The 72,089-nt window shown below is 37.0% G+C and overlaps 2 protein-coding genes and 2 pseudogenes across 2 annotated transcripts; 2 read left to right on the top strand and 2 right to left on the bottom strand.

The window, feature by feature from the left end:
* The first annotated feature begins 13,413 nt into the window (after positions 1–13,413).
* LOC129647474 (olfactory receptor 10C1-like) lies at positions 13,414–14,373 on the top strand. Its single transcript, XM_055574558.1, has one exon. The coding sequence runs from the start codon at positions 13,423–13,425 to the stop codon at positions 14,371–14,373; it is 951 nt and encodes a 316-aa protein (XP_055430533.1). The 5' UTR covers positions 13,414–13,422.
* Positions 14,374–23,694: 9,321 nt separating this feature from the next.
* Positions 23,695–24,628, top strand: LOC129647473 (olfactory receptor 2B11-like; annotated as a pseudogene).
* Positions 24,629–26,556: 1,928 nt separating this feature from the next.
* LOC129647171 (olfactory receptor 2J3-like) lies at positions 26,557–27,256 on the bottom strand (annotated as a pseudogene).
* Positions 27,257–49,955: 22,699 nt separating this feature from the next.
* Positions 49,956–50,888, bottom strand: LOC129647472 (olfactory receptor 2J3-like). Its single transcript, XM_055574557.1, has one exon. The coding sequence runs from the start codon at positions 50,886–50,888 to the stop codon at positions 49,956–49,958; it is 933 nt and encodes a 310-aa protein (XP_055430532.1).
* Between the last annotated feature and the right edge of the window lie 21,201 nt (positions 50,889–72,089).

Below are 72,089 nucleotides of genomic sequence, written 5' to 3'. Positions count from 1 at the left end.
ATAGAATGGTAGAAACAAATCAATCAGAGAGGAAAAAAGAAAAACGAATTAAAAGAAATGAGGACAATCTCAGAGACCTCCAGGACAATATTAAACGCTACAACATTCGAATCATAGGGGTCCCAGAAGAAGAAGACAAAAAGAAAGACCATGAGAAAATACTTGAGGAGATAATAGTTGAAAACTTGCCTAAAATGGGGAAGGAAATAATCACCCAAGTCCAAGAAACCCATAGAGTCCCAAACAGGATAAACCCAAGGCGAAACACCCCAAGACACATATTAATCAAATTAACAAAGATCAAACACAAAGAACAAACATTAAAAGCAGCAAGGGAAAAACAACAAATAACACACAAGGGAATTCCCATAAGGATAACAGCTGATCTTTCAATAGAAACTCTTCAAGCCAGGAGGGAATGGCAAGACATACTTAAAGTGATAAAAGAAAATAACCTACAGCCCAGATTATTGTACCCAGCAAGGATCTCATTCAAATATGAAGGAGAAATCAAAAGCTTTACAGACAAGCAAAAGCTGAGAGAATTCAGCACCAAAAAACCAGCTCTCCAACAAATACTAAAGGATATTCTCTAGACAGGAAACACAAAAAGGGTGTATAAATTTGAACCCAAAACAATAAAGTAAATGGCAACGGGATCATACTTATCAATAATTACCTTAAACATAAATGGGTTGAATGCCCCAACCAAAAGACAAAGACTGGCTGAATGGATACAAAAATAAGACCCCTACATATGCTGTCTACAAGAGACCCACCTCAAAACAGGGGACACATACAGACTGAAAGTGAAGGGCTGGAAAAAGATTTTCCATGCAAATAGGGACTGAAAGAAAGCAGGAGTAGCAATACTCATATCAGATAAAATAGACTTTAAAACAAAGGCTGTGAAAAGAAACAAAGACGGTCACTACATAATGATTAAAGGATCAATCCAATAAGAAGATATAACAATTATAAATATATATGCACCCAACATGGGAACACCGCAATATGTAAGACAAATGCTAACAAGTATGAAAGGAGAAATTAACAATAACACAATAATAGTGGGAGACTTTAATACCCCACTCACACCTATGGATAGATCAACTAAACAGAAAATTAACAAGGAAACACAAACTTTAAATGATACAATAGACCAGTTAGACCTAATTGATATCTATAGGACATTTCATCCCAAAACAATGAATTTCACCTTTTTCTCAAGTGCACATGGAACCTTCTCCAGGATAGATCACATCCTGGGCCATAAAGCTAGCCTTGGTAAATTCAGAAAAATTGAAATCATTCCAAGCATCTTTTCTGACCACAATGTAGTAAGATTAGATCTCAATTACAGGAGAAAAACTATTAAAAATTCCAACATATGGAGGCTGAACAACACGCTGCTGAATAACCAACAAATCACAGAAGAAATCAAAAAAGAAATCAAAATTTGCATAGAAACGAATGAAAATGAAAACACAACAACCCAAAACCTGTGGGACACTGTAAAAGCAGTCCTAAGGGGAAAGTTCATAGCAATACAGGCATACCTCAAGAACAAGAAAAAAGTCAAATAAATAACCTAACTCTACACCTAAAGCAACTAGAAAAGGAAGAAATGAAGAACCCCAGGGTTAGTAGAAGGAAAGAAATCTTTAAAAATTAGGACAGAAATAAATGCAAAAGAAACAAAAGAGACCACAGCAAAAATCAACAAAGCCAAAAGCTGGTTCTTTGAAAGGATAAATAACATTGACAAACCATTAGCCAGACTCATCAAGAAACAAAGAAAAATCAAATCAATAAAATTAGAAATGAAAATGGAGAGATCACAACAGACAACACAGAAATACAAAGGATCATAAGAGACTACTATCAGCAATTATATGGCAATAAAATGGACAACGTGGAAGAAATGGACAAATTCTTAGAAAAGTACAACTTTCCAAAACTGGACCAGGAAGAAATAGAAAATCTTAGCAGACCCATCACAAGCACGGAAATTGAAACTGTAATCAGAAATCTTCCAGCAAACAAAAGCCCAGGTCCAGACGGCTTCACAGCTGAATTCTACCAAAAATTTAGAGAAGAGCTAGCACCTATCCTACTCAAACTCTTCCAGAAAATTGCAGAGGATGGTAAACTCCCAAACTCATTCTGTCAGGCCACCATCACCCTAATACCCAAACCTGACAAAGATGCCACAAAAAAAGAAAACTACAGGCCAATATCACTGATGAACATAGATGCAAAAATCCTTAACAAAATTCGAGCAATCAGAATCCAACAACACATTAAAAAGATCATACACCATGACCAAGTGGGCTTTATCCCAGGAATGCAAGGATTCTTCAATATCCACAAATCAATCAATGTAATACACCACATTAACAAATTGAAAAATAAAAACAATATGATTATCTCAATAGATGCAGAGAAAGCCTTTGACAAAATTCAACATCCATTTATGATAACAAAAAAAAAAAAAAACTCTCCAGAAAGCAGGAATAGAAGGAACATACCTCAACATAATAAAAGCTATATATGACAAACCCACAGCAAACATTATCCTCAATGGTGAAAAATTGAAAGCATTTCCTCTAAAGTCAGGAAGAAGACAAGGGTGCCCACTTTCACCATTACTATTCAACATAGTTTTGGAAGTTTTGGCCACAGCAATCAGAGCAGAAAAAGAAATAAAAGGAATCCAAATTGGAAAAGAAGAAGTAAAACTCTCACTGTTTGCAGATGACATGATCCTCTACATAGAAAACCCTAAAGACTCCACCAGAAAATTACTAGAACTAATCAATGACTATAGTAAAGTTGCAGGGTATAAAATCAACACACAGAAATCCCTTGCATTCCTATACACTAATAATGAGAAAATAGAAAGAGAAATTAAGGAAACAATTCCATTCACCATTGCAAGGGAAAGAATAAAATACTTAGGAATATATCTACCTAAAGAAACTAAAGACCTATATATAGAAAACTATAAAACACTGGTGAAAGAAATCAAAGAGGACACTAATAGATGGAGAAATATACCATGTTCATGGATTGGAAGAATCAATATAGTGAAAATGAGTATACTACCCAAAGCAATTTATAGATTCAATGCAATCCCTATCAAGCTACCTAAGGTATTCTTCACAGAGCTAGAACAAATAATTTCACAATTTGTATGGAAATACAAAAAAACTCGAATAGCCAAAGCTATCTTGAGAAAGAAGAATGGAACTGGAGGAATCAACCTACCTGACTTCAGGCTCTACTACAAAGCCACAGTTATCAAGACAGTATGGTACTGGCACAAAGACAGAAATATAGATCAATGGAACAAAATAGAAAGCCCAGAGATAAATCCACGCACATATGGACACCTTATCTTTGACAAAGCAGGCAAGAATATACAATGGATTAAAGACAATCTCTTTAACAAGTGATGCTGGGAAATCTGGTCAACCACTTGTAAAAGAATGAAACTAGAACACTTTCTAACACCATACACAAAAATAAACTCAAAATGGATTAAAGATCTAAATGTAAGACCAGAAACTATAAAACTCCTTGAGGAGAACATAGGCAAAACACTCTCCGACATACATCACAGCAGGATCCTCTATGATCCACTTCCCAGAATATTGGAAATAAAAGCAAAAATAAACAAATGGGACCTAATTAAACTTAAAAGCTTCTGCACAACAAAGGAAACTATTAGCAAGGTGAAAAGGCAGCCTTCAGAATGGGAGAAAATAATAGCAAATGAAGCAACTGACAAACAACTAATCTCAAAAATATACAAGCAACTCCTACACCTCAATTCCAGAAAAATGAATGACCCAATCAAAAAATGGGCCAAAGAACTAAATAGACATTTCTCCAAAGAAGACAAACAGATGGCTAACAAACACATGAAAAGATGCTCAAGATCACTCATTATCAGAGAAATGCAAATCAAAACCACTATGAAGTACCATTTCACGCCAGTCAGAATGGCTGCGATCCAAAAGTCTACAAGCAATAAATGCTGGAGAGGGTGTGGAGAAAAGGGACCCCTCTTACACTGTTGGTGGGAATGCAAACTAGTACAGCCACTATGGAGAACAGTGTGGAGATTCCTTCAAAAACTGGAAATAGAACTGCCTTATGATCCAGCAATCCCACTGCTGGGCATACACACTGAGGAAACCAGAAGGGAAAGAGACACGTGTACCCCAATGTTCATCGCACCACTGTTTATAATAGCCAGGACATGGAAGCAACCTAGATGTCCATCAGCAGATGAATGGATAAGAAAGCTGTGGTACATATACACAATGGAGTATTACTCAACCATTAAAAAGAATACATTTGAATCAGTTCTAATGAGGTGGATGAAACTGGAGTCTATTATACAGAGTGAAGTAAACCAGAAAGAAAAACACCAATACAGTATACTAACACATATATATGAATTTAGAAAGATGGTAACAATAACCCTGTATACGAGACAGCCAAAGAGACACTGATGTATAGAACAGTCTTTTGGACTCTGTGGGAGAAGGAGAGGGTGGGATGATTTGGGAGAATGGCATTGAAATACATATAATATCATATATGGAATGAGTCGCCAGTCCAGGTTCGATGCACAATACTGGATGCTTGGGACTGGTGCACTGGGACGACCCTGAGGGATGGTATGGGGAGGGAGGAAGGAGGAGGGTTCAGGATGGGGAACACATGTATACCTGTGGTGGATTCATTTCGATATTTGGCAAAACCAATACAATATTGTAAAGTTTAAAAATAAAATAAAAATTAAAAAAAAATAAATAAAGTTACTTGTCATTTTCATAATTATTTTTGAAGACTATCTTAATTCAGACAAAAAATTAAAATCTTAGTATTTCACATTAATAGTTCAGAGTGGTCAAATATTTAGTTCCAGTAGTATGTCACTTGGATTCATATTATATTATGTACATAGTCCGTGATAGCAGTTACATATAAAACAGATTATTCATTATATTTTACCATTGATTTATTTTTGTTTTTACAGGCTATTTTACATCTTACTTATCTTCTTCCTAAATATTGGTATTTACTATACCAACAAATACAGAGAGGTTTGTCCATGGCAATCCCTGAGAGACAGAATCAAACTACTTTTTAACACTCTAATGAGAAGAAAATGTCTCCTGGGAACGGGAGGCAGGATAAGAATTCAGAACCAGGAGAAGAAATGAAGCATATGTATTCATATTCCTTTTTTTCAGGACAGAGGAAAGCTCAAATATATCATCATGTAACTAGCACAGCTTTGCATTCTTCTGCGTGTGTGTGTGTGTGTGCGCGCGCACGCGTGCACGCACATGCATGCGTGCAGTTGAGGACACTGCTAGGAGGGACATAATGCTCTCTGAAGAGACACGCAGTCTTTCTGGGAACAGACATGGCCTTGATTACAACAAAAGTTTCTCAGTGCATGGTCTTGGGAGTGAGGATTGAGGAGATTTACATTCTCTGAATTTGGGGAAGTTTTAAGAAGAGTGTGCAGAAAAAATTAAGGAGTGGCTCATCAGAATCGATAACCACTTACTTTTGTCCCTCAAATATTAGGATTAAAGGTACGTGATATAACAGATGTCTTTTTAAAAGAGGATTGTGGAAGACAGTGAATTAAAATGTGAAAATGGATAGAAAACACACAAAGCATTATTCAATTCTAGACATTATTTTAATCAGTTATTTTCCCTTTCTCTGAGGAGTATAAAATTTACTGTTTGCCAGTATCTCTGTCATAAAATTGCCATTATGTTCTAAACTAATCATTTCACAGGAAATAGATAAATCTCTTATTGTTTGGTAATAGAGATGCCTAGATCATCCTGTGCATGTTACTCCAACCAAAGGATAACGTAGTTCATGATGAGTTATGTTGAGGCATCACCCAGCTAAATATTAAGTCCTCAATGAAATGATTATAGGTGAATTGTAGAAAGCAACGGGAAATTATTTCAACAATCTTTAATAACTAATTTACATAAATTGTATCTACTATCCAAGCATTTTAGAAAGGACAATTTCAGAATAATGAAAGTTAATATTTATTGAGTTTTTCTTGTTTGAGAGGCACTGTTCTATTTCAGATAAAAATATCTAACAAAGTCTCTTATGTTTTCCTTTGGCTGAGAGGAAACAAAGAAACATTTCATTATGAGAACAGAGATTAATAAGGGACTGAGTCAGTTAAGGATCATTTATGTGGCATTGACCCAAACTGAATTACTTATGCTGGATGATTTCCAAAGTAGAACCACATAGAAAGTACTTGCTTTGGATCTTGGGGCTGGGTGAGTTGGCACATGAAGCCAAGCCATTGAGCTATTAAAATTATCTTGTCTCTATGTACCCCAATGTTCATCACAGCACTGTTTACAATAGCTAGGACACAGAAGCAACCTAGATGTCCATCGGCAGATGAATGGATAAGAAAGTTGTGGTGCATATACACAATGGAATATTACTGCTATTAAAAAAAAAACACAATTGAGTCAGTTCTAATGAGGTGGATGAAACTGGCACCTATTATATAGAGTGAAGTAAGTTAGAAACAAAAACACCAATACAGTATATTAACACATATATATGGAATTTAGAAAGATGGTAATGACGACCCTACATTAGAGACAGCAAAAGAGACACAGATATAAAGAATAGACTTTTTAACTCTGTGGGAGAAGGCAAGGGTTGGATGATTTGAGAGAATAGCATTGAAACATGTATATTGCCATATGTGAAACAGATGAACAGCCCAAGTTTGATACATGAAACAGGGCACTCAAACCCGATGCACTGGGACAACCCGGAGGGATGGAATAGGGAGGGTGGTGGGAGGGGGGTTCAGGACAGGGGGGACACATGTACACCCATGGCTGATTCATGTCAATGTATGGCAAAAACCACCACAATATTGGAAAGTAATTAGCCTCCAATTATAATAAATAAATTAATTTTTTTTTAATTATCTTGTCTCCTTCCTCTATGCTTTCATGTATCCAACTATCACTGAAACTCCATCTCAGGACTCAAACTCAGAATCTTGTCAATGTTCAATGGTCACTTAATCTTTTATTATACTGAGTTGGAATAGACAAATACAATTTATCATTGAGCCTGAAACTCCTATATTTTTAGACTAATATCACAATGCATATTTGCTTAATGACTGACTCTTAATATAGGTTATTTTAATAGTCTGGTAATACTAGGGAATATCACAGGCAACATCCTATGTTTCTTAACGTGAGGTTTTTAAAGAGCAAGAGGTTTTGACACTGCTAAAGTGCATTTTAATTCCTTATTTTTCATTCATGGTTTATCTCTATAATATTTCCATTTTAGCTCAAAACAACTCAGCAAAAAAGATGGGAAGGGCTTCATCATCCTTCCCTTACACAGAAATGATGGATCAGAAACTTTAAATCAAGAAAATGTGTCAGGTGAGAGACAGAAGAATGTGCCAAATTGTTGTACTTCCTATGATGCTCCTTATCTGCAGACTCCAAACACCTGCCTTGAGCATCTCACTCTCTTTCTGTAGGCAGTGATTAAAATTAAAATTTCTTGGTATGTGCATAAAGCTGACTTCTACTACATGGATCTCAGGGTCCCTGCACAAAGATCAACAGAGAGCAAATTCTGAAAACAATAGAAAGAGTAATGAAAAAAATCAGATTTTACTTGGTGTAGTGTTAGTCTCAGTGACAGGGAGGGAGAAGGGAATTTGACTATGTTTCTTTATATTCTCACCTCCAGTGGACTCATACATTTATTTATATATGTTTAATATTTATTTCTAGACAAATTACCATTCTTTATTGGTTTAAATATTTAGAAGCACACACAGACCTTCACTATCTTGGATATCTTAATTTTTTTCAGCTGTCTCTGAACTTTATGAGGTTTTAAAAAGTACTTATCACAGGATGACTTTTTATTCATCCTGTGGGTCTAAGAATATTGAACGACTATCAGCATGTATTAGCCTTTGTGCAATCAGCCCTCCTGTGTGCCATCTACCAGTAGGCAGATGGCAGATCGCATTCCCCACATCCCCCAACTCTCATCCCCAATACCGGTATTTATATTTGCTGTCTACAGTCTAAATGGATGATAATATTTATGAAATGAAATATTTATGATGTCACTACTTAAAGAGTGAGGCATTCTTCTTTTCTGGTTGGGATTTCTTCCTTGGCTCCTCCATTGGTGTCACTGAGGAAACTTCAGTTTCTCCCAGACACAGGAAGGTAGAATGAGTAAGAAACATATTTGCCTATTTAACTGACAAAATGAATGACAACTTGTCTACATCCAGAATATTCTATATAACTGCATAGTCTATTATTGAGAAGTTAGGATATTTCAGAAATTTTTTAGACTTAAAAAAATGAAAGTCAACTATTGTCTTTGTTTTCTTTGCCACAACCTTAACTGAATTGTGTTGCTACATGAGAAATATAGATATTAAATTATATTAGTTAATTTAATTAGATACAATCCAAGGTGAGTGATGTGAAAGTCTTTGGGACTCTTTGTGACCCCAAGGACTTTAGCCTGCCAGCCTCTTCCATCCAAGGAATTCTCCAGGCCAGAATACTGGAGTGGGTGGCTGTTCCCTTCTCCAGGGAATCTTCGCAACCCAGGGATCGAACCCAGGTCTCCTGCATTACAAGCGGATTTTTTACCATCTGAGCCACCAGGGAAGCCCACAATGCAAGGTAAATGTTTACAAATGCTTTAACATAAGTGTAAATGCACTGTAATAGACTACAATGTGTAAGCAAATTTTTCAACAGTCATATACACTGAGGGTCCCTGAATTGGGCAGAGTTTTTATTTCACATTTAACAGAATTTTTGAATCAGTCCACTTGTTTCTGTCCTTAACTTTGTGGAACTGCTGCATACCTCACTGGATATACAAATTAGTAGATTAAAATGATTCAGAATATACAACTATTTTTCCCAGGACATAACATCCATGTGGCATTTTTATATTTGAATCTATATATGTATAGATTATAGACAGATAATTATATATAGAATCTATGTAATTATATATAGAATCTGTTTGTGTATATATTTTTTACTTTTTCTCTTTCTATCACAGCAGGTGATTAGAAAAATATGAAATGGAAATGAAGAGAATGAACAGGAGGAATGATTAGGGACTTTAGGGACTGTGACATAAAATTCAGCAAAAGGAGTATATATGAAGGTAAATTTATTGTAAGAGTATGCAAGTATACAGGCTCTGTTATGGCTAATATTTAAGTATGTAACCACTTTTCTACATGCTTCTATGAGAATTAACTCACTTAATCCTTATAACAACTGCATTAGGGAGGTACTTCTATCACTTCCCTTAAAAATGGGAAAATTGAGGAACAGATATTTAAGGAAATGTTAGTGTTAGATGGCTGCACTAGGAATTTAACCCATATAGACTGTCAGCACTCTTGATTACTGTGCTATTTAGCATGGATTTGAATGTGTGTTTCTGTCAGTATAAGATATATGTATATATGTAAAAATGTACATCTTTGTACATATGCTTTTGTGAACACACTTGTTAAATTTTGTCTGTTCATAATAATTTGGAACCTCAAAATGCATACTTTTGTTCTATATATACTGGCATCAAATATTAATGTGGAATAAATAGTGATGTGTTTTAAACAAATGTAGAATAAACAAGATTTCGGTTTATACTAATGAAAACATAAGAGTTCAGAGGAATAGGAAAAAACCTCCTCATTCTTTTGTCCTTTCATAGCAAACATTATTTAGGATTTTGCTTGAAGACATTTCCAAAAAAATTTAAACTGCAGTACATCCATATTTAGAACAAGACATGTTTTTGTCAAGAATTGGTAGTAACTACTGGATTGAGAGACAAATAGCTGTCACATTTGAGATATTTAAAGAAGATGAAATTTATCATAATTACCTTCAGAAAATAGAGTAAGTGCTACTAGACTGAATATACATGCAGCCAGAGTAAAGCTTAATATTCTAATTTTTTCATTACATGAGAACTTATTCACTGTTATGGTTGGTGGAAATAATGGTATAAATAAAGTTCTTCACTCCCAAACTTCTTGAGGCTATTTTCAGGAAGAAATGAACAATCAATCGTCCTTGGAGTAGTGTAAATGCTCAAATTTACACTAAATTTAAATGCTAGTGGAAGTGAGAAATAGATTTAAGGGACTAGATCTGATAGATAGAGTGCCTGATGAACTATAGACTGACGTTCGTGACATTGTACAGGAGACAGGGATCAAGACCGGATCCCCATGGAAAAGAAATGCAAAAAAGCAAAATGACTGTCTGGGGAGGCCTTACAAATATCTTTGAAAAGGAGAGAAGTGAAAAGCAAAGAAGAAAATGAAAGATATAAACATCTGAATGCAGAGTTCCAAAAAATAGCAAGAAGAGATAAGAAAGCCTTCCTCAGCAATCAATGCAAAGAAATAGAGGAAAACAACAGAATGGGAAAGACTAGAGATCTATTCAAGAAAATTAGAGATACCAAGGGAACATTTCATGCAAAGATGGGCTCGATAGGACATAAATGTTATGGACCTAATGAAAGCAGAAGATATTAAGAAGAGGTGGCAAGAATACTCAGAAGAACTGTACAAACAAGAGCTTCATGACCAACATAATCACGATGGTGTGATCACTCACCTAAAGCCAGACATCCTGTGAAGTCAAGTGGGCCTTAGAAAGCATCACTATGAACAAAGCTAGTGGAAGTTATGGAATTTCAATTGAGTTATTTCAAATCCTGAAAGATGATGCTGTGAAAGTGCTGCACTCAATATGCCAGCAAATTTGGAAAACTCAGCAGTGGCCACAGGACTGGAAAAGGTCAGTTTTCATTCCAATCCCAAAGAAAGGCAAGCCAAAGAATGCTCAAATTACTGCACAATTGCACTCATCTCACACACTGGTAAAGTAATGCTCAAAATTCTCCAAGATAGGCTTCAGCAATAAGTGAATCGTGAACTTCCAGATGTTCAAGCTGGTTTTAAAGAAAAGGCAGAGGAACCAGAGATCAAATTGCCAACATCTGCTGGATCATGGAAAAAGCAAGAGAGTTCCCGAAAAACATCTATTTCTGCTTTATTGACTATGCCAAAGCCTTTGACTGTGTGGATCACAATAAACTGTGGAAAATTCTGAAAGAGATGGGAATACCAGACCACCTCACCTGCCTTTTAAGAAATCTATATACAGGTCAGGAAGCAACAGTTAGAACTGGACATGGAACAACAGACTGGTTCCAAATAGGAAAAGGAGTTCGTCAAGGCTGTATATTGTCACCCTGCTTATTTAGCTTATATGCAGAGTTCATCATGAGAAACACTGGGCTGGAAGAAGCACAAGCTGGAATCAAGATTGCTGGGAGAAATATCAATAACCTCAGATATGCAGATGACACCACCCTTATGGCAGAAAGTGAAGAGGAACTCAAAAGCCTCTTGATGAAAGTGAAAGAGGAGATTGAAAAAGTTGGCTTAAAGCTCAACATTCAGAAAACTAAGATCATGGCATCTGGTCCCATCACTTCCTGGGAAATCGATGGGGAAGCAGTGGAAACAGTGTCAGACTTTATTTTTGGGGGCTCCAAAATCACTGCAGATGGTGACTGCAGCCATGAAATTAAAAGATGCTTACTCCTTGGAAGGAAAGTTATTACCAACCTAGATAGCATATTCAAAAGCAGAGACATTACTTTGCCAACAAAGGTCCGTCTAGTCAAGGCTATGGTTTTTCCTGTGGTCACGTATGGATGTGAGAGTTGGACTGTGAAGAAAGCTGAGCACCGAAGAATTGATGCTTTTGAACTGTGGTGTTGGATAAGACTCTTAAGAGTCCCCTGGACTGCAAGGAGACCCAACCAGTCCATTCTAAAGGAGATCAGCCCTGGGATTTCTTTGGAAGGAATGATGCTAAAGCTGAAACTCCAGTACTTTGGCCACCTCATGCAAAGAGTTGACTCATTGGAAAAGACCCTGATGCTGGGAGGGATTGAGGGCAGGAGGAAGAGGGGATGACAGAGGATGAGATGGCTGGATGGCATCACTGACTCGATGGACGTGAGTCTGAGTGAACTCCGGGAGTTGGTGATGGACAGGGAGGCCTGGCATGCTGCGATTCATGGTGTCACAGAGTCGGACATAACTGAGTGACTGAACTGAACCGAAATGCTCAAATATCAGTTAGAGAGTAGTAGGAAGATGGAGTGGAAGGGCCATGTAACTGACTAGTACAAGGGCAAGGGAGAGGGGGAGCTGGGGAAGAAAGTTCCAGAGAGAAGATGAAGCTATGCTGAAACTCAATAATAGATTATTCAATAGATGGACAAATAGGGAGGAAAATTTCCAGGCCCTTCCACCAGGGGAAAATAAACACAAAGAAAAGGAAATATATGCATACAAGGCACATACTAAAAGATACAAGTAGTTTGCTGTGACTATAACACATGATCCATTGGATAAAAGGTGAGATAGAAGTCTCTATCAATAGTCAGTACCTTGATCTATAGATTTTCATCAATTATATTAAGAAATTTGATTTTTAACTTGGAGCAAGGGTAATTTTCATTTAGCAAAGAACAATCTGATGGATAAAGCTTGGCAGATGAGATATATTTTTTTAAAAAACTGTTGCAATGATGGGATTATCTCAGCAGTACAATATAGGCATGATGTGAATGGCTATGACAGTCTTCACATGGTTGCCTCTTCTTCATTCACATCTCAGCTCAGGCTTCTCTTCATCAAGAACCCTTTTTGAACAGCCAATCTAAGTTGATCAGTAACAGAACTTACCTGTGTTTTAACTCTCTGCATTGTAACAATTATTTATTGAGTAGTCATTTAATTATTGCTTTCCTTAACTAAATAAGTTTCCTTTGGAAAGAAGTGGTATTTTTTCATTGTTTTAAACCAGGACCTACAGTAACTGCAAAATACTTTGAAAGTAATCTGCTCAATAAATACTTGTTGAGTAAATGAGTGAAGAAAGTAAGTCAGTGGCCAAAGAAGAGGAAAGAAATAGGTATTTGAGGAACTTCATTTGATAAAAAGAAGGAATGAAAGAGATTTGTGCTGACTTTTTTTCCCCATTTTATGCCTGCTGACTAGATACACTGTGGACAAATCAGTTGGGATAGTTACATAGAATAGTACCGGTTTCAGGATGAGTATAACTTCCAAACTTTAAAACTTTTAAATTATAGGTAAGAAATTTATCTCTTTGGCTCACTGGAGCTTATTAAGAGTAATATAAAGATTTATATTTCTATCTGAAAGAATCTTCCTGATGACTTTGCTTTTCTTTTCTTCAGGTCATGAACCTCAATTGTTCCTTGTGGCAAGACAACAGCATGTCTGTGAAACAATTTGCATTTGCCAAATTCTCTGAGGTCACTGAACAGTGCTTCCTTTTATTTACCCTCATCCTGCTCATGTTCTTAGCATCACTGACAGGCAATGTTCTCATAGCTCTTGCCATCTGGACCAATCCAGCCCTCAATACCCCCATGTACTTCTTCCTGGCCAACTTGTCTCTCTTGGAGATTGGATACACTTGCTCTGTCATACCCAAGATGCTGCAGAGCCTTGTGAGTGAGGCCCGAGGAATCTCTCGGGAGGGCTGTGCTACACAGATGTTTTTCTTTACATTATTTGCTATAAGTGAATGCTGTCTTTTGGCAGCCATGGCTTTTGATCGCTATATGGCCATATGCTCCCCACTTCACTATGCAACACGAATGAGTCGTGGAGTGTGTGTCCATTTAGCAATGATTTCTTGGGGAGTGGGTTGCATAGTAGGCTTGGGCCAAACCAACTATATTTTTTCTTTGGACTTCTGTGGCCCCTGTGAAATAGACCACTTCTTCTGTGACCTCCCCCCTATTCTGGCACTAGCCTGTGGGGATACATCCCATAATGAGGCTGCAGTCTTTGTTGTGGCCACTCTTTGCATTTCCAGCCCATTTTTATTAATCATTGCTTCTTATGGCAGAATTCTAGCTGCCGTGCTGATCATGCCCTCCCCTGAAGGCCGCCAAAAAGCTCTTTCCACCTGTTCTTCCCACCTACTGGTAGTAACACTCTTCTATGGCTCAGGATCTGTCACCTACTTGAGGCCCAAGGCTAGCCATTCACCAGGGGTGGATAAACTCCTGGCACTCTTCTATACTGTGGTGACATCCATGCTCAACCCTATCATCTACAGCTTACGGAACAAGGAAGTCAAGACAGCTCTTCGGAGAACTCTGGGCAAGAAAAAGTTTTGATTCCTGGGTAGATACTAGAGGAACATACAAATTTCTCTTTGCAAAAGATGCATACTCAACCTAAGAGGAAAGAAAAAAGGAAGGAGGGAGGAAAAAATATTGTACTTGTCAAACTATTTTGTAAGAACATTCTTTAACAGTGATTGTAACAATTCTTGTAATTCCAGATACAGCTCTCTTCCCATAGCTAAAGTTCTGACTGCCAAATTCTGGAAAGAAGTTGGCTATTAAAGAATTTAATAGGCGAGTCCAACACTACACAAGTTTTCAAAAATATTTCAGGTTAAAAGTATAGATTTAGAGTATAGATTGCCCGATTATATCTCAGAAGCTTGGCAAATTCTCACCCTATACTCTTAGGCATTTTATAGACCCTGAGGGCCCATCTGACTTCTGCTCTTGTCACTAGGGTCTGTCCCATAAAACCCTGAATTCCCTAGTAACTCTGTGACATGTATTACTTACTTCCATAAAAATGTTTTATAATTCTTTTGCCTTAATTGTTGGTACATTCTATAGAGTTAAATTTTTGAGTTGTGTGTGCTATAAAAATATGTAGACATCAGAAGTAAACTCTTAAAGTCAGAGGTATTTGTTGCAGAATATTAAAAGAAAAATATGGGAAATTTTTATGGAGTGCCCTCATGGTCAAAATGTTTTTAGAAATAAAGAGAAATCACATTTAAATCCAAGGATGGAAGATTAAAGGTGTACTAAAAATAATTAATATAAATAACTGTATTTAATACAATATTTAATATAAATAATTATAGATTTTATTCAATTTATAAAATTTACATATGTACAAATGATTCATAGCTGAATATACTTGGAAATCATCCAAAAACTTGCTCTTAAGAGAAATGAACATGATTACAACACGATCTAGTAGCTCAAGGCATGTATTAGATGCGTTTCATTGGATTTGAACATCTTGTCCTCAGGGAGGTGCTATGATCTATGAGGGATAAATAACTACTCAAACAGTAGCTATAATATGACAAAAAGTGGGGAACTGTGCTGCTACTATGGCTTAACTTACAGTATCAGAAGAATAGGTTCTGGGGGACTGATGTATGGTATGGTGACTATAGTTAATAATACTGTATTGTATACTTGATATTTGCTGAGAGTACTGTAGTTCTTAAGTGTTCTTACCATACACATACACAAATGATAACTATTTGAGGTGACAGAATATGTTTCTTAACTTGATTGTGGTAATCATTTCACAAAGAACACATATATCAAATCATATTATATACTTTATATACAATTTTATTGGTCAGTTTTATCTCTTAAAAGCTGAGGGGAAGAAAGATTGTGAAAATTCTACAGTTAGGGCATAGTAGTGATGTTCACTAATGACAAAGATGTGTTTTACCAGATATACGCATTTTACCAAAAACTATCGAATTCATTGTTGACTGAAACATAATACATTGTGGTTATTATTTACATGCGTGTACAGTAATTAAGAATGGAAATAATCTGAACAGCAAAACTAACCACTTAACAATTATGCTACAGAAATAGTCAGGAATTATATGTAGGCATTACAGATTATTACTTAAAAGTGTGCTTATTAATATAGAAAAAATGAGTTATTAAGCATTAAAGCAAGTTAATAGTGATCTGTATAAATTTAAAAGTATGTTTATTAATCTAGAAAAATTAATGAGTTATTAAGCATTAAAGCAAGTTAATAAGAATCTATAAGGCATTAACATTTTGTTAAGTTTTATAAGTTTGAAAGGATTAAAAACTTGACAACTTACATGTAAAAGAATCAGACTATTAACATCTAATCACACTATATGCAGAATTAAACTTATAGTGGATTAAAGTCCTAAATGTAAGACCAGAAACCATAAAACTCCTAGAAGAGAACACAGGCAGTAATGTCCTTGACATCACTCTTGACAATAATTTTTGGATCGACTCCAAAGGCAATAGCAACAAAAGCAAAAATAAACCAATGAGATTACATTGGATTTAAAAGTTTCTGCACAGTGAAGGAAACCACAAACAAAATAAAAAGGCAACTACAGAATGGGAAAAGATATTTGTAAATCATATACCCAATGGTTTATCCAAATAATATCCAAAATATACAAAGAATGCAAGCAACTCAATAACAAAAAATCAAACAATCCAACTGAAAAATAGGTAGTTCTAAATAGACATTCTTCTGAAGAAGACATTCAAATGGCCAACAGACACATGAGAAGACATTCAATTGGTTTAATCATTAATTACTGTTTCTGCTGCTGCTGTTTGGTCATTAGGTCATGTCCAACTCTGTGATCCCATGGCTGTAGCCTGCCAGCCTCACCTGTACACAGGCTTTCCCAAGCAAGAATACTGGAGGGGTTGTCATGTCCTTCCCCAGGGGAATCTTCCCAACCCAGGGATCGAACCCTCATTTCCTGCTTGGCAGGTGGACGTCTTACCACTAAGCCACCTGGGAAGCCCTCCACTAATAATTAGAGAACTGCAAATCAAAACCACAGTATCACTTCACATCTGTCAGAAAGGCTATTTTCAAAAGAACAAGAAATAACAAGTTTTGGCAAGAATGTAGAGTAAAGGAAACACTATTTATGGTAATGAAAACCAATGCAGATACTATAGAAAACTTTATAGAAGTATCTCAAAAAATTAACACCAGAACTATCATATGATCTAGCAATTCAAAATACTGGTATTTATCTGGAGAAAATGAAAACACTAATTCAAAAAGATATATGCACCCATATGTTCATTGCAGCATTATTTACAATAGCCAAGATACAGAAACAACTTGTGTCTTTTGATAGATAAACAGATAAAGATGTAGTATTTATATACAATACAATTCTACCCAGCCATAAAAGAATTACATCTTGCCATTTGCAGCAACATGGATGGACCTTGATAGTATTACGCTAAGGAAATAAGTCACACAGAGAAAGACAAATACCATATGATTTCACTTATGTGAGGAATCAAAATAAAACAAATGAACAAAGCAAAGCTCATAGATACAGAGAACATATTCATGATTGCCAGAGGGGAGGAGCATTAGCAGTGGGTAAAATGCGTAAAGGAGATCAAGAGGTAACAAACTTCCAGATATAAAATAAATTATGCCACAGGAATAAAATGTGTGGCATGTGGACTATAATCAATAACATTGCATGGAGAAACTGGAAGTTGCTAAGTAAGTAAAATCTAAAAGCTTCCAGGCTTCCCTGGTGGTCCAGTGGTTAAGAATCCACCTTGCAATGCAAGGGACACAGTTCCAATCCCTGGTCTAGGAAGAGTCCACATGCCATGGAGCAACTAAGCCTGTGCACCACAACTATTGAGCCAGTGCACCTAGAGCCTGTGCTCTGATATAGAAGAAGCCACCACAGTGAGAAGCCTGCACATCACAACTAGAATAGCGCCTGCTCACTGTAACTAGAGAAAGCCTATGCATAGCAACAAAGACCCACCACAACCAGAAAATAAAATAAATAAATAAATAAATCTTAAAAAAAAAAGCTTCCATCAGAAAGAAAAAAATTTGTGACTTTATATAATGAACAATGGTAACCAAATGTACTGTGATCCTTTCCCACTATATGCATGTTAAGTCGCTTCAGTAGTGTCTGACTCTTTGCAACCCTATGAACTGTAGCCCACCAGGCTTCTCTGTCCATGGGATTCTTCAGGCAAGAATACTGGAGTGGGTTGCCATGTCCTCCTCCTTTGTTCTTCCTGATACAGGGGTCGAGTCATTATGTTGTATACCTGAAAATAATGTAATGTTGTATGTCTATCATGCTTCAACTTTAAAAAATCATGACATGGAAACGTGTGACCGACAAGGGATTAATCTCCAAAATTTGCAAACAGCTCATATATATGGCTCAATATCAAAAAAACAAACAACCCAATCAAAAAACTGGGCAGAAGGCCTAAATAGACAGAAGACATACAAATGGCCAAGAGGCACAAGAAAAGATGCTCAGCATCACTGTTTTAGAGGAATGCAAATCAAAACTACAATGAGCTATTATTACCTCACATTAGTCAGAATGGCTATCATCAAAAAGCCTATACACATTAAATGCTGGAGAGAGTGTGGAGAAAAGGAAACTCTCTTACACTGTTGCTGGGAATGTAAATTGGTACAGACACTAAGAACAGAATGGAGATTCCTTGAAAAACTAAAAATCCAGCAATCGCACTACTCGACATATATCCAGAGAAAACTATGGTTTGAAGGGACACATGCACCCCAATATTCATTGCAATGCTGTTTACAATAGCCAAGACATGGAAGCAATCTAAATGTCAATTGACATAAATGGCTAAAGAAAATATGGTACATATATATCAGTAGAATATTACTCAGCCATTAAAAAGAATGAAATGTCATTTTCAGTAACATAGATGGACCTGGAAATTATCATCTTAAATGACATAAGTCAGGATTAAGGAAAGTAACATGAAAAGTTTCACAAGAAAATATGAAATAATAATTCCATTGTGAAAGAAGAGTTCTGTAAACTATGAGGATGTCAGGAAAGTGTTTTATCCTTCTTATAAATTTAAATTGCACTGTCTTAGAAAATTAATATACGCTTTAGAAAGTTGTTCCTATGTGTCTGTGTCAATAGTTACCTGCTGAACAATCAGGAGAATAAAAAGGCAAGTGTATAGCTCATTAAAAAATGACATAATTCAGACAGAGAAAGACAAGTATTATATGATACCACTTACATGGGGGAATTTTTTTTTAAAGATATAAACGAACTTATTTACAAAGTACAGACAGACTCACAGACTTAGAAAACAAACCTATGGTTACCAAAGGGGAGTGGAGGGAGGGAAAGATAAATTAAGAGCTTGGGATGAACACACACACACTACTATATAGATAACTAATTGATGCTTTTGAACTGTGGTGTTGGAGAAGACTCTTGAGAGTCCCTTGGACTGCAAGGAGATCCAACCAGTCCATTCTGAAGATCAGCCCTGGGATTTCTTTGGAAGGAATGATGCTAAAGCTGAAACTCCAGTACTTTGGCCACCTCATGCAAAGAGTTGACTCATTGGAAAAGACTCTGATGCTGGGAGGGATTGGGGGCAAAAGGAGAAGGGGACGACAGAGGATGAGATGGCTGGATGGCATCACTGACTCGATGGACATGAGTCTGAGTGAACTCCGGGAGTTGGTGATGGACAGGGAGGCCTGGCATGCTGCGATTCATGAGGTCGCAAAGAGTCAGACACGACTGAGCGACTGATCTGATCTGAAGGACCTACTGGATAACATACAGAATGCTGCTCTGCAATATTGGAAAAGAATCTAAAAAAGAACAGATATATGTATATTATAACTGATTCACCTTGCTGTACAGCAGAAACTGACACAACATTGTAAATAAACTATACTCCAATAAAAATTCATTTAAAAAAAAAACCTATGACAAAAAATAAAATAGAACAAACCTAACAATAGAAGAGATTTGCTACCAACCTCAATTCAGTAGGTAACTAATTATACACAAGAAGCATTTCCATAGAGAACCCTGTCCCAAGGAAATTTCTCTGCTAACTCATCTGGGATAAGCATAAATGGACTGTTTAAAAACAATGCTCAAGAGTCTTAGAAATATAATAAAATTACACACTCACAAAGCATTCTTGATATTATCCATATTGTCTTCCTAATCTTGGCTTTTTTCTTTCTGGCAGCATTGTATCAAATTGTAAACTCAGACTTCTAAAGCTAATTCTTAAATAGTCAACTGCATACTATATTTTCTCTCTTTGAAAATTTGAAAAATTCAAGCGTGTTCCTTCCTAAATCGTTTTTTATTAAGTGATACTTATCTAAATAAGGTAAGTAAAAAAACACATTTTTTTTTAAACTATGCATTCTTAAGGAGCATTGTAATCTGTGTACATCACAGTACCTAACATATGTACGGAAAACAGCATTTCATTTCTGGGAGATGTCTCTAAATTTTGGAAATAACTAGTTTGGTGCCTATACAGAGCAACTAGATTTCTCTTCATAATCAGTCTTTCTCATTCTCTCACTTAAACCAAACTTGCTGCTGCTGCTGCTAAGTCGCTTCAGTCGTGTCCAACTCTGTGCGACCCCATAGATGGCAGCCCACCAGGCTCCCCCGTCCCTGGGATTCTCCAGGCAAGAACACTGCAGTGGGTTGCCATTTCCTTCTCCAATACATGAAAGTGAAAAGTGAAAGTGAAGTCGATCAGTCGTGTCCGACTCCTAGCGACCCCATGGACTGCAGCCCACCAGGCCCCTGCGTCCATGGGATTTCCCAGGCAAGAGTACTGGAGTGGGTTGCCATTGCCTTCTCCGAAACCAAACTTAAATGCATGTAAATTTTAATAAACAGTATAGCTGACAGAAACTAAATACCTGAGTGAAATGTGAAGTTTTTATTCAAGCAAGTGAATATTTTTAATACATAGTCAAAATTTGATGAATTTAATGTCCACAAGTTTCATCCAGATGTTTTAAAGTCAGATTAAGAACTTTTCTTTCTTCTCTAGTATTTTCCTACACATAACTTAATAATCACTGTAAATATAATAAAATATTCTGTGTGAAAATTATGTACAAAAAGATATACTAGGATGAAAATGTTAGTGGAGATACAAAGGAAAAATCAAAAGAAATAGTCTGATGCTTTATTAAAGTGACTTTAAACATTCATGGATAAATAGATCCCTATATAGTTAAATAGTGATGAAAACTCACTGGAAGTAGATCAAAAAGTAGGATTAAAAAGTCATGGAATCCAAGAGTTAACAGTAATGAAATACGAGAATGGCATGGAAAAGATTAGAGATCTAGTATACAACCTAGATAGCATATTCAAAAGCAGAGACATTACTTTGCCAACAAAGGTCCGTCTACGCCGAAGAATTGATGCTTTTGAACTGTGGTGTTGGAGAAGGCTCTTGAGAGTCCCTTGGACTGCAAGGAGAGCCAACCATTCCATTCTAAAGGAGGTCGGTCCTGAGTGTTCTTTGGAAGGAATGATGCTGAGGCTGAAACTCCAGTACTTTGGCCACCTCATGCAAAGAGTTGATGCATTGGAAAAGACTCTGATGCTGGGAGGGATTGGGGGCAGGAGGAGAAGGAGACTACAGAGGATGAGATGGCTGGATGGCATCACTGACTCAATGGGCGTGAGTTTGAGTGAACTCCAGGAGTTGGTGATGGACAGGGAGGCCTGGCATGCTGCAGTTCATGGGGTCGCAAAGAGTTGGACATGACTGAGTGACTGAACTGAACTGAACTGAACTGATACAATCCCAGAACTTAATTGTACATATTGGAAACTTGAAATCCTGAATCTATAATCTATAGTCTGTCTACCTCATTGAAGGAATTCTCACTTTTTGATCTTTAGAACCTCCCTAGTCATTAGTATACATTAGTGATGAATGATTAATAATATCTTGAAATATGGGTACTAAAGTTTCCTTTGTCAGAGGACTTGGGAATAGTTACTGGATGATTTAATAGGTATAAAATGCTTCCTGTAGAGTTTGGCACACAGGGCTCATTTAGTATTACTTGAAACTATTATTTTATTTTTGTATTATACACATCTGACCTAGGGATAGTGTGGAATCAAAGAGTCATAATGACATCTTAACCCTGAGTAGCTTCATGTGACACCTCACAGGAAGGCTTTGAGGATTTAATGAAATAGAGAATGTGAAAACTGCTTTGCAACCCTATAAATGTAGTCTGTTGTCCCTAAACCAATAATTAACTGTCAGGGTAACTCAGAATTTTGTCACCAGGATACATGACTCTAACTTCCCATCTGAATATCTCTCACTTCCCATCTGAATATCTCTCACTTGACAGATTACAGACTTCATGAAACACACTTCATGAAACTAAAAAGGAAAAGTATTTAAAAATCTCATTACACTATTAACTTTCTCAAAGTATTGCTTTACTCAGCTAGCTGATTTTTGTTGTTACACTATGCCTCTTACCTTAAAAAAAATTTTAAAAGAATGTAGCCTCAGGATGTAAAATAATTTATAGTTATGAATAAGTCTCTGATGCTAAATTATAATAGAGAATTTTCTCCTGATCCAGTTTCCTGGACATAAAGGTTGCATTTGTAGCTAAATACAATTAAGTAAATCATTGATAACTGTCCAAAGTCTCATAAAAACATGATAAGCTCACTTGATAAAGAAAAATTCTTACAAGACAGATAATTAAAATTGAAAATAAAAAGTCAAATGCCCAGTTTGAATGAAGTAATTATGCAAGAAAATTTACATCCCCAAACAAATTTTTGAGTATGAGAAAACATATGTCATAGCTAAATTCTCCCAGTTTACACTTCAGGAAACGGACATGAAATTGTTTACATTTCTTGCTCAATTCTAAATTACAAAGATGGATTTTAATAAAACCAGCCTTCATAGTCCCCATGGGGATGATACAATTATTCAGCTATAAAAATATACTTGAATCTGGAAAGGCTCTTTTGATAAGTCTTACAGTACTAGGTTTTGTCTGACTCCTTCTTTTGCTATTGTTACCTCAATATTTTTATTCTTCTTAATATTTCAGTACTGGCTTGTATTAATAGCATAGTGTTTTCATAAAACAACCATCTGATTCCTAGGCTCCAAGCCACATCTACTCTATCAGACACCTGCATATAGAAACCAATAAACTTTAATTGCTTCTTCAGCTAATATTTATGCAAAAAAAGTATGAAAATCATTACTTTGGAGTATCTGAAACAGTAACTTCTTGGCATTTAATCCTACCAGTGGCTCAGCAATAAAGAATCTGCCTACAATGCAGGAGACCTGGGTTTGATCTCTGGATTAGGAAGATCCCCTGGAGGAGGGCATGGCAACCTACTCCTGTCTTGTTGCCTGGAGAATCCCATGATCAGAGAAGCCTGGTGGGCTACAGTCCGTAGGGTTGTAAGGAGTCAGACATGACTGAGTGACTGAACAACAACAACTACATCCTAAGGATGTAGTTATTGTCATCTTTATTATACAGAGCAGGAAATTCAGTTTCAGAAAGGTTGGGTTACTTGCTTAAGGTGATTACCTTTGTTTTGTAATATCATGAAAAGCAATTAAGTCACCTGGTGTCACATATTTTAAGTTATCACCTCTACCCAATTTACTGTAGCCAATCTTCTGTGACCAGATGCTTAACTGTGCACACTGCATAACTGTGTTTTGTCATTTCTCAAAACCTGTCTACCTTCCCTGCCACTTCCCTGCCATAGGTGAAACAAACTGAAAATAATGGATCTGATTAACAAAAGCCATCCTGAAGAGTTTTTTCTACTAGGCTTTGCTGACCGTCCTTGGCTAGAGCTTCCTCTATTCATTATTCTGCTTATAACGTACCCCATGGCCATGAGGGGAAACATAGCCATCATTCTGGTGTCCAAGTTAGACCCCTGTCTGCACAGCCCCATGTATTTCTTCCTCACCAACCTCTCCTTTTTGGACACATGCTACACCACAAGCACTGTCCCTCGGATGCTCTTTAACCTGGGAACATCTAAGACAATCAGCTATATGGGGTGTGCAGTTCAGCTTTATTTCTTCCACATAATAGGGGGCACAGAATGTGTGCTTTTGGCTGTTATGTCTTTTGATCGCTACGTGGCCATCTGCAAGCCTCTACACTACACCCTCATCATGAATCGGCGCATCTGTGTCTTATTAGTGGCCACCGTGTGGCTGAGTGGAATGACCTATGCTGTCTCAGAGGCCACTCTTACATTACAGTAACCACTGTGTGGTCGCAACCCTGGATCACTTGCTGTGTTAGATTCCTGTTTTGATAAAGACTGCCTGTGGTGCAAAAGTTGCTAATGAGCTCACACTCTCTGTGGTATGCTTTTTTTTGTTAGCTGTACCACTATGCTTAATTCTTGTTTCCTATGCTTGTATTGGACATACTGTATTTAAGATTAAATCTTTGGGGGGAAGGAAAAAAGCCTTTGGGACGTGTTCCTCCCATCTCATTGTAGTTTTCTTGTTTTATGGTCCAGCCATTAGTATGTACCTTCAGCCCCCCTCCTCCATCTCAAGGGACCAACCCAAGTTCATGGCTCTCTTCTATGGAGTAGTAACTCCTACACTCAACCCTTTCATCTACACTCTGAGAAATAAAGATGTAAAAGGGGCACTGGGCAACCTCATGAGGAGCATTTTCACTTCCAAGTGAGTGTTGGCAGACATCAAATGAAATTAGTTAACCATTAGGTTAGGTATATAGAGGTTTCTTTAATAACTCATTCTTGTCACCCACTTTCTCAGTTCATGTTAGATGTTCTTTTTGCAAAATATGTCACATTCCTCATATTCTTCTAAAATGGCGTTAGGCAAGGGTGATACTTGGCTAATATGCACCAGTAACAGCACCCTTTTATTTGTGCAAACTATTAAAAATAGTTCTATTCTGGTGGGTAGATAATGAAATCATAACTGTGCTAAGTAGTAAAAGAAAAGAAGGCAATAATATAAATTATAAACTCATGTGTTCAAGCTAATCATCACAGCAAGCATTCACCAGTGAACTTCCTTGATTGAGTCACGTAAGAAACATCCCGACACTCTACAAGATTGGCCCCATCTAAAAGGGAACACGGCACCACTGTGAGGCACTCTACACCTTAAATCAACCATGAGTCTCATTAAGTTTATCAGCTTCAACTTAGGTAGATGCTACTGCTTCTTTAAAAACACATTGCGACTCTTGTTTAACAAACAAGTGAACAGCGTTTTTATTTTGCCTAAAAAAATGCATCATTAAATATTAAAATAAATAAAATATATGCGAAACACATTGGTAAGTTTCTTAACATTCCTTTTAAATATCATAAGCATGAGCTTTCTAAATCAATGAGAGGAAAACGTACTGATATTAATAATGAACCACAAGGTAGAACCATATGGGGGTAGCCTGAAATGCCTTTTGAAACTGTGCAAGAATCATTATAAGAAAGAAACAATTTGTATTTCTAGGGTGGAAAGCAGTTTGATTACTTCAAACAATATAAGTATCTCTTTGATCCTCAAAATCTGTATCATTAAAAGTTAAAAGTGCTAAACTTAGTTCCAGGACTCACACCCAACTTAACACTTTGTCACAAAATTAGTTACATATTTTAAAGCAAATTAAATGCTTTTGTAATTATTCAGTATAGAATTAATATGATGAGAAATACAGCTTTGTAATGAAATTAACAAGCAAGAAAAATAACAGTGATATGAACTCTTCTGGCATATGTTCTGGTATGATCAAAATCTAAGCAAACTATTGGGTAGAAAATTGCATGTTATCCTTAACAAGAATCAGTTGGAACTCATATCTAATTTTTTTTATAAAGAACAGATCTTCTGGTACTTGGTCAAGTTCTTTAAATAGATTTTTGGTGTGTCTGGTTTGGAAAAATTCTAAATAACTTTAAAATTTGAATGATAGCTAAATGCCAAATAAAGTTTTAAAATTTTACACATACACACAGAGAGAGAGAGCAATGAAATTTAAAATTTTGTGATGTTAAATGATATCTCTGATCATTTTTATTAAATATATCCTTTGTCTAACTTAGTCTTAAACACATAGGAATGTGGTAATATTTAGTTTGAAGGGCAAAACCCAGCAAAATTTGTGTCATAAGCTTAGCTATAGAGACTGTTTTAGAGCTGTTTGGATTGCTTCTTAAATTATCTACCACCTTCTAGGCCTGTAAACATGACTAATTTCAGAATTGTGAGTGTTTTCCAGGCTCTGAAATAACAGGACTTCCTAAAGAAAATGCATAAAAATTTTAAGGATAAAGAATACTGAGCATAGTGGTAGTGGGAAAGCCACAGATATATGCTATTACTCTAGACTACTTCACAGTAGTTGTATATGTCCAATATATTCCAGCATGAAGAATATTCTCATTAGCCACTGAGAAGCTCTGTTGAAGGAAACACATTATATATGAAGGTTAGAGTGTATTCTATACTTGATGTAAAAGCATGAGCAATCTCAAGATTGCCTTTTCAAGGAAGCTAATCAAAAAACTTTTCTTCTTTTCTCAGCCAAGCAAGTCTTTCCTGAAGAACAAAAGGAAGAGAGCAAAGTATTGTAACCCCTAGTTATAAAAATGCAGACAAGTATTTGAGAAAGGCTTTAAGCAAGAAATCAAAAAGGATGAGAGGTATAAGAACAAAAATGGAGCTCATGACCATGAGGGTCAGCTCATTAGCATGGGTATCAACACATGACAGTCGAAGCAGTGCTGGAACTTCACAAAGGAAATGGTCCACTTGGCGATGTCCACACAGAGGTACCCAAAAGGTAAAAAAGGAATGAAGTGCTGAGTTTGTGAAGCCACTTACCCAACAAGCCACAGCCAACAGATGGCAAAAACGAGGGTGCATGAGGACAGTGTAATGCAAGGGTCTACACACAGCTGCGTAACGGTCATAGGACATGACTACCAACAGCACACATTCAGTGGTTCCCAGTGCAAGGGAAAAATAAAGTTGAATCATGCAACCAGTATAAGAGATGGTTTTTTCTGGACCCCAGAGGTTGACCAGCAACTGAGGGATGAAGCTGGTAGAGTAGCAGAGATTCAGAAAAGAGAGGTTTGAGAGGAAGAAGTACATGGGAGTGTGTAGGTGGGAGTCCAAGTATGACAAGATAATGATGAACAGGTTGCCTGTCAAAGTCATCAAGTAGAACATCAAGACAACCACAAAGAGAACTACTTCCAGATGAGGCCAGTTAGAAAAACCCAGTAGAACAAAGTAGCCTTCAGAGCTTGCATTTATTTTTTCCATTATCATTCATTTCTTGTTACCTGATGAAAGAATCACATAGATTCAAAATAAAAGGAAAGTAAATTGCCAAAGCAATCTTGAGGGAAAAGAACAGAACTGTAGGTATAACCATTCCAGGCCCCAGACTATACTGTAAAGCTACAATAATCAAAATATCATGGTATTGGCACAAAGACATTTAGGTCAATGGAACAGAATACAGAGCCCAGAAATAAACCCACACCTATGGTCAATTAAGGAGGCAAGATATACAATGGAAAAATATAGTCTCTTCAGCAAGTGATGCTGAGAAAATTAGACAGTTACATGTAAAATAATAAAATTAGAACACTTAATCACACCATACACAAAAATAAACTCAAAATGGGTAAAAGACCTAAACATAACAATGGAAACCATAAAACTCCTAGAAGAGAACACAGGCCAAACACTCTTTGACATAAATTGCAGCAATATTTTCCTGGATCAATTCCCTAAGGTAAAAGAAATAAAAGCAAAAATAAATGAGAACTAACTAAACTTAAAACCTTTTGTATAGCAAAGGAAACCATTGACAAAATGAAAATACAAGCTATGGAATGGGAGAAAATTTTTGAAAATAATGCAACTCACAAAGGTTAATGTCCAAAATATACAAACGGCTCATACAACTCCACATCAAACAAACAATCAAAAAAAAAAAAAAAAAGAATACAGGACTTAAAGGGACATTTTTCCCAAGACATACAAAATGGCTAAAAAGCACATAAAAAGATGCTTGATATCACAAGTTATTAGAGAAATAAAAATTAAAAAGCAATGAGATAGCATATTACATCTGTCAGAATGTTTATTATCAAAAGTCTACAAAAAACAAATGTTGAGGATGTGAGGAAAGGGGAACACACCTAACTGTTGGTGGGACTGTAAGTTAGTGTATAAAGTAATTGGAGAACAGTAGGGAGGTTTCTCAAAAAACTAAAACTAAACCTACCATATGATCCAGCAGTTCCACTCCTGGTTATATATCTAGAAAAATTAAAACAATCATTCAAAAAAAGGCATCTCAGTGTTCATAGAAACACTATTTACAATAGCCAAAACATGGAAGCAATCCCCATGCCCATCAACAGATGATTGGATTAAGACGATATGGTGTACATACATATATATATATAGCATCACTGACTCAATAGATATGAATTTGAGAAAGCTCCAGGAGATAATGGAGGACAGAAGAGCCTGACATGTTGCAGATTCAGATATGACTGAGCAACTGAACAACAATACAGTACAATGAAATATTACTCAGCCCTAAAAAAAGACAAAATACTGCCATTTGCAGCAATGTGGATGGCCCTAAATTATGTTATGCTTAGTGAGGTAAGTCAGTAAAAGACAAGTACTGTATGATATCACTGATGTCAAATTTAAAAATTAATGCAAATTAATGTATTGCAAAAAAGAGAAAGACTCACAAGTATAGGAAACAAACTGTGGCTACCAAAGGGGAAAGGGAGGGAAGAGGAACAAATTAAGGGCTTGGGAGTAAAAAACTACTATTATAAAATAGGTAAGCAACAAGGATATACTCCATAGCATAATGAAGTATAATCTGCAATAATAATAAATCAGTATGCTGTATGCCTGAAACTAACAAAATATTATACTTAAATATACTTAAAATATACTTAAATAAAGAAAATGGAAAGTCTCCAAGAAATAAAGGGACACATGAGAAAGAAATGGAAGCCAATTTTAAGGGCCTATGACTCTTAAAGGGCCAGTTCTAAGACAATTGGGGTATTAAGAAAAACTATAACACTAATGAACCAGAGGAAATAAGAATCCACTCTCATACTGATAAATTTAAAAGAATATATAAATAAAAGCTATTCCTGACATCAGTATCTTAACTAACAAATATAGAAGGAATAATGAAGTTAGGAAGTTAAATGGGTACTAAAAACTAGTGAATGAAAATATAATGAGAAATAGGATATTTACATAGATAATAGATGAGATAAATATTCCAGGCAGAATGTAAAGTATTGCTCAATCTGGTTAAAAGGTTAATGGTAGATATTTGTACCACTTTTGCAGAATTTATTTGTTTGATTTTTTTTAATTTTATTTTATTTTTAAACTTTACATAACTGTATTAGTTTTGCAAAATTCAAAATGAATCCGCCACAGGTATACATGTGTTTTGATATTTTATCAAATTAAAAATTTATAAAGTAAATACAAAGTATTTTCACTTTTATATTTCATTCAGATATTTTCCCTGTTACAGAAAAATAACTTCTTAACAGTTGAATTCTCCCTCACCCCAGGGTGACATCTAGGTAAATAGTAACTTGAAAAATTCCTTACTTAGCTACAAAAGAAAATGCTTGTGGAACAATAATCTTTTTCAATAAATAGTTTTAGTTTTCTTTTCAGCATTTTCATGCCATTTCCATTTATGTGATTATAGAAAGCACAAAAATTACAATCCAAATAATCTTAAATATATAATAGATATGAGGATATGATGAACAATATCACATTTAGTTATAATTTCAAAATACTTATACAGAACAAAAAACACTGAGCTTGAGTGAAATATTATTATAGAAAGAACTTTATCTTCTGATTTGCTCTCTTACTCACAGCTTATTTCTAAATCAAAAACTAAAACACAATACAAATACAAAAAAAAAAGACACACACAGACACATCAACTATGGATGGATATTCACAATACGAAGAAAGCTAAAAATCTTAGTTCACATGAATAGATCTGTGAAACAGGGAGAACAGTGGTAGAATGTATCTTAAAAGACATGTGAATATAACTGACTTGAAAAGAGAAATTTGGGGGGAAAGGAAGATATAAATTCACCAAGAGAGCAAAGAAGCAAGGGTGTGAGGTTGGAGGAAGATAGAGAGAAAAATGACTACTGGTGCTGAAAGTTGTAAGTGTGCACATGTGTATTACAGGGTTGAGAAACCTGAACACAGGGCCTCAAGGAAGTTTTGACATTCTTCTTTCCTCTGGGACAATAACTGAGACAATATATAAATTCCGCTCACAATTTATAATGTCTACATATATTTTTATTCTCCAACGTAGAGAAGAATTCTGAATATTTACTGAAATCATTACATGGCTGTTTATCACTTATTATACTGTTCCTGCTGCTGCTGCTGCTAAGTCGCTTCAGTCGTGTCCGACTCTGTGCGACCCCATAGTCGGCAGCCCACCAGGCTCCCCCATCCCTGGGATTCTCTAGGCAAGAACACTGGAGTGGGTTGCCATTTCCTTCTCCAATACTGTTCCTAGAGAATGTTATATTTCTTTTTTGTTTAAAAAAGTACATTTCATAAATAGTTATAACTCTTAAAGTGAATTTTCACCTTCCATAAAAAAGATGAATACTACCTTTTGTTATCAGTCATTATGACAAGCCATGGTAACTCACCATTTAAACACCCCTCCGTCTCTGTGCATTTTTTGCTTCATTCAACAAGGCCACATCACTCTGTTTCCCTCCCACAGCCAATTCTTTTTCTCACACTTCCTAACAAGCTATAGAAAAAAGAAAGGAAGGAAGGAAGAGGAAAGAAGTGAAAAAAGAAAAGGAGAAAGAGAAACCACAGCAGAGCCATCTGTGGTTACCTCTTTGGGGGTCTCTTGCTGCTGCAGCTGCTGCTGCTAAGTTGCTTCAGTCGTGTCCGACTCTGTGCGACCCCATAGACGGCAGCCCACCAGGCTCCCCCATCCCTGGGATTCTCCAGGCAAGAACACTGGAGTGGGTTGCCATTTCCTTCTCCAATGCATGAAAGTGAAAAGTGAAAAGTGAAAGTGGAGTCACTCAGTCGTGTCCGACTCTAGTGACCCCATGGGCTGCAACCTACCAGGGTCCTCCGTCCATGGGATTTTCCAGGCAGGAATACTGGAGTGGGGTGCCATTGCCTTCGCCTTGGGGGTCTCTTAGTTACTCACATTTTATAAGAGTAAGTCTTGAAAAAGACGTTAGCAGTAGATAAATGGTTAACTTTCAGCAAGAAAGTCACAAACAGGTTGGCTCCAACACTGTAAGACTGATTTGGGCCCTAAAACTTAATCATTAGCTAGCTGTTACACTAATCTAAACTACTTTATACACCTCAGAAATCATATAGGATAATCAGACAGTATATGTTTTAAAAGAACTTTTTAATTAAGCCAATATATAATATAAACAACTATTAAGTTATGGAAGGAGAGTTACTATAAAGATATAAATAGAGCTCTAAAACTTGGAAAGGAGCCTTCCTCCTCAAGGCTAAAGTTCAGACCTTACCAAAGACAGTATGGCTGCTGCTCAGTGGATCCCGAAGTTCACCATGACAGAATCAAAAGATAGCAATGGTCAAATAAATCATAAAGAATATTTCATTTAGAGATCACTACCACTTGTGGGTTTTCTGTATTTTCATAGAATGGGAGATACTGCATCATGAGAAATATAAACCCAAATGCTGTCATTGCTTCTTCTAAAGCTGATATAATTTTCTCTTTCTTCATACAGTTGCATCAATAACTTAGTACATTACTTCAAACAAAATAGCAGCTGTCAGATACATTTATCTGTTGCAAGACCCACCCTCAACATTATTACAGAAGTTTGAAAGGAATAAGATGAGACAAAAATAATAATAATATCATATGTAAATAGAGAAACTGCAGGATGGTTAAATTAATGGTTTAATTTCTTCTTACCAGAGGAGAGAGAAATAAAAACCTCATCAAAGGTATAAGCTATGGAATGAAATATCTCTTTTTTAAAAAATAAGATATGGAAGAAATAGTTAGAGACACGAGTCCCTTTTTCCCATCCCCATATAATTGGTCAGGTTATTTTTTTCTTACATTAGTCCTTTAATACTCTTATTTAGTGCTTAAGTAGTATTAAAACAACTCCTTTCTCTTCTGTCCTTCCTGTTACTGTCAACATTCCCTGTATTTGTCTGCTTAATCTCTGCCTCTTTATCATGTGGACAAGTCTGATCTCTGGTTTTCACCTCTTTGAAATTACCAACATAAATGGCTGCCTACATCATATGTTCTAAACTACTACATCAATATATGAAAGCAGAGTCTGAAAATTACTATGATTATCATTGCTACACAAGAGAGAGTCTTGAGTCTATCAAAAAGATATGGTTTTAGCAGGAAGGAAGAACTCACTAGAGCATTCATTGTGTCAGGGGATGGACTCCTTTTCATAGAGCAAGTGGTGCCCTTATAGAAACAAAAGAATAATGTGACATGCTTTCCTTAACTGGGGCCACTGGGAGGGTAAACCCCCAAGCAGCAATTAATGCCCTTCAAGGAGTTGTCCTAGTTAGAAGTTTCTGAGGAATCCTTCAACATGATACACAGTTGCACTAAAAAAACAATAACTCTAGACCAATCATCACTGATAAACATGCATTAAGCTGTGTTTATAGGTAAGGGAATGCATTGTCCTGAAATTTCTTTTGCAATTCCTCATAATGCTAAGGGCCACATTTCAAGCATAACTTGTCAGAATTATTCTAACTGAGGGAGGAAGGAAGCATAAGACATTTAAAAAATGGAATACATAAAAATGAAACTGTACATCTTTGCCTTGTTAATTGCCTCTGCCTGACATCTCTAAAATCCAAGGCAAGTTCAGCCCTCAAAAGTATTGAAAGTAATCTTTGAAAACTATAACTCAGAAAGTAATGACCAAAACTCTGAAAACTTACAAAACTATTTAATATTTCCAAAATATTTTTATCAATAATTTCCCTTGGTGTCTTGTCAAGAGTTTTGTCATAATATATATAAACAAATGAAATTAGCTGTGATTGCTAGCCTACATCCAATAATTGACTTGTTACTATAAAAAAAAGTATATAAAGAGTTTATGGATTAATAAACATTTTTAATTTGTTATATTGTTTCCAGCTAATATATTTCATCTGTAGAAAAAAATTTGGATTGAGTCATATAATAGTACTACATTTTTTAAAGTATAATTATTTTAATTTTATTTTATTTTTAAACTTTACAATATTGTATTGGTTCTGCCATATATCAAAATGAATCCGCCACAGGCATACACGTGTTCCCCATCCTGAACCCTCTTCCCTCCTCCCTCCTCCCTCCCCATACCATCCCTCTGGGTCGTCCCAGTGCACCAGCCCCAAGCATCCAGTATCGTGCATCGAACCTGCACTGGTGACTTGTTTCATATATGATATTACACATATTTCAATGCCATTCTCCCAAATCATCTCACCCTCTCCCTCTCCCACAGAGTCCATAAGACTGTTCTATACATCAGTGTCTCTTTTGCTGTCTCGTACACAGGGTTATTGTTACCATCTTTCTAAATTCCATATATATGTGTTAGTATACTGTATTGGTGTTTTTCTTTCTGGCTTACTTCACTCTGTATAATAGGCTCCAGTTTCATCCACCTCATTAGAACTGATCCAAATGTATTCTTTTTGATGGCTGAGTAATACTCCATTGTGTATATGTACCACTGCTTTCTTATCCATTCATCTGCTGATGGACATCTAGGTTGCTTCCATGTCCTGGCTATTATAAACAGTGCTGCGATGAACATTGGGGTACATGTGTCTCTTTCCCTTCTGGTTTCCTCAGTGTGTATGCCCAGCAGTGGGATTGCTGGGTCATAAGGCAGTTCTATTTCCAGTTTTTTAAGGAATCTCCACACTGTTCTCCATAGTGGCTGTACTAGTTTGCATTCCCACCAACAGTGTAAGAGGGTTCCCTTTTCTCCACATCCTCTCCAGCATTTATTACTTGTAGATTTCTGGATCTCAGCCATTCTGACTGGCGTGAAATGGTACCTCATAGTGGTTTTGATTTGCATTTCTCTGATAATGAGTGATGTTGAGCATCTTTTCATGTGTTTGTTAGCCATCTGTATGTCTTCTTTGGAGAAATGTCTATTTAGTTCTTTGGCCCATTTTTTGATTGGGTCATTTATTTTTCTGGAATTGAGCTGTAGGAATTGCTTGTATATTTCTGAGATTAGTTGTTTGTCAGTTGCTTCATTTGCTATTATTTTCTCCCATTCTGAAGGCTGTCTTTTCACCTTGCTTATACTTTCCTTTGTTGTGCAGAAGTTTTAAGTTTAATTAGGTCCCATTTGTTTATTTTTGTTTTTATTTCCAATATTCTTGGAGGTGGGTCATAGAGGATCCTGCTGTGATGTATGTCGGAGAGGGTTTTGCCTATGTTCTCCTCTAGGAGTTTTACAGTTTCTGGTCTTACATTTAGATCTTTAATCCATTTTGAGTTTGTTTTTGTGTATGGTGTTAGAAAGTGCTCTAGTTTCATTCTTTTACAAGTGGTTGACCAGTTTTCCCAGCACCACTTGTTAAAGAGATTGTCTTTAATCTATTGTATATTCTTGCCTCCTTTGTTAAAGATAAGGTGTCCATATGTGCATGGATTTATCTCTGCGCTTTCTATTTTGTTCCATTGATCTATATTTCTGTCTTTGTGCCAGTACCATACTGTCTTGATGACTGTGGCTTTGTGGTAGAGCCTGAAGTCAGGCAGGTTGATTCCTCCAGTTCCATTCTTCTTTCTCAAGATAGCTTTGGCTATTCGAGGTTTTTTGTATTTCCATACAAATTATGGAATTATTTGTTCTAGCTCTGTGAAGAATACCATTGGTAGCTTGACAGGGATTGCATTGAATCTATAAATTGCTTTAAGTAGTATACTCATTTTCACTATATTGATTCTTCCAATCCATGAACATGGTATATTTCTCCATCTATTAGTGTCCTCTTTGATTTCTTTCACCGGTGTTTTATAGTTTTCTATATATAGGTCTTTAGTTTCTTTAGGTAGATATATTCCTAAGTATTTTATTCTTTCCATTGCAATGGTGAATGGAATTGTTTCCTTAATTTCTCTTTCTATTTTCTCATTATTAGTGTATAGGAATGCAAGGGATTTCTGTGTGTTGATTTCATATCCTGCAACTTTACTATAATCGTTGATTAGTTCTAGAAATTTTCTGGTGGAGTCTTTAGGGTTTTCTATGTAGAGGATCATGTCATCTGCAAACAGTGAGAGTTTTACTTCTTCTTTTCCAAATTGGATTCCTTTTATTTCTTTTTCTGCTCTGATGGCTGTGGCCAAAACTCCAAAACTATGTTGAATAGTAATGGTGAAACTGGGCACCCTTGTCTTGTTCCTGACTTTAGAAGAAATGCTTTCAATTTTTCACCATTGAGGATAATGTTTGCTGTGGGTTTGTCATATATAGCTTTTATTATGTTGAGATATGTTCCTTCTATTTCTGCTTTCTGCTGAGTTTTTATCATAAATGGATGTTGAATTTTGTCAAAGGCTTTCTCTGCATCTATTGAGATAATCATATGGTTTTTATTTTTCAATTTGTTAATGTGGTGTATTACATTGTTTGATTTGCAGATATTGAAGAATCCTTGCATCCCTGAGATAAAGCCCACTTGTCTAAAAGTATAATTTTAAGAGAATTAGGTATTTTTCTTTCTATTTAAGAGACCATCCCCATGGAAAAGAAATGCAAAAAAGCAAAATGGCTGTCTGGGGAGGCCTTACAAATATCTGTGAAAAGAAGAGAAGTGAAAAGCAAAGGAGAAAAGGAAAGATATAAGCATCTGAATGCAGAGTTCCAAAGAATAGCAAGAAGAGATAAGAAAGCCTTCCTCAGCGCTCAATGCGAAGAAATAGAGGAAAACAACAGAATGGGAAAGACTAGAGAGCTCTTCAAGAAAATTAGAGATACCAAGGGAACATCTCATGCAAAGATGGGCTCTATAAAGGACAGAAATGGTATGGACCTAACAGAAGCAGAAAATATTAAGAAGAGGTGACAAGAATACACAGAAGAACTTTACAAAAAAGATCTTCACGACCCAGATAATCACGATGGTGTGATCACTGACCTAGAGCCAGACATCCTGGAATGTGAAGTTAAGTGGGCCTTAGAAAGCCTTACTACGAACAAAGCTAGTGGAGGTGATGGAATTCCAGTTGAGCTATTTCAAATCCTGAAAGATGATACTGTGAAAGTGCTGCACTCAATATGCCAGCAAATTTGGAAAACTCAGCAGTGGCCACAGGACTGGAAAAGGTCAATTTTCATTCCAATCTCAAAGAAAGGCAATGCCAAAGAATGCTCAAACTACCGCACAATGCACTCATCTCACATGCTAGTAAGGTAATGCTCAAAATTCTCCAAGCCAGGCTTCAGCAATACGTGACCCATGAACTTCCTGATGTTCAAGCTGGTTTTAGAAAAGGCAGAGGAACCAGAAATCAAATTGCCAACATCCACTGGATCATGGGAAAAGCAAGAGAGTTCCAGAAAAACATCTATTTCTGCTTTATTGACTATGCCAAAGCCTTTGACTTATTTCACAATAAACTGGAAAATTCTGAAAGAGATGGGAATACCAGACCACCTGATCTGCCTTTTAAGAAATCTCTATGCAGGTCAGAAAGCAACAGTTAGAACTGGACATGGAACAACAGACTGGTTCCAAATAGGAAAAGGAGTACGTCAAGGCTGTATATTGTCACCGTGCTTATTTAACTTCTATGCAGAGTACATCATGAGAAACGCTGGACTAGAAGAAGCACAAGCTGGAATCAAGATTGCCGGGAGAAATATCAATAACCTCAGATATGCAGATGACATCACCCTTAAGGCAAAAAGTGAAGAGGAACTAAAAAGCCTCTTGATGAAAGTGAAAGTGGAGAGTGAAAATGTTGGCTTAAAGCTCAACATTCAGAAAACGAAGATCATGGCATCCGGTCCCATCACTTCATGGGAAATAGATGGGGAAACAGTGGAAACAGTGTCAGACTATATTTTTTGGGGTCCAAAATCACTGCAGATGGTGATTGCAGCCATGAAATTAAAAGACGCTTACTCCTTGGAAGGAAAGTTATGACCAACCTAGATAGCATATTCAAAAGCAGAGACATTACTTTGCCAACAAAGGTCTGTCTAGTCAAGGCTATGGTTTTTCCTGTGGTCATGTATGAATGTGAGAGTTGGACTGTGAAGAAGGCTGAGCACCGGAGAATTGATGCTTTTGAACTGTGGTGTTGGAGAAGACTCTTGAGAGTCCCTTGGACTGCAAGGAGATCCAACCAGTCCATTCTGAAGGAGATCAGCCCTGGGATTTCTTTGGAAGGAATGATGCTAAAGCTGAAACTCCAGTAGTTTGGCCACCTCATGCAAAGAGTTGACTCATTGGAAAAGACTCTGATGCTGGGAGGGATTGGGAGCATGAGGAGAAGGGGACGACAGAGGATGAGATGACTGGATGGCATCACTGACTCGATGGACGTGAGTCTGAGTGAACTCCGCGAGTTGGTGATGGACAGGGAGGCCTGGCGTGTTGCGATTCATGGGGCCGCAAAGAGTCAGACTTGACTGAGCGACTGAACTGAACTCACCAGAAAATAGTCTTTATGTTTCAGTGATCTTGACTGTTTTAAGACTCAATAAGAAAAAGATTTTAAAAGTTTTCAGCAGTACTTAGTACATAATTATTCAATACATCTTAGCTATTATTATCATCAGAGTGGTTTAATTTGAACTGATATTTTAACACATGATTCTACCTTATTTTCTTGTTCTTCTTTATTTTGGATATTTAAAATATTACACATAGAAAATCTATCTTCCCACAACTCAGAATTATCAATTATGATTTTTATATATTTAGATCAAGCATATTTTAGCACACAAAATATCATTAATAAAATCCATATCCCTTTTAATTACCACTCTTTGACCCAAAACCCTACCCAGAGACAACCATTATTATGATTTTGGCATGTATCATTCCAGTTCACCTCAATATATATTAAATAACAATAAATATTTACATATTAATATCATTAAATAGTAATATATTCATGCCTTAAATTTTATTTTGAGGAGGAAGAATTTAAAGAGCAATCCAACACTAGCAGTAAAATTGAGTTATTTAAACCTGGGAAATATCTGACAACCAGGACTATAGCATTGTCGTACCAAGTTCCAATATTCCTCATGCTGTGGTTGCTAGACTTGTAGAATATTTAGCTTCTGCCAATCTATTGGGTGCTAGCAATTGTGAAATTCTTATGTGCAATATTATAAATTTATTGGGAATATACAGATGGTATAAAATAATTTAATTAAAGCAGAGTATTTCTAAAACAGCAGCTCTCAGCTTCTTTCCTTTCCCCCAACACACTTGAGAGATGAAACACACTGAAAGTATGTGACTTTCAAAGCACTTGATAGAAGAAATATGGATTCTGCCTTTTGGTAATTTTCAGAGTCCATGCTGCTGCTGCTGCTGCTAAGTCACTTCAGTCGTGTCCGACTCTGTGCGACCCCATAGACGGCAGCCCACCAGGCTTCCCCGTCCCTGGGATTCTCCAGGCAAGAACACTGGAGTGGGTTGCCATTTCCTTCTCCAATGCATGAAAGTGAAAAGTGAAAGTGGAGTCGCTCAGTCGTGTCCGACTCTAGTGACCCCATGGACTGCAGCCTACCCAGCTCCTCCGTCCATGGGATTTTCCAGGCAAAAGTACTAGAGTGGGGTGCCATTGCCTTTTCCATCAGAATCCATACTCACTCCCAATTATATAAAATCCATGCAAAACATTTTAAGTATCAGATTGTCATGGACCATAAGGCACAAGTGATATATGAGGGATGAAAATGGACAAACGACATTAATTCATTTCTCTACGCTTCTGGCAAATTGAGTTACATGAGAAGAAAGTGAATTAGAATATTTTATAAACTATTAAAGTATCCTGGAGAGAACTTCACTTGGAGTTGAGTTACGGGCACTGATAATTATTACTGGGTATGATTTACTTCTATTCCCATGTTTTTAATCTTCATAAGCTGTCAGAAAAATTACACACTCCAAGTGTGAGAACATTACACCAGTAATGTATAATATGATGACACCACTGAGGTTGGGATTGAACAGGGTTACTACAATGCCAAAAGAAGCTGTTCATCCTCATTTAATCAGTATCAGTTTAGTCACTCAGTCATGTCCGACTCTTTTCAACACCACGGACTGCAGCACGCCAGGCTTCCCTTTCCATCACCAACTCCCGGAACTTATTCAAACTCATGTCCATTGAGTCGGTGATGCCATCCAACCGTCTCATCCTCTGTCATTCCCTTCTCCTTCCACCTTCAATCTTCCCAGCATCAGGGTCTTTTCCAATGAGTCAGTTTGTCACATCAGGTGGTCAAAGTATTGGAGTTTCAACTTCAGCATCAGTCCCTCCAATGAATATTCAGGACTGATTTCCTTTAGGATTGACTAGTTGGATCTCCTTGCAGTCCAAGGGACTTTCAAGAGTCTTCTCCAAAACCACAGTTCAAAAGTACCAGTTCTTCTGCGCTCAGCTTTCTTTATGGTCCAACTCTCATATCCACACATGACTACTGGAGAAATCATAGCTTTGACTAGACGGACCTTTGCTGGCAAAGTAACATCATTTTGTTTTTGTTTTTGTTTAATGATTTATTTTTTTATTGAAGTATAATTGCTTTACAGAATTTTGCTGTTTTCTGTCAAATCTCAACATGAATCAGCCATAGGTATACATATATCCCCTCCCTTTGGAAATTCCCTCCCATTACCCTCCCCATCCCACCCCACTAGGTTAATACAGACCCCCTGTTTGAGTCTCCTGAGCCATACAGCAAATTCCCATTGGCTATCTATTTTACATATGGTAATGTAAGTTTACATGTTATTCTTTCTACACATCTCACCCTCTCCCCCCATAAGTCTATTCCCTATGTCTGTTTCTCCGATGTTGCCCTGTAAATAAATTCTTCATGGAGTGAGTCAGAAAAAGAAAGATAAATACTGTATTCTAACACAGTAATACATCTTAGTTTTTTAATATGCTGTCTAGGTTGGTCATAGCTTTTCTTCCAAGGAGCAAGCATTTTTTAATTTTCATGACTGCAGTCACCATCTGCAGTGATTTTGGAGTCCAAGAAAATAAAGTCTGCCATTGTTTCCCTTGTTTGCCCGTCTATTTGCCATGAAGTGATGGGACAAGATGCCATGATCTTAGTTTTTTGAATGTTGAGTTTTAAGTCAGCTTTTTCACTCTCCTTTTTCGTTTTCATCAAGAAGCTCTTTAGTTCCTCTTCACTTTCTGCCATAAGGGTGGTGTCATCTGCATATCTGAGATTATTGATATTTCTCCCAGCAATCTTGATTCCACCTTATGCTCCATCCAGTCCAGCATTTCTCATGATGTACTCTGCATATAAGTTAAATAAGCAGGATGACAATATACAGCCTTGATGTGCTCCTTTCCCCATTTGGAACCAGTCCATTGTTCCATGTCCATTTCTAACTGTTGTTAACAGTTGCTAACTGTTGCTAACTTGACCTGCATACAGATTTCTCAGGAGGCAGGTAAGGTGGTCTGGTATTCCCATCTCTTTCAGCTTGTTGTGATCCACACAGTCAAAGGCTTTAGCATAGTCAATGAAGCAGAAGTAGATGTTTTTCTGGAACTCTCTTGGTTTTTTGATGATCCAACAGATGTTGGCAATTTGATCTCTTGTTCCTCTGCCTTTTCTAAATCCAGCTTGAACATCTGTACGTTCTCGATTCACTTACTTTTAAAGCCTAGGTTGGAGAATTTTGAGCATTACTTTGCTAGCATGTGAGATGAGTGAAACTGTGTGATAGCTTGAACACTCTTTGGCATTGCCTTTCTTTGGGATTGGAATGAAAACTGACTGTTTCCAGTCCTGCGGCCACTGCTGAGTTTTCCAAATTTTCTGGCATATTGAGTGCAGCACTTTCACAGCATGATCTTTTAGGATTTGAAATAACTCAGCTGGAATTCCATCACCTCCACTCCACTAGAGCTCAGTGACAATCTAGAGGGGAGGGATGGTGAGGGAGATGGAAGGAAGGTTCAAGAAGGAGGGGCATGTATATCTATGGCTGATTCATGTTGATGTATGACAGAAATGATCACAATATTGTAAAGTAATTATATTCCAATTAAAAATAATTTTTTTAAAAAATTCAAAATGTGTGAGATGCAGCTAAATCAGTGCTGAGAGGAAAATTTATAGCTTTAAACGTTTTATGTTAAAAATAAAGGGAAATGATCTAATATCATGATCTACACTGTCACCTTCAAAAGTTGAAAAATGAAGATGAAATTAAACTTAAAGTAAGCAAAAGAATGGAAATAATAAATGTTTACATCAGTGTCCTATTGAACACTTAAGAGGAATACCAATGCTAAACAAACTCTTCAGAAAATAGAGAAGAAGGGAGTATTTCCCAAGTCATGTAATGGAACCAGCACTAAGTTGGTACAGAAACTATACAAAAAAAGTCATAAGAAAAGAAAAATATTACTTATTATCACTCATGATTACAGACCCAAAAATTCTTACCTAGTAATTAACCTAGTAATTGGACAAAAAAAATTAGCAACTGAAATCCAGATTGATTTTAAAAGGACAACACATTATGATCAAGAGTCTACTGCCAAGAGGCAAAGTTAGTATAACTCATGAAAATTAACTAGTGAAATTCACCATGTTAAATGAATAAAGAAGAAAATGAAGAAATGCAGAAAAAATGCTGGACAAAATTTCACACCCTTTCATGACAAACAATAACAGCAAACCAAGAAGAGAATGAAACTTTCTAGTCCTAATAGATGATACAAAAAAAAAAAAAGCTAAACATATCTATTGATAAAAGACTGACTACTTCCCCTCAAAATTGAGAATAAGGCAAGGATTCTGGCTCTCAGTTCTTACAGTCAAAATTAATCTAGAAATCACAGCCAGTGCAACAAAGTAAGATAGCTATATAAAAGGAACAGCAGTTGGACAGGTAGAAATAACAGTCTTTATTTGTGAATGACATGAACATGTACCTATAAAATTCTCAAAAATTTATTGAAGCATTCTTGCCTGGGAAATCCTACGGATAGAGGAGCCTGGTGGGCTATAGTCCATGGGGTCACAAAGAGTCAGACATGACTTAGTGATTAAACAACATTCAAATGAACAAACATTTACTGAAGGCCTACTGTGTGTCTGGCAAAAATAAGTAAAGCACAGTTCCATCCTCATGCAGCAGTGAGACCATGACTTGGGAGGGTCTTTCCTCCTGTTCAGTACCCCTCAAGCTGCACCTTCCTTCTCATCTAGGAACTCCCTCCCTCCTGTGCAATCTTGGTGAGTGTGTGTCAAACAGAGAGCCCTTGTCCCTAGTCTAGAGCTGGACACAGGACTGAGGCTTAATCAGGCTGACTTTCTCCAGTGCTTTGACTCTTGAGCAGAAGGACAAAGAAGGAAGACGACAGGCCCTGAGTTGTTCCGGTGAACTTGAGGCTGTTCATTCACTTTTGCTCTGGACTCCCTGGCACTACTCTAGTAACTGGACTCTGAGAGCCTGGGATATCCTGGCATCCATCATTCTTCCAACAATCTTTGAAGAAAATTTGCCAGAGTCAGCCTCCAGTGCTTATAGGAATAAACACTAACTGGTAGCATGTTCTGCAAGCTATAGGTTAAAATGAAATTCTCTACATTTTCAGACTTGGTGAAAGCTTTACTCCCTGCACTAAAAACAGGACTTTTCAGAAATGAAATCACTGAAACATTGAAACTAAGTCAAAAAGATAATGTAGAAAGAAAAGTAAACTGAAGGTACTGACTCTCAGACTCAGACAGAGCATTCAAATGAGGGATGTAACTTCCCAACGCTATCAATACTGAGGCTCGATTTTGTTTAAATTGCCACAACAGAAACTCAATGTTTCTAATTAATTTATTTATTTTAATTGGAGGATAATTACTTTACAATATTGTGATGGGTTTTGCTATACATCAACATGAATCAGCCATGGGTACACATATATCCCCCCATCCTGAACCCCACTTCCTGTCTCTCTCCCCACCCCATCCCTCTGGGTTGTCCGAGAGCACCAACTTTGGGTACCTCATGCATCAAACTTGCACTGGTCATCTATTTTACATATGATAATATACATGTTTCAATGCTATTCTCTCAAATCATCCCACCCTCGCCTTCTCCCACAGAGTCCAAAAGTCTGTTCTTTACATCTGTGTCTATTTTACTGCTCTGCATCTATTTGACCATCTTTCTTTTTTTTTTTTTTAATTTTATTTTATTTTTAATCCTCAAACACTGTATTAGTTTTGCCAAACATCAAAACAAATCCGCCACCGGTATACATGTGCTCCCCATCCTGAACCCTCCTCCCTCCTCCCTCCCCACACCATCCCTCTAGATCGTCCCAGTGCACCAGCCCCAAGCATCCAGTATCGTGCATCGAACCTGGACTGGCAACTCGTTTCATACATGATATTAAACATGTTTCAATGCCATTCTCCCAAATCTTCCCACCCTCTCCCTCTCCCACAGAGTCCATAAGACTGTTCTATACATCAGTGTCTCTTTTGCTGTCTTGTACACAGGGTTATTGTTACCATCTTTCTAAATTCCATATATATGTGTTAGTATACTGTATTGGTGTTTTTCTTTCTGGCTTACTTCACTCTGTATAATAGGCTCCAGTTTCATCCACCTCATTAGAACTGTTTCAAATGTGTTCTTTTTAATGGCTGAGTAATACTCCATTGTGTATATGTACCACTGCTTTCTTATCCAGTCATCTGCTGATGGACATCTAGGTTGCTTCCATGTGCTGGCTATTATAAACAGTGCTGCGATGAACATTGGGGTACACGTGTCTCTTTCAATTCTGGTTTCCTCAGTGTGTATGCCCAGCAGTGGGATTGCTGGATCATAAGGCAGTTCTATTCCCAGTTTTTTAAGGAATCTCCACACTGTTCTCCATAGTGGCTGTACTAGTTTGCATTCCCACCAACAGTGGAAGAGGGGTCCCTTTTCTCCACACCCTCTCCAACACGTATTGCTTGTAGACTTTTGGATTGCAGTCATTCTGACTGGTGTGAAATGGTACCTCATAGTGGTTTTGATTTGCATTTCTCTGATAATGAGTGATGTTGAGCATCTTTTCATGTGTTTGTTAGCCATCTGTATGTCTTCTTTGGAGAAATGTCTATTTAGTCCTTTGGCCCATTTTTTGATTGGGTCATTTATTTTTCTGGAATTGAGGTGTAGGAGTTGCTTGTATATTTTTGAGATTAGTTGTTTGTCAGTTGCTTCATTTGCTATTATTTTCTCCCATTCTGAAGGCTGCCTTTTCACCTTGCTAATAGTTTCCTTTGATGTGCAGAAGCTTTTAAGTTTAATTAGATCCCATTTGTTTATTTTTGCTTTTATTTCCAGTATTCTGGGAGGTGGGTCATAGAGGATCCTGCTGTGATGTATGTCGGAGAGGGTTTTGCCTATGTTCTCCTCTAGGAGTTTTATAGTTTCTGGTCTTACATTTAGATCTTTAATCCATTTTGAGTTTGTTTTTGTGTATGGTGTTAGAAAGTGCTCTAGTTTCATTCTTTTACAAGTGGTTGACCAGTTTTCCCAGCACCACTTGTTAAAGAGATTGTCTTTAATCTATTGTATATTCTTGCCTCCTTTGTTAAAGATAAGGTGTCCATAGGTGCGTGGATTTATCTCTGGGCTTTCTATTTTGTTCCATTGATCTATATTTCTGTCTTTGTGCCAGTACCATACTGTCTTGATGACTGTGGCTTTGTAGTAGAGCCTGAAGTCAGGTAGGTTGATTCCTCCAGTTCCATTCTTCTTTCTCAAGATCACTTTGGCTATTCGTGGTTTTTTGTATTTCCATACAAATTGTGAAATTATTTGTTCTAGCTCTGTGAAGAATACCGTTGGTAGCTTGACAGGGATTGCATTGAATCTATAAATTGCTTTGGGTAGTATACTCATTTTCACTATATTGATTCTTCCAATCCATGAACATGGTATATTTCTCCATCTATTAGTGTCCTCTTTGATTTCTTTCACCAGTGTTTTATAGTTTTCTATAAATCAACACACGGAAATCCCTTGCATTTCTATACACTAATAATGATAAAACAGAAAGAGAAATTAAGAAAACAATTCCATTCACCTTTGCAATGGAAAGAATAAAATACTTAGGAATATATCTACCTATTTTACCATCTTTCTAAATTCCATGTTAGTTGCTCAATCATGTCTGATTCTTTGCGACCCCATGGACTGTAGCCTGCCAGGTTCCTCTGTCCATGGAGTTTTCCAGGCAAGGATACTGGAGTGGGTATGTATGCATTAATATACACTATCTGTGTTTCCCTTTCTGACTTATTTCATTCTGTATAATAGGCTCCAGTTCCATCCACCTCATTAGAACTGACTCAAATGTGTTCCTTTTTATAGCTGAGTAATATTCCATGTGTATATGTATCACAAATTCCTTATCTGTTCATCTGCCGATGAACATTTAGGTTGCTTCCATGTCCTAGCTATTGTAAATAGTGCTGCAGTGAACATTGGGATACACGTGTCTCTTTCAATTCTGGTTTCCTCGGGGTGTATGCCCAGAAGTGGGATTGCTGTGTTGTATGGAAGTTCTATTTCCAGTTTGTTAAAGAATCTCCACACTGTTCTCCATAGTGGTTGTACAAGTTTGCATTCCCACTAACAGAGTAAGAGGGTTCTCTTTTCTTCACATCCTCTTCAGCATTTATTGTTTGTAGACATTTTGATGACAGTCATTCTGACTGGCATGAGATGATACCTCGTTGTGGTTTCAATTTGCATTTCTCTAATAATGATTGATGTTGAGCATCTTTTCATCTATTTTTAGCCATCTGTATGTCTTCTTTGGATAAATGTCTGTTTAATTCTTCTGCCCACTTTTTGATTGGGTTGTTCACTTTTCTGGTATTGAGCAGCACAAGCTGCTTGTATATTTAGGAGATTAATTCTTTGTCAGTTGTTTCATTTGCTATTATTTTCTCCCATTCTGAAGCCAATCTTTTCACTTAGCTTATACTTTCCTTCATTGTGCAAAAGCTTTTAGCTTTAATTAGGTCCCATTTGTTTATATTTGTTTTTATTTCCATTACTCTGGGAGGAGGGTCATAGAGGATCTTGATGTGATTTATGACAGAGAGTATCTGCCTATGTTTTCCTCTAAGAGTTTTATAGTTTCTGGTCTTACATTTAGATATTTAATCCATTTTGAGTTTATTTTGTATATAGTGTTAGAAAGTGTTCCAGTTTCATTCTTTTACATGTGGTTGACAGTTTTCTCAGCACCACTTGTTAAAAAGACTGTCTTTTCTCCATTGTATACTTTTGCCTTCTTTGTCAAAGATAAGGTGTCCATCAGTTCAGTTCAGTCGCTCAATCATGTTCACCTCTTTGCAACCCCATAGACTGCAGCACTCCAGGTTTCCCTGTCCATCACCAACTCCCAGAGCTTTCTCAACTTATGTCCATTGCATCGGTGATGCCATCCAACCATCTCATCCTCTGTCATCCTCTTTTCCTGCCTTCAATCTTTCCCAGCATCAGTTCTTGGTATCACGTGTCCAAAGTATTGGAGTTTCAGCTTCAACATCAGTCCTTCCAATGAACACCCAGGACTGATATCCTTTAGGATGGACTGATTGGATCTCCTAGCAGTCCAAGGGACTCTCAAGAGTCCTCTCCAACACCACAGTTCAAAAGCATCAATTTATCTCTGGACTTTCTGTTTTGTTCCATTGATCTATATTTCTGTCTTTGTGCCAGTACCATACTGTCTTGATGACTATAGCTTTGTAGTACAGTCTGAAGTCAATTTATTGCATTCCTTGATTACTGAAACATGTCACTGAGCAAGATTTTAGGTTATTTTTAGTTGGCAATCTGACAGTCTTCCACTGGGGATAATTTAAAGACAGCCATAACAAGAGACAAAAAAAAAAATAACTTCCTAGATAGACTTAAGTGAACTTTTGGCAGCCTTTAGACCAAAGTGCTGGTCTTAAATGAATGGTAAATAGATTGTCCACAATCCCTTTTGAAATATAAACACTTTGCATTTATTTTCTAAAAATTATTAAAAGTCTTCCAGAAATAAAATGTGCAGTTAGCACAGTCACAGGGTAAAATGTCAATGTATGAAAACTCAATTGTATTTCTATGCCATTTACAATTGCATTCAAAACATTAAATAGTTATGGATAAATTTTACCAAACATACACAAGATCAATATAATAAAAACTTGAAATGCTTCTGAGAGAAATTTAAAAGATGTAAATAAATGGAGATATACACTGTGTTCCTGAATCAGAAGACTCAACATTGCCAAGATGTCAGTTCCTCCCAAATTGGTCCATAAATTCAATGCAATAACAATGAAAATGCTGGCATGCTTTTTTGTAGAAACATGTATTTCATTAAAGATTAAAACTTGCTCTTTGGAAGACAGTATTAGAAAATAAAAAGCACACCACAGACTGGAAGAACATCTTACAAAACATTTATCTAACATAGGACTTGAGTTAAGAATGAATAAGTAATATTTAGAACTCAGTAATAAAAAGATAAATGGCCCAATAAAAACGGGTAGAATATTTTAACATAAACATGACAAAATAAGATATAGGAGGTACATGAAAAGATGGTCAACATCATAGCCTTTAAGTAAATGCAAATTAGAACCACAATGAGATATAACTATAAACTGACTGTAAAGGCTAAAAGTATAAAGACTCACAATACCAGGTGTTATAGAAAATGTGGGGTAATTGTAACTCTCATACACTGTTTTCTGGAATGAAAATGGTATAGCTACTTTGAAAACATTTTGAAAATTTCTTTTCTTTTTTTTTTACTGTTATAATTTTATTTTATTTTTTAAACTTTACATAATTGTATTAGTTTTGCCAAATATCAAAATGAATCCGCCACAGGTATACATGTGTTCCCCATCCTGAACCCTCCTCCCTCCTCCCTCCCCATACCATCCCTCTGGGTCGTCCCAGTGCACCAGCCCCAAGCATCCAGTATCGTGCATCGAACCTGGACTGGCAACTCGTTTCATACATGGTATTTTACATGTTTCAATGCCATTCTCCCAAATCTTCCCACCCTCTCCCTCTCCCACAGAGTCCATAAGACTGTTCTATACATCAGTGTCTCTTTTGCTGTCTCGTACACAGGGTTATTGTTACCATCTTTCTAAATTCCATATAAATGCATTAGTATACTGTATTGGTGTTTTTCTTCCTGGCTTACTTCACTCTGTATAATAGGCTCCAGTTTCATCCACCTCATTAGAACTAATAAAGGCAAACATATACTTACTTTATGATTCATCAATCCCACTGTTAGGTGTTTATCTAAATTTAGGGAAAACACTTACCCACACAAACACTTGTATACCAATCTTTATAAGAGCTTTATTCATAATAATCAAAAAAGTAAATACTTTCAAAAACTCATTATCAGATAAATGGATATATTGTGCCATATTCATACAATGGAATTCTAATCAGCAAGTAAAAGGGGGGAGCCATTGATGCATGTCTAAATTTCAAAACCATCATGCTAAGTGAAAGAAGCCAAACTCAAAGATTATACACTGTATGATTACATTTATATGAAATTCTTTTAAAAAATGACAGAGGCAAAACTATTATGACAAAATCAATGGTTGCTTCAGGCACGGGTAAAAGAACTGACAGCAAAAGAACAGCACTCCTTGGAGAGCGATGGAAACGTACTATCTCTTGATTGTGGTGATATTTATACAATTATACCTTTGCCAAAACTCATTGAACTGTACATTTTAAATGGATGAATTTTATTATATGTAAATTATACTTCAATAAGCCTTAAAAAGGAGAACCATTTATATGTTGAAAGACTGGAATGTAACATGTGGAATGCCACATGTGGAATGCCAAATGGTAAGTTTTCCATGGAGGAAGGAAGAGTAAACGTTTTCACACTTTGCAAAGTTTGTGTGATATGTGAAATGATCCATCATGTGGCCCCAATTATTTAGGAAAAATTCTATTACCCAATAAGCCTTGGTTGAGAGGTGGATTCAAAGACATGAGTCTGTACCCTATAGTCATGATCATGTCTAGTGAAAGATAAAGAGAATGAAGAGAGGGGAAGACAAATACCCTGGAGAGAGTCAATGAATAAAGGAATTGATGAATGAATGAATCATTTGAACAGGTAATTCTTTATATCTTTCAATGCAACAAGTGTATATATAGGTCCATAAGACAAAATGCTCAAAAAATTTAGTATATTGAATAAAGTGTATTTCAGCCAAAGAATTTTTACCACTTATGTAAATGCAATGACTGTCAATGACCAAAAACTCTATTAGCCTAATTTTTGCTATATTGACTCTCTCTTTCTGTAGATACTAAAGTTTGCTCCATAAATTAGTATATTAATTTTAAAACCAGGCCCTTAATTTCTGGGAACACTAAATATAGAATAATTAAAGATTAAAGTTGTACAAATCAAAAAGGTTATCTTTAGAAAATATTTCAGAATGAACAAATAAAAAGAACAACAAATTTTGGGGCAGAACTTTTCTTCTATGCGTGGTGGGTTGTAGACCAAAAATGCCATCACATCTCAAAGGAGCAGAGGAAACCTCTGAGATAGATAAGACTCTCTGAACAAAAGTTGCTGGACAGGTGATCTCTCACATCTCCCTACCCCAGCCCATTAATCTTTTAACTGCCCCTTTTACATCTTTGTTTCTGAGAGTGTAGATTAGAGGGTTGAGGCTAGGTGTGACAACAGTATAAAAGAGGGCAATGAACTTGCCTTGATCTTGAGAATTTCCTGATGGTGGCTGTAGATACATGCACATGATTGGAATGAAAAAGAGGGATACAACCATAAGATGGGCTCCACATGTCCCAAAGACTTTCTGAAGTCCAATTGTTGACTGCATCCTCAGCACAGTCTGAGCAATGGCACCATAGGAGCTGAGAATGAGAATAAGTGGTATGATCACAAAAATGGAGCTCATGACCATAAGGGTCAGCTCATTAGCATGAGTATCAACACATGACAGTCGAAGCAACGCTGGAACTTCACAGAAGAAATGGTCCACTTGGTGATGTCCACACAGGGGTACCCAGAAGGTAAATGAGGAATGAAGTGCTGAGGTGGTAAAGCCACTTACCCAAGAAGCCACAGCCAACAGATGGCAGAAACGAGGGTGCATGAGGACAGTGTAATGCAGGGGTCTACACACAGCTGCATAACGGTCATAGGACATCACCACCAACAGCACACATTCAGCAGTTCCCAGTGCAAGGACAAAATAAAGTTGAATCATGCAACCAGCATAAGAGATGGTTTTCTCTGGCCCCCACAGGTTGAACAGCAACTGGGGGATGGAACTCGTGGTGTAGCAGAGATCCAGAAAAGAGAGGTTTGAGAGGAAGAAGTACATAGGAGTGTGGAGATGGGAATCCAGATATGACAAGAAAATGATGAACAGGTTACCTATCAGTGTCATCAGGTAGAACATCAAGACAACCACAAAGAGAACTAACTCAAGATGAGGCCAGTTAGAAAAACCCAGTAGAACAAAGTAACCAGAACTTGCATTTTTTTCCTTCATCTTTCTTTTTCTTTCAATACCTGAAGAATCATATAAACTGAAAGTCCGCCCCCTCATTGTCAAACCCTTGCAAACTGATTGAGGGAAAAAATACATTTCAGAATACTGCCATTATAACAATAGGATTTTTATAGTTTTGTCTTTATGTTTCATTCAGACATTTGTCCTGCTGTAGATACTATCAATAGCTTCTCATCTGAATTAGTTATTTTTTATGTATGTTAGCATTTGGATAAATGAAGATTAAAGACTTTTCATAGCTAAGAAAATTTTCATTTTAAAAACTCTCTTTTCTTAGGGAAAAAAAACCTCTACCCCCCCTTTTCCGCATTTTCAGGTTATTTCTGATTTTGTGGTTACATAGAAAGAAATATCTGCAGTCTTAACAAACTTGCACAAAGGTGAGAATTTATCATGAGATAAAAACAATTCAGCAGTAACTTTAAAGTGTTAACATTGGATGAAAAAAGTAAACTTCAATTGATATATTTATAGACAAAATAAAACATTCATACTTGTTTATTTATGCTATCAGCTTATTTCCAGACACAAATAACATGTAAATGTAAATATAAACAAAGACACATGCATGCATGAGCACACACCAACTAATCAATATTCATAATAATGAGTTTAGCTGAAATTCACTGCACAGGTATCAACACACGATAAGTGCTAAAACCACAGAAGTGCTCCACAGAGCAATGTCCACACAAGGAAACCCAGAAGGTAAAGAAGAAATGAAATGCTGAGGTGTAAAAGCTACGTATCCAAGTGGCCTTTATGGAAACAACAAAAATAAAACAGCTAATAATCTGGATTAATTGAAAAATGAAGTAGATTGGGGAATTTGGTGATAAAATACTCCCAAACATAAATGAGAATACAACTTGTTTTGGAAGATTAAAAAAAAAAAAAAAAAGACGAAGGAAACTGTTAAGAGGGAGCAAGAAAAGGAGGGTGGTTGGAGCAAGAAAGCAGAGAGGAACTCTGATTGTGGTATTTGGAATACAAAGTGTGTATTTTGAGTGTCTATGAAACATGAACAACAGGGTTTAAAGATTGTGCCCACAAAACTGCATATGCTTTAGAACAATAGGTAAGACATTAAATTCTGAGTCACAACCTACAATTACATAATATGTCTAGGTTTTCCACAATTTGGAATGGGAAATTCCAAAGAAAAATTCACTAACTTTTAATAGACAAAGATATGTGAACATTACATAAAATCCAATGACAAGGACATCTTCTCGTGGTTCTTTTGTAAAAAATAAAGTTAAGAAATTTGAATGTGTACTAATAGTTTGATTTTCAGTTGCTTATTTTCTCATGTGCATTATCTATTTGTCACAGAAAAAAAATAACACTTTCATTATATAGTTATTGATGCAAGGCACAGTGTCCCATCATTTAAATATTCCCAAATAGCTTTGCCTTGCTACTTCTGCTTCTCTCACATTCTCTGATAGAATATGGCAAAAGACAAATTCAACCAAAACAGATTCACCTGCAGTCTTTTGAGGAATGTTTATTTGCTCTAATATTGTAATCTTGAATCTTTAAAAAGCTATAAGAGATGTCTAATTAGTTGAGTTACAAGCTGAAGAGCTAGGAACATTGAATTTGGCTAAGATTGATTTAGGCAGGCATAAAGACAGTAATGCACCACTTAATATTATTGACAATGAAAATAACTATTAACCTTTTGAGATATGATGGGAAAATTCTAAGGGATTTTTTAAATTTCCTTATAATTGGAGTTAATACATCACAAGATATTTGAATTCGAATACTGTGGGTACCTTTTTTGATGCAGACATAATTTTTCTGCCTTATAAAGCTGCCTGAATTTCACATTACATTAATTAAAAGAAATTGGGAGTTCTGTGGTATTTTTTTCTACTACCTTTCTTTCAGCATTCTTCTCAAAGGAAAAAGGAAAAAAAAAGTAAAAAGGGATAAGAAATTAGGGATGAAAAACTACAAAATTCAGGAAATTAAATTTCAAAGCTTTATGGTTTGATTTCCTTAACAGATAAAAGGGAAATAAAGACCCTATCAAAGATATCTTTTATAAACCATAGAATAAAATATTTCCCTTAAGTCAAATATTATGGGGAAAGTGGATGGCTTGGCACTTTCTTCTCACCCTCATTGTTACTAATAAACATTTTTCTAATTCTTGTCATATTCATTCCTTTATATTAAACCTGGTTTAGCACTCCATCAACTTTCAGTGGTGACCTTCCTGTGTTTGCTCACCCTTCCTGCTGTTCTCTTTCTTTCTATGCCCTAATCGTATATAAACTGATGAGAGGCTCTCTGGATATCATGTGACCTGAAACATTAACCTAATGGCCCTCCTAGCCCACCTGCACTAATGTATATACTCTAACTGTGGAAAGCAATCTGAAAATAACTGATTATCATTGTTACAAACGAGACGAGTTTGTCCAAAGTTTTCCTTTTAGCAGAACATGGGAACTCTTCAGGGCATAATAAGGTATCAGGGGATGCACCCCTTATCCCAGAGCAAACAGGACTTTTACAGAAACAAAGAGAATAATATGATTTTCCATCTTTGACTTGGGCCAATGGGAAAATAAATCCCAAAGTTGCAATTAATGTCCTTCAAGGTGATTGCCTGGTTAGACTGGTGTTAATCTTTTTTTTAAACATTTATTTATTTAAATTGGAGGCTAAATACTTTACAATATTGTAGTGGTTTTTGCCATACATTGACATGAATCAGCCATGGGTGTACATATGTTCCCCATCCTGAAACCCCCTCCCGCCTCCCTCCCCATTCCATCCCTCAGGCTCATTCCAGTGCACCAGCCCTAAGCACTCTGTGTCGTGCATCAAACCTGGGCTGGTGATCTGTTTCACAAATGATAATATACATGTTTCAATGCTATTCTCTCAAATCATCCCACCCTCGCCTTCTCCCACAGAGTCCAATAGACTGTTCTTTACATCTGTGTCTCTTTTGCTGTCTCATATATAGGGTCATCATTACCATCTATCTTTCTAAATTCCAAATATATGTGTTAGTAAACTGTATTGGTGCTTTTCTTTCTGATTTACTTCACTCTGTATAATAGGCTCCAGTTTTATCCACTTCATTAGAACTGATTCAAATGATTCTTTTTAATGGTTGAGTAATATTCCATTGTGTATATGTACCACAGCTTTCTTATCCATTCGTCTACCAATGGACATCTAGGTTGCTTCCATGTCCTGCTGCTACTGCTGCTGCTAAGTCGCTCCAGTCCTGTCCGACTCTGTGCGACCCCATAGACGGCAGCCCACCAGGCTTCCCCATCCCTGGGATTCTCCAGGCAAGAACACTGGAGTGGGTTGCCATTTTCTTCTCCAATGCATGAAAGTGAAAAGTGAAAGTGAAGTCGCTCAGTCGTGTCCGACTCTCAGCGACCCCATGGACTGTAGCCCACCAGGCTCCTCCATCAATGGGATTTTCCAGGCAAGAGTACTGGAGTGGGGTGCCATTGCCTTCTCCTTCCATGTTCTAGCTATTGTAAATAGTGCTGTGATGAACATTAGGGTACACGTGTCTCTTTCAATTCTGGTTTCCTTGGTGTGTGTGAAGAGCAATGGGATTGCTGGGTTATATGGGAGTACTATTTCGAGATTTTTTGGGGAATCCCCACACTGTTCTCCATAGGGGCTGTACTAGTTTGCATTCCCACCAACAGTGTAAGAGGGTTCCCTTTTCTCCACACCCTCTCCAGCATTTATTGCTTGTAGACTTTTGGATCGCAGCCATTCTGACTGGCATGAAATGGTACCTCAGAGTGGTTTTGAATTGCATTTCTCTGATAATGAGTGATGTTGAGCATCGTTTCATGTGTTTGTTGGCCATCTGTATGTCTTCTTTGGAGAAATGTCTATTTAGTTCTTTGGCCCATTTTTTTGATTGGGGCGTTTATTTTTCTGGAATTGAGCTGCAGGAGCTGCTTGTGTATTTTTGAGATTAATTCTTTGTCAGTTGCTTCATTTGCTATTATTTTCTCCCATTCTGAAGGCTGTCTTTTCACCTTGCTTATAGTTTCCTTCGTTGTGCAAAAGCTTTTAAGTTTAATTAGGTCCCATTTGTTTCTTTTTCTTTTATTTCCATTACTCTGGGAGGTGGGTCACAGAGGATCCTGCTGTGATTTATGTCAGAGAGTGTTTCGCCTACACTTTCCTCTAGGAGTTTTATGGTTTCTGGTCTTACATTTAGATCTTTAATCCATTTTTATTTTATTTTTGTGTATGGTGTTAGAAAGTGTTCTAGTTTCATTCTTTTACAAGTGGTTGACCAGTTTTCCCAGCTGTTGTGGTCACCCAGCACCACTTGTTAAAAAGATTGTCTTTTCTCCATTGTATATTCTTGCCTCCTTTGTCAAAGATAAGGTGTCCATAGGTGTGTGGATTTATCTCTGGGCTTTCTATTTTGTTCCATTGATCTATATTTCTGTCTTTGTGCCAGTACCATAATGTCTTGATGACTGTAGCTTTAGTATACTCTGAATTCAGGCAGGTTGATTCCTCCAGTTCCAGTCTTCTTTCTCAAGATTGCTTTGGCTATTTGAGGTTTTTTTTATTTCCATACAAATTGTGAAATTATTTGTTCTAGATCTCTGAAAAATACCATTGGTAGCTTGATAGGGATTGCATTGAATCTATAGATTGATTTGGGTAGTATACTCATTTTCACTATATTGATTCATCTGACCCATGAATATGGTATATTTCTCCATCTACTTGTGTCATCTTTGATTTCTTTCATCAGTGTTTTATAGTTTTCTATATATAGGTCTTTGGTGTTAATCTTCACAGGAAAAAACTTCACAGAAAAGGCTTCCGCATGATGATTATACTCACACTAAAATGATAATAAATTTTTCACCGACCTACATTAAAAGTTGCTTTGAGTTGTATGGGCAATAAAAGGAATGGGGTATACTGAGTCACCTAATTTTTCCCCACAATTCCCAATGGGGCTAAGGCCCACATTTACAAGACACTTGATTAGGAGCAGGCAAGGTTTGGGAGCCAAGAGACAAAAAAAAAGAAAGAAAGAAAGAAAGGAATATATTAAAACTCTAATTTTTCTTACTAATATGGTGCTCTTTGAGAACTTATCCACACCATTTACACCCTTCCAATTATCTTTTAAGTTCAATTTCAACTTTACATCTGAAAGTTCAGAAAATAATCCAGATACCACTCAAGCCTTTTATTCTGAACATTTAGATGATCTCTGTCAATCTTGTTTATTACTTCAAAAATCTTCCATTAACAACTTTTCTTGACTGCCCGTTAAAATCTCCTTTGCAGGAAGGAATTTTGGTTGGTTTATGTATGGCGGAAACCAACACAGTATCATAAAGCAAATATCCTTCAATTAAAAATAAATAAATTTAAAAAAATTTTTTTAATTTAATCTAAAAAAAAAATAATAATGGCTGAGAAATTCCTAAACCTGGGGAGAAATCTGGACATCCAAGTTCTTGAGGCTACAAGTTACCCTAAAATTTCAATCCAAAACTACCTTTTCTAAGACATATCACAGTAAAACTGTCAAAAATCAGACAAAGAGAGAATCTTTAAACAGCAAGAGTAAAAAATGATACCTGTGGTGGATTCATTTTGATATTTGGCAAAACTAATACAGTTATTTAAAGTTTAAAAATAAAATAAAATTTAAAAAAAAATGATTATAACCTATGATGAAACCCCCATTAGGCTATCAGCAAATTTCTCAGCAAAATGGCCACAAGCCAGGAGAAGGTGAAATGACACATTCAAAGTGCTGGAAGAAAAAAACCTGCCAATCACAAACACTCTATCTGGTAAAGTTAGCCTTCAAAAATTAAGAAGAAATAAAGACTCCCAGAGAAACAAAATCCATAGAAATTCATCACCTCTAGGTCTGCCTTATAAGAAATGCTAAAAGGAGTTCTTAAAGCTGAAATAAAAGAACACTAATTAGTAACATGAAAACATGGAAATATGCAACACACTGGTAAAGATAAATATACATGAAAATTTAGAATACTATAATACATTGGGGTGTTAACCATTTAACTATAGTATAAAGGCTAAAAAACAAGAGCATTAATAATAACTATAGCTACAATAACTATGTAACAAATACACAATATAAGAGAGGTAATTTGCAACATAAAAACATAAAGAGGGGAGTAAAAGGGCAATTTTTTTCTATGCAATCAAAGCTAAGTTTCTATCAGAGTAAAATGGAAAGCTTTATAGATGATTTATATAAGCTGTGTAGGAATCACAAAGCAAAAATTTATAGTATATTCCAGTAGACAAAGAGAAGGGAATCAGAGCATATCACTGCAGAAAATCACAAATTCAAGTAAGGCACCAGGAGAGGAAGAAATGGAAAAAACTGGAACTACAAAATAGCCAGGAAATGATTAATAAGATGGCATTAGTAAGCTATTGCCTATCAGTAGTTACTTCAAATGTAAATAGATTAAATTCTCCAATCGATGGCCATAGAGTGGCTGGATGGGGGAAGAAAAGCAGGACCTAAATATACACTGCCTACAAGAGACTCATTTTGACTTTAAGAACACACAGAGACTCAAGTGAACATGTGAAAAAAACAGTATGTGAAAATAAGTGAAAATCAAAAACAGGCAAGGTATCTATACTTTTATTAGCCAAAATGGTAACAAGAGACAAAGACAGTCAGTATATAATGATGAAGAGGTTAATCAATCAAAATATAATAATCATAAATATATTTACACAAAAATTGAAGCACCTCAATCTATCAAGCAAACATTAACAGACTTGAAGGGAAAAACTTACAATATTAGTAGGGGACTTCCCTACCCTAGTTTCAGTAGGAGATAGATCATCCAGAAAGAATCAACAACAACAACAACAACAAAAAACCAGGGCATAAGCCATACATTAGACCAAAAGAACCAAACAGAGAAATACAGGACATTTCATCCAAGGGCAACAGAACACACAATTCTTCTCAAGCACACATGAACATTCTCCAGAATAGATCATATTATAGGTCACCAACAAGTCAGCAAATTTAAGAAGATTGAAATCACACCAAGTAACTTTTCTGACCACAACAGTATGACTCTAGAAATCAATAATAAGAGGAAAGCTAGAAATCTTTTAGGTACATAGAAATTAAAAATACACTCCTGAACAACCAATAGGTCAAGAATAAATCAACAAAGCAAAAAAATAGCTTGAAACAAGCAAAAGTTGGAATATAGCTACCAAAAATTATACATGGCAGAAAAAGCAGTCGAAGAAGGATAAACAGAAATATTAAGAAAAATAAAAGATTGACATAAACAACTTAACATTGCACATCAAAGAAACAGAAAAGAACAAACTAAGTCAAAAGTTAACAAGGTGATGACCTAGAGGGGTGGAATGGGGGCATGGAAAGTAGGTTTATGAGGGAGGGGATTTTTGTATACTTATAGCTGATTCATGTTGTTGTACAGAAGAAACTAACACAATATTGTAAAGAATTTATCCCCCAATTAAAAATTTAAAATTAATTAATGAATTAAAATAGCAGGAAAAGAACTTAACAAGGAAGTAACAAAGATCAGAGCAGAAATAAAATAGAGACAAAAATGGAAAAGATCAATAAAACCAAGAGTTGGTTCTTTTAAAATATAAAAGAAATTGATAAACTTTTAACTGGGCTCATCAAGTAAAAAATGGAAAGGACCCCAATAATCAAAATAACCAATACCACAGCAGCTACTGCTGCTGCTAAGCCGCTTCAGTCGTGTCTGACTCTGTGCGACTCCATAGACTGTAGCCCACCAGGCTCCCCCGTCCTGGGATTCTACAGGCAAGAACACTGAAGTGGGTTGCCATTTCCTTCTCCAATGCATGAAAATGAAAAGTGAAAGTGAAGTCGCTCAGTCGTGTCCGACTCTTAGCGACCCCATGGGCTGCAGCCTACCAGGCTCCTCCATCCATGGGATTTTCCAGGCAAGAGTACTGGAGTGGGGTGCCACTGCCTTCTCCGAATACCACAGAGATACAAAAAATTCATAAGAGAATATTATGAACAGTATTTGCCAACAATTAGACAACCTAGAAGAAATGGACAAATCTTTGGAACATACAATCTCCCAAGATTGAACCAGGAAGAAATAATAAATATGAATAGATCAAGTACCAGTAATAAAATGGAATCAATAATTTTAAAACTCAAACAAACAAAAAACCAGGGCCAAATGGCTTCATGAGTGAATTCTACCAAACATTTAGAGAAGAATTAATGCTTATCCTTCTGAAACTACTCCCAAAAAACTGAAGAGGAAGGAACACTTCCAGACTTATTCTATGAGGCTATTATCACCCTAATACCGAAACTAGACAAAGATATTACCCCCTTCAAAAAAATGTAAGTTACAGGACAATATCACAGATGAACATGAATGCAAAAATCCTCAACAAAATACAAGCAAATAAAAAAGTATATATAAGCATATCAAATTCAACAATATATTGAGAGGGTCATACACTATGATCATGTGGAATTTATTATGGGGATGTAAGGTCCATCTAGTCAAGGCTATGGTTTTTCCAGTGGTCATGTATAGATATGAGAGTTGGACTGTGAAGAAAGCTGAGTGCTGAAGAATTGATGCTTTTGAACTGTGGTGTTGGAGAACTCTTGAGAGGCCCTTGGACTACAAGGAGATCCAACCAGTCCGTTCTAAAAGAGATCAGCCCTGGGATTTCTTTGGAAGGAATGATGCTAAAGCTGAAACTCCAGTACTTTGGCCATCTCATGTGAAGAGTTGACTTATTGGAAAAGACCCTAATGCTGGGAGGGATTGGGGGCAGGAAGAGAAGGGGACGACAGAGGATGAGATGGCTGGATGGCATCACTGACTCGATGGACGTAAGTTTGAGTGAACTCCAGGAGATGGTGATGGACAGGGAGGCCTGGCATGCTGCGATTCATGGGGTCACAAAGAGTCGGACACGACTGAGTGAATGAACTGAACTGAAGGATTTTTCAATACCCACAAATCAATTAATGTTATACATATGAACAAAAAAGAATGAAAACCATATGATCATCTCAATAGATCCAGAAAGAACTTTTGATAAAATTCAACATCCATTTATGATTTTTAAAAAACTCTTTAGAAAGAGGGCATAGAGGACACATACCTCAACATTATAAAGGGCATGTATAACAAATCCACAGCTAACATCATACTCAATGGTGAAAAGCTGAATGCATTCCCTCTGTGATCAGGAACAAGACAAGGATACCCACTCTTACCAATTTTATTCAACACAGTTTTGGGAGTCCTAGCACATCCCTAAGAGAGGAAAAAGAAATAAAAGGAATCTAAATGTAAAAGGAAGAAATAAAACTGTCACTGCAGATGACATGATACTTTATACAGAAAATCCTAAAGGTGCTACAAGAAAAGAAAAAGATGTTTAGCAGAAAACTACTAAAGCTTATCAGTGAATTTGGTAAACTTGCCGAATTTCTATACACTAACTCTCAGAAAGAGAAATTAAGGAAACAATCCCATTTACCATCACATCAAAAAGAAGAAAATACTTAGGAATAGTTGTTGCTCAGTCCCTAAGTCGTGTCCGACTCTTTGGAACCCCAAATACTCTGGACTGCAGCACATCAGTCTCCCCTTCCCTTGACTATATTCCAGAGTTCACTCAGATTCATGTCCACTGAGTTGGTGATGCTATCTAATCATCTCATCCTCTGTTGCCCCCTTCTCCTTTTGCCTTCAATCTTTCCCAGAATCAGGGTCTTTTCCAGTGAGTCAGCTCTTTGCATCAGGTGGCCAAAGTATTGAAGTTTCAGCTTCACCATCAGTCCTTTCAATGAATATTCAGGGTTGATTTCCTTTAGGATTGATTGGCTTGATCTTCTTGCAGTCCAAGGGGACTCTCAAGAGTCTAGCACCACAATTTGAAAAAATCAATTCTTCAACTCTCACAGCTGTACATGACTACTGGAAAAACCATGTTCAGTTGTGTCTGACTCTTTGTGATCCCATGGACTATAGCTCACCAGGCTCCTTTGTCCATGGAATTTTTCAGGCAAGAATACTGGAGTGGGTTGCCATTTCCTCCTCCAAGGGATCCCCCATCCAGGGATCTAACCCATGTCTCTTGCACTTCCTGCATTGGCAGGCAGATTCTCTACCTGCCAGGAAAAATCATAGCTTTGACTATATGGACCTTTGTCAGCAAAGTGATGTCTCTGCTTTTTAATATGCTGTCTGGGTTTGTTACGACTTTCCTTCCAAAGAACTAGGATCTTTTAATTTCATGGCTATAATTACCATTTGCAGTGATTTTGGAGCCCAGGAAAATAGAATCTGTCACTGCTTTCACTTTTTCCCCTTCTATTTGCCATGAAGTAATGGGACCAATGCCAAGATCTTAGCTTGTTTAATGTTGAGTTTTAAGCCAGCTTTTACACTCTCCTCTTTCACCCACATCAAGAAGCACTTTAGTTCCTCTTCACTTTCTGCCCTTAGAATGGTATCATCTGCATATCTAAAGTTGTTGATGTTTCTCCCACCAGTCTTGATTCCAGCTTGTGATTCATCCAGTCCAGCATTTCATATGATGTGCTCTGCATAGAAGTTAAATAAGCAAGGTGATATTCTACAGTCTTGACATGCTCCTTTCCCAATTTTGATCCAGTCAGCTGTTTCCTATTCTAACTGTTGTTTCTTGGCCTGCATACAGGTTTCTCAGGAGACAGGTAAGATGGTCTGGTATACCCATCTCTCTAAGAATTTTCCAGTTTCTTGTGATCCACACAGTCAAAAGCTTTAGCATAGTCAACAAAGCAGATGTCTTCCTGAAATTCCCTTCCTTTCTCTATGATCCAACAAGTGTTGGCAATTTGCTCTCTGGTTCTTCTGCTTCTCCTAAACCCAGCTTGTACTTCTGTAAGTTCTCAGTTCACATACTGCTGAAGCCTAAATTGAAGGATTTTGAGTATACTGTTACTGGCATGTGGAATGAGCACAATTATACAATATCTTGAACATTCTTTGGCACTGCTCTTCTTTGGGATTGGAATGAAAGCTGACCTGATCCCACATGTCACAAATAAGACCTGATGCAGCCAAATAAATAAGTAAATAGATATATAGATAGATAGATAGATAGATATAAAAAAAAAGACTGATCTCTGTGAACCATGATGCAGATCTTCACCAGATACTAAATCTGCCAGCATTTTGATCTTGGCATTCCCAGCCTCTAGAATTATAAGAAACAAATGTGTGTCTTTTAAGCCACACAAACAGCCTAAGACAATATATAAAAAAAGCAAAATGTGAAGACTGTTGAGGAAAAACATGAAAATATGGTAGAGAAGACTGGGGTGGGGAGAATCTTTGTTTAGATAATCAAGAAAGCCCTCAGTGAATAAATGACAACTGGAAAAGTGAAAATAAGGAGCACAATTTAGGGATAGAATATTACAGGTAAATGGGATAGTGCAAAAGGCTTTTAAATTTTTGCATTCCTGGAGAAACACAGGGATGGAGAGAATGGGAGAAAGTGGGTAGGATAACAGAGGTTAGGTCTTGAAGCAATTGATAGGTTATGGTAAGGAAGGAGTCTAAAATTTATTCTAAGGTCATAAGGAGTCTTGAAAGATTTCAAACATGTAAATGAAAAAATTTTTAAGAACACTTCTGGCTGCCACATGGAGAATGGATTGAAAGGGGAAAAAAGCTAGAGCAGGGAATGTTAGGAAGCCATTGGATAATGCAGGGGGCCAGGGTGGGGGAGAGATGGGCCTCAGTGTTTGGCAGTGGAAGTAGAAATGGAGAAAAGAAGTTAAAGCTTGAAATAGTTCAAATGTTCAGGGTGAGGAGGGCAGGGAAGTAATTAAGGATGGCTTAGGTTCTGGCCAATGACAGGTAGATGTTTGTACCATTTACTATGATGAGGAACACCGTGGTGATATCAGATTTGATGCAGTGGGAATCAGGAGTTCTATTTTAGCTATGTTTAGATTCATATTTTTGTTAAAAACCCAAAAATGGGTAAAATTAGGCAGTTGGAAATATGTTTGATGCTCAATGGAGGAGATTAGAAATACAAATTTGAAAGACATCAATATGAAAATGACATTTAAGCCTTGGAACTATATGATATTATCCAGAGAGGCAGTTAAATCAGAGAAGACTAGAACCCCTGGTGAGGCCATAAGATTCAGACTCTAAAATTTCCACATATCCCAGTTATTTTGAAATGCAGCCAAATGAGGAAGTACTGCTAATAATTTCATTTTCAATGGCTCCCATAAATAAAGGGCTAAAGCAAGAAAGGGGGGAAAAATTAAATAAAAAGTGAACAGAAAAACACAACTTAATTTAGTGACATGGGTTCAAAAAGACATTGTATTGTATGTCTAAGCCAAACTCTGGATTTACCAATTCCTGAAAAACCATTAGGAAACTTTTCAAAAATTAAAGAACCTAGGGACTTCCCTGGTGGTCCAGGGGTTAAGAGTCCATCTTGCAGTGCAGGGGACATGAGTTCAATTCCTGGTCAAGGAACTAAGATCCCATATGCCTCATAGTAACTAAGCCTGCATGCTCTAGAGTGCAAGTGGAGAGCCCATGTGCCACAAGCCAATGCAACCAATAAATAAAAATAAATATTTTTTAAAATTTGAATTAAAGAATGTAGATGATCTCTCTGTAATTTTGCCAGAGTAACAAACCCATGGAATACACTTACAGAATATGGAGCAAGGGACTAGGGAATCACTGTTCAGTAATATAATCAAAGTAGATGCATATTAGATCAGATCAGTCGCTCAGTCGTGTCCAACTCTTTGCGACCCCATCAATCGCAGCACGCCAGGCCTCCCTGTCCATCACCAACACCCAGAGTTCACTCAGACTCACGTCCATCGAGTCAGTGATGCCATCCAGCCATCTCATCCTCTGTCGTCCCCTTCTCTTCCTGCCCCCAATCCCTCCCAGCTTCAGAGTCTTTTCCAATGAGTCAACTCTTCGCATGAGGTGGCCAAAGTACGGGAGTTTCGCTTTAGCATCATTCCTTCCAAAGAAATCCCAGGGCTGATCTCCTTCAGAATGGACTGGTTGGATCTCCTTGCAGTCCAAGGGACTCTCAAGAGTCTTCTCCAACACCACAGTTCAAAAGCATCAATTCTTTGGCGCTCAGCCTTCTTCACAGTCCAACTCTCACATCCATACATGACCACAGGAAAAACCATAGCCTTGACTAGACGGACCTTTGTTGGCAAAGTAATGTCTCTGCTTTTGAATATGCTCTCTAGTTGGTCATAACTTTCCTTCCAAGGAGTAAGCATCTTTTAATTTCATGGCTGCAGTCACCATCTGCAGTGATTTTGGAGCCCAGAAAAATGAAGTCTGACACTGTTTCCACTGTCTCCCCATCTATTTGCCATGAAGTGATGGGACCGGATGCCATGATCTTCGTTTTCTGAATGTTGAGCTTTAAGCCAACTTTTTCACTCTCCACTTTCACTTTCATCAAGAGGCTTTTGAGTTCCTCTTCACTTTCTGCCATAAGGGTGGTGTCATCTGCATATCTGAGGTTATTGATATTTCTCCCAGCAATCTTGATTCCAGCTTGTGTTTCTTCCAGTCTAGCGTTTCTCATGATGTACTCTGCATATAAGTTAAATAAACAGGGTGACAATATACAGCCTTGACGAACTCCTTTTCCTATTTGGAACCAGTCTGTTGTTCCATGTCCGGTTCTAAGTGCTGCTTCCTGACCTGCATACAAATTTCTCAAGGGGCAGATCAGCTGTTCTGGTATTCCCATCTCTTTCAGAATTTTCAACAATTTATTGTGATCCACACAGTCAAAGGCTTTGGCATAGTCAATAAAGCAGAAATAGATGTTTTTCTGGAACTCTCTTGCTTTTTCCATGATCCAGCAGATGTTGGCAATTTGATCTCTGGTTCCTCTGCCTTTTCTAAAACCAGCTTGAACATCAGGAAGTTCACGGTTCACGTATTGCTGAAGCCCGGCTTGGAGAATTTTGAGCATTACTTTACTAGCATGTGAGATGAGTGCAATTGTGCGGTAGTTTGAGCATTCTTTGGCATTGTCTTTCTTTGGGATTGGAATGAAAACTGACCTTTTCCAGTCCCGTGGCCACTGCTGAGTTTTCCAAATTTGCTGGCATATTGAGTGCAGCACTTTCAAAGCATCATCTTTCAGGATTTGGAATAGCTCAACTGGAATTCCATCACCTCCACTAGCTTTGTTCGTAGTGATGCTTTCTAAGGCCCACTTGACTTCACATTCCAGGATGTCTGGCTCTAGGTCAGTGATCACACCATCGTGATTATCTGGGTCGTGAAGATCTTTTTTGTACAGTTCTTCTGTGTATTCTTGCCATCTCTTCTTCATATCGTCTGCTTCTGTTAGGTCCATACCATTTCTGTCCTTTATCGAGCTCATCTTTGCATGAAATGTTCCTTTGGTATCTCTGATTTTTTTGAAGAGATCCCTAGTCTTTCCCATTCTGTTGTTTTCCTCTATTTCTTTGCATTGATCGCTGAAGAAGGCTTTCTTATCTCTTCTTGCTATTCTTTGGAACTCTGCATTCAGATGTTTATATCTTTCCTTTTCTCCTTTGCTTTTCGCTTCTCTTCTTTTCACAGCTATTTGTAAGGCCTCCCCAGACAGCCATTTTGCTTTTTTGCATTTCTTTTCTATGGGAATGGTCTTGATTCCTGTCTCCTGTACAATGTCACGAACCTCATTCCATAGTTCATCAGGCACTCTGTCTATCAGATCTAGGCCCTTAAATCTATTTCTCACTTCCACTGTATAATCATAAGGGATTTGATTTAGGTCATACCTGAATGGTCTAGTGGTTTTCTCTACTTTCTTCTATTTAAGTCTGAATTTGGTAATCAGGAGTTCATGATCTGAGCCACAGTCAGCTGGTCTTTTGCTGACTGTATAAAGCTTCTCCATCTTTGGCTGCAAAGAATATAATCAATCTGATTTCAGTGTTGACCATTCTGTGATGTCCATGTATAGAGTCTTCTCTTGTGTTGTTGGAAGAGGGTGTTTGTTATGGCCAGTGCATTTTCTTGGCAAAACTCTATCAGTCTTTGCCCTGCTTCATTCCGTATTCCAAGGCCAAATTTGCCTGTTACTCCAGGTGTTTCTTGACTTCCTACTTTTGCATTCCAGTCCCCTATAATGAAAAGGACATCTTTTTTTGGGTGTTAGTTCTAAAAGGTCTTGTAGGTCTTCATAGAACCGTTCAACTTCAGCTTCTTCAGCATTACTGGTTGGGGCATAGACTTGGATTACTGTGATATTGAATGGTTTGCCTTGGAAACAAACAGAGATCATTCTGTCGTTTTTGAGATTGCATCCAAGTACTGCATTTCAGACTCTTTTGTTGACCATGATGGCCACTCCATTTCTTCTGAGGGATTCCTGCCCGCAGTAGTAGATATAATGGTCATCTGAGTTAAATTCACCCATTCCCGTCCATTTCAGTTCGCTGATTCCTAGAATATCAACATTCACTCTTGCCATCTCTTGTTTGACCACTTCCAATTTGCCTTGATTCATGGACCTGACATTCCAAGTTCCTGTGCAATATTGCTCTTTACAGCATCGGACCTTGCTTCTATCACCAGTCACATCCACAGCTGGGTATTGTTTTTGCTTTGGCTCCATCCCTTCATTCTTTCTGGAGTTATTTCTCCACTGTTCTCCAGTAGAATATTGGGCACCTACTGACCCGGGGAGTTTCTCTTTCAGTATCCTACCATTTTGCCTCTTCATACTGTTCATGGGGTTCTCAAGGCAAGAATGCTGAAGTGGTTTGCCATTCCCTTCTCCAGTGGACCACATTCTGTCAAATCTCTCCACCATGACCCGCCCGTCTTGGGTTGCCCCACGAGCATGGCTTAGTTTCATTGAGTTAGACAAGGCTGTGGTCCTAGTGCAATTAGATTGACTAGTTTTCTGTGAGTATGGTTTTAGTGTGTTTGCCTTCTGATGCCCTCTTGCAACACCTACCATCTTACTTGGGTTTCTCTTACCTTGGGTGTGGGGTATCTCTTCACGGCTGCTCCAGCAAAGTGCAGCCATTGCTCCTTACCTTGGACGAGAGGTATCTCCTCACCATATATAAGATGCATATACATGACAATTTATATACAACAAAAATGAAAGTGACAGAAATCTTACCAAAAGAAAGGAGAAAAAATATGAGTGAACTTGAGATCTTTAGTCAAAGTGAGCAATTTCAAGTTTCCATATGTTTAAATTTTTAATAGGCAAAAATGTACCATTGATTGATTTTACATTTCTATCATTATTAATAGAGAATATACACATACACTATATGTATACAGTCCTAAAAGAAGTAGTTGAAAAGGAAAGGTGTTTACCAAATGTTTGTCAAATACCTGTTTGAGATCTATCACAACTGATAAAAATGAATATTTTTACAGCATCAGTTCAGTCACTTAGTCATGTCCAGCTCTTTGCAACCCCATGGACTGCAGCACACCAGGCTTCCCTGTCCATCACCAACTCGTGGAGCTGCCTCAAATTTGTGTCCATCATGGTGATGATGCCATCCAACCATCTCATCCTCTGTCGTCTCCTTCTCATCCCACCTTCAATCTTTCCCAGCATCAGGGTCTTTTCCAATGAGTCAGTTCTTCGTATCAGATGGCCAAAGTATTGGCTTTCAGCTTCAGCATCTGTTCTTCCAATGAATATTCAGGACTGATTTCCTTTAGTATTGACTGGTTTGATCTCCTTGCAGTCCAAGGAGCATACTTCCCCCTGAATTGATTGAAGTAGTAATAGCTAATACTTGTTTGAATGCTTATTGTGCGCTAACCAGTATTATAATATTTTACATACACTAAATTTATCTAATCCTCATGCTAACCCTTTAAAGTATGTATTACTATCTCTCTGTTATAGATAAGAAATCTGATCACCAAAAAGTTAAGCAATATTCCCAAGTTCACACAGTTGATAACTAGAAATACAGGATTTCAGTCCAGAACATCTGACTCCATATGCTTTAAACTATACTATTTTTCTATAAAGATTACTATCATAAGAGGCAGAATTTAAATTGTTTTATGACTCAGAGATGAGAATCATAACATTTAAACATGTACATATCATGAGGCAGTCAATTTTTGCTTATGTATTTTATTAAAGTAATTATTGGTGGTATGTAATTTTTTTTTTGACTCTGTAATATTCTTTTTTTTTTTTTTTTGAATCTGTGCCCTTGGCTTTATTTTTACACTTTACAATATTGTATTGGTTTTGCCAAATATTAAAATGAATCCGCCACAGGTATACATGTGTTCCCCATCCTGAATGCGCCTCCCTCCTCCCTCCCCATTCCATCCCTCTGGGTCGTCCCAGTGCACCAGCCCCAAGCATCCAGTATCGTGCATCAAACCTGGACTGGCGACTAGTTTCATACATGACATTATACATGTTTCAATGTCATTCTCCCAAATCTTCCCACCCTCTCCCTCTCCCACAGAGTCCATAAGACTGTTCTATACATCAGTGTCTCTTTTGCTGTCTCGTACACAGGGTTATTGTTACCATCTTTCTAAATTCCATATATATGCGTTAGTATACTGTATTGGTGTTTTTCTTTCTGGCTTACTTCACTCTGTATAATAGGCTCCAGTTTCATCCACCTCATTAGAACTGATTCAAATGTATTCTTTTTAATGGCTGAATAATACTCCATTGTGTATATGTACCACTGCTTTCTTATCCATTCATCTGCTGATGGACATCTAGGTTGCTTCCATGTCCTGGCTATTATAAACAGTGCTGCGATGAACATTGGGGTACACGTGTCTCTTTCCCTTCTGGTTTCCTCAGTGTGTATGCCCAGCAGTGGGATTGCTGGGTCATAAGGCAGGTCTATTTCCAGTTTTTTAAGGAATCTCCACACTGTTCTCCATAGTGGCTGTACTAGTTTGCATTCCCACCAACAGTGTAAGAGGGGTCCCTTTTCTCCACACCCTCTCCAGCATTTATTACTTGTAGACTTTTGGATCGCAGCCATTCTGACTGGTGTGAAATGGTACCTCGTATTGGTTTTGATTTGCATTTCTCTGATAATGAGTGATGTTGAGCATCTTTTCATGTGTTTGTTAGCCATCTGTATGTCTTCTTTGGAGAAATGTCTATTTAGTTCTTTGGCCCATTTTTTGATTGGGTCATTTATTTTTCTGGAGTTGAGCTGTAGGGTTTGCTTGTATAATTTTGAGATTAGTTGTTTGTCAGTTGCTTCATTTGCTATTATCTTCTCCCATTCTGAAGGCTGTCTTTTCACCTTGCTAATAGTTTCCTTTGATGTGCAGAAGCTTTTAAGGTTAATTAGGTCCCATTTGTTTATTTTTGCTTTTATTTCCAATATTCTGGGAGGTGGATCATAGAGGATCCTGCTGTGATGTATGTCGGAGAGTGTTTTGCCTATGTTCTCCTCTAGGAGTTTTATAGTTTCTGGTCTTACGTTCAGATCTTTAATCCATTTTGAGTTTATTTTTGTGTATGGTGTTAGAAAGTGTTCTAGTTTCATTCTTTTACAAGTGGTTGACCAGAGTTCCCAGCACCACTTGTTAAAGAGATTGTCTTTAACCCATTGTATATTCTTGCCTCCTTTGTCAAAGATAAGGTGTCCATATGTGCGTGGATTTATCTCTGGGCTTTCTATTTTGTTCCATTGATCTATATTTCTGTCTTTGTGCCAGTACCATACTGTCTTGATGACTGTGGCTTTGTAGTAGAGCCTGATGTCAGGCAGGTTGATTCCTCCAGTTCCATTCTTCTTTCTCAAGATAGCTTTGGCTATTCGAGGTTTTTTGTATTTCCATACAAATTATGGAATTATTTGTTCTAGCTCTGTGAAGAATACCATTGGTAACTTGATAGGGATTGCATTGAATCTTTAAATTGCTTTGGGTAGTATACTCATTTTCACTATACTGATTCTTCCAATCCATGAACATGGTATATTTCTCCATCTATTAGTGTCCTCTTGATTTCTTTCACCAGTGTTTTATAGTTTTCTATATATAGGTCTTTAGTTTCTTTAGGTAGATATATTCCTAAGTATTTTATTCTTTCCGTTGCAATGGTGAATGGAATTGTTTCCTTAATTTCTCTTTCTGTTTTCTCATTATTAGTCTATAGGAATGCAAGGGATTTCTGTGTGTTGATTTTATATCCTGCAACTTTACTATAGTCATTGATTAGTTCTAGTAATTTTCTGGTGGAGTCTTTAGGGTTTTCTATGTAGAGGATCATGTCATCTGCAAACAGTGAGAGTTTTACTTCTTCTTTTCCAATTTGGATTCCTTTTATTTCTTTTTCTGCTCTGATTGCTGTGGCCAAAACTTCCAAAACTATGTTGAATAGTAATGGTGAAAGTGGGCACCCTTGTCTTCTTCCTGACTTTAGAGGAAATGCTTTCAATTTTTCACCATTGAGGATAATGTTTGCTGTGGGTTTGTCATATATAGCTTTTATTATGTTGAGGTATGTTCCTTCTATTCCTGCTTTCTGGAGAGTTTTTATCATAAATGGATGTTGAATTTTGTCAAAGGTTTTCTCTGCATCTATTGAGATAATCATATGGTTTTTATTTGTGGATATTGAAGAATCCTTGCATCCCTGGGATAAAGCCCACTTGGTCATGGTGTATGATCTTTTTAATGTGTTGTTGGATTCTGATTGCTCGAATTTTGTTAAGGATTTTTGCATCTCTGTTCATCAGTGATATTGGCCTGTAGTTTTCTTTTTTTTGTGGGATCTTTGTCAGGTTTTGGTATTAGGGTGATGGTGGCCTGATAGAATGAGTTTGGAAGTTTACCTTCCTCTGCAATTTTCTGGAAGAGCTTGAGTAGGATAGGTGTTAGCTCTTCTCTAAATTTTTGGTAGAATTCAGCTGTGAAGCCGTCTGGACCTGGGCTTTTGTTTGCTGGAAGATTTCTGATTACAGTTTCAATTTCCATGCTTGTGATGGGTCTGTTAAGATTTTCTATTTCTTCCTGGTCCAGTTTTGGAAAGTTGTACTTTTCTAAGAATTTGTCCATTTCTTCCACATTGTCCATTTTATTGCCATATAATTGTTGATAGTACTCTCTTATGATCCTTTGTATTTCTGTGTTGTCTGTTGTGATCTCTCCATTTTCATTTCTAATTTTATTGATTTGATTTTTCTCCCTTTTTTTCTCGATGAGTCTGGCTAATGGTATGTCAATTTTATTTATTCTTTCAAAGAACCAGCTTTTGGCTTTGTTGATTTTTGCTGTGGTCTCTTTTGTTTCTTTTGCATTTATTTCTGCTCTAATTTTTAAGATTTCTTTCCTTCTACTAACCCTGGGGTTCTTCATTTCTTCCTTTTCTAGTTGCTTTAGGTGTAGAGTTAGGTTATTTATTTGACTTTTTTCTTGTTCTTGAGGTATGCCTGTATTGCTATGAACTTTCCCCTTAGGACTGCTTTTACAGTGTCCCACAGGTTTTGGGTTGTTGTGTTTTCATTTTCATTCGTTTCTATGCAAATTTTGATTTCTTTTTTGATTTCTTCTGTGATTTGTTGGTTATTCAGCAGCGTGTTGTTCAGCCTCCGTATGTTGGAATTTTTAATAGTTTTTCTTCTGTAATTGAGATCTAATCTTACTACATTGTGCTCAGAAAAGATGCTTGGAATGATATCTATTTTTTTGAATTTACCAAGGCTAGCTTTATGGCCCAGGATGTGATCTGTCCTGGAGAAGGTTCCATGTGCGCTTGAGAAAAAGGTGAAATTCATTGTTTTGGGATGAAATGTCCTATAGATATCAATTAGGTCTAACTGGTCTATTGTATCGTTAAAAGTTTGTGTTTCCTTGTTAATTTTCTGTTTAGGTGATCTATCCATAGGTGTGAGTGGGGTATTAAAGTTTTCCACTATTATTGTGTTATTGTTAATTTCTCATTTCATACTTGTTAGCATTTGTCTTACATACTGAGGTGCTCCCGTGTTGGGTGCATGTATATTTATAATTGTTATATCTTCTTCTTGGATTGATCCTTTGATCATTATGTAGTGACCTTCTTTGTCTC

This window comes from Bubalus kerabau, chromosome 3, assembly GCF_029407905.1.
Source record: "Bubalus kerabau isolate K-KA32 ecotype Philippines breed swamp buffalo chromosome 3, PCC_UOA_SB_1v2, whole genome shotgun sequence".
Classification (NCBI taxonomy): Eukaryota; Metazoa; Chordata; class Mammalia; order Artiodactyla; family Bovidae; genus Bubalus; species Bubalus kerabau.
This window is presented reverse-complemented; position numbering and strand designations above follow the sequence as displayed.

What these genes read in the sequence shown, in the direction of transcription:
- LOC129647472 (XM_055574557.1), bottom strand. Translation starts at nt 50,888, where the DNA reads ATGAAGGAAAAAAATGCAAGTTCTGGTTACTTTGTTCTACTGGGTTTT.
- LOC129647474 (XM_055574558.1), top strand. Translation starts at nt 13,423, where the DNA reads ATGAACCTCAATTGTTCCTTGTGGCAAGACAACAGCATGTCTGTGAAA.